Here is a 70,218-nt window from a genome sequence, read left to right as displayed (position 1 = left end):
GTTTCAGAATAGTTCAAAATAAAATCTGGAACTCCCTCAGCAGCTCCTCTGGCACCAGAGTATGGCCAGAGGGACAAACAGACCCTTCAGCATTAACCATGGTGTGGTTCTGCACTCCTGGAGTGGCTCTGCACTCCTGGAGTCTGCTCAGGTGCTGCAGCCATGGCAGACACCTGAATCATCTATTTTTCTCTCCGATGTGCTAGTGTCACAGAAAAGGGAGCAGTGAAGTGGACACACACTCTGTAAAGGAGATCTCACAGAATCATTTAGGTTGGAAAAGCCCTCTGAGATCATTGAATACTGCCATTAACCCAGCACTGTCTCCAAGTGCCACATCTACACGGCTTTTTAATCCCTCCAGCAATGGGGACTCACCAGTGCCCTGGGAAGCCAGGTCCAGTATTTTGTGAACAATGCAGGGTGAGGGAGGTGGAAATGGGCTCCAGGATGCTGCGGGAGGGGTTTTGTGACAGAATGCAGAAGCAGAGGGTGAAGAACAGCAGGAGAAGATACTGAAAGCAAGGGAGGCAGGTGATGTTCTCTCATGAACAGCTCTCAAGGTCCAGCCTTGCACTTGTGCATGTTAAACCTTCTGCCCTGGTTTCTGGCTCCTGAAGGCCAGCAGGAAGGGGTTTCCAAGTTATCATTCTGGGCAGCTGGGCGGTCAGACAGTTCTCCAGCCAAACTAGGGGGGTGCTGCTGTGTTTTCCCAGAAATCATGAGAACAGTCTGCTAAGACACTTGTCTCTTGACCTTCAAACAGCAGACTCCATCCCCAGTGCCCTACCACTGCCACCCCCACCCTCCATCCCATTTGGCCTGGAGGTGCTTGGAAGAGGGTGAGGAGCTCTCTGGTTCATTGATGCCACCTCTCCAAGGCCCAGGAGGCGTCTCAGCACCGTCAGTGTGGCCGGTTGCAATTGTCACTGCTGATTTCTGTGCTCTCCTGCCTCTTTCTCCCTGACTGGTTTGGTGGCCCTGTCATTACCAGGTTTCTCCAGCTGCCTGTCAGGGTCCTACTGGCCTCAGCGTTGCCTCAGGCTCCTGGATAACAAACAAGGCACAGAAGAGTCCTTGGGCTTCCACGGCCTTAATTAGCTGGTGTCATTTTAGGGATGTGTGTCCTGCTGGAGACACAGACAGCTCAGGAGGCATCTTTAAATGCATCCAATTAGAGGGGGCTTCAGAGACGAGCCAGCAGCTCCTGAGTGCAGGGGCTGCTGTGAGACCTCATGTCCTCACTGGAGGCTGGAGGTGAGTTTTCTCCCCCTGGCAAACACCAGTCTCTCCTCGGTGGGACCTGTCACTGCTGTGGCCCTGGTGGCGTTCACAGTATCCTGCCTAGTTTTTCTCCAAGAAATCTGCCAGTGAATCCTGTTGTACTCAAAGCTTGGGTAGATGCTAGGATAAAATCAGTCAGTTTTTGTTCCGGTTTTCAGCAGCCCTGGATCTCCAAGGGAGCTGCTGCCCAGTGTCTTTGGACACAGCACAACTCCCCTGTTCCTTCCCCATGTCAGGTTCTGCTGTGTAGGACAGGCTGATGTGCCAATTCTCACCGTAACCACAGTCAAGGAGTTGGACTTAATGATCCTTGTACTGAGTTGATCCCTCCCAGATAAGGATATTCTGTGGTTCTTTGATAATCTGTTGCTGAGATCCAGCCCAAGGAGATCCCTGATTCCTAAGGACGTGCTTGGGAAGTCTAAGGAGGCTCCTTAGGGAGTCTAAGGAGTCACATTCATGCCCTTCATGGACACATGAATTCCTCTGCAGGCTGTGACTGAGGGGTGCCACCACAAGCACCTCCTCACCACTCCAACGAGCTTGTGCCCAACAGGATCCACAAGGAGAAGCCACCTTGAGGTGCCACCGAGAGGCAGTGGCTTGGGGACTTCACACAGAACCTCCACTGGCACGGCAGTGACCTGAGTTACCTTGAAACCAAAGGCAGACCAATGGGGTGAGGCTATGGATCACAGAACCACACAAAGGTTTGGGTTGGAAAGGATTTTTAAAGCCCATCCAGTTCCACCCCTCCCTGCAAAGGGTAAGGATAACTTCTACTAGACCAGGCTCCTTCAATCCCCCTCCAACCTGGCCTTGAACACTTCAGGGATCCAGGGGCAGCCACAGCTTCTCTGGGCACCCTGTGCCAGGGCCTGCCCACCCTCACTGTAAAAAAATTATTTATATCCTATCTGAATCTCCCCTCTTTCAGTTTAAAACCATCACCTATCACAAACATCATCCTATCACAACGGGCCCTGCTGAAAGGCCCATCTCTGTGCCATGAGTATTATAGGATGTTTTCTGAGATGTGTTTGTTCTTTAACATCTGCACACAGCTGTTTGTAAAGCCCTCATGGGGAGCTCTGCATTCCAGTCGGCCATGAACATCTCCAGCCAAACACGAACACACTCAGACTGCCAGAGTCTTCCTGTGCAAGGTGAGTTCATCCCTGCCCACATCCTGGCTCTGACAGGTCACCTCTGGCACCTGCCTTTCCCCCGGGGAGGTTCGTTGGTGTCCCCATCCTCCCCTCCTGCCCCAAGCCTCCCTGCTGCTGCAGGTAACAGCACCCAGCACCATCCCTTCAGCCTCCAGCTCGGCTCCCTCAGCCTCTTCAGCAGGAGGCAGCTGGGTTAATCCCCTCCTCGGGACTCAAAAATTATTACATCAATTAAACCCTCATGGAAATGGGGCTCCCATCCCCAGTCCCGGATGTGGTGCTGAGGAGTCTGGGCTCTGCTGTGGCCGGGCTCAGGGGCAGTGGATGCCCAGCTCTGCCCTCTCAAAGAGTTAACGCCGAGCAGCACCATTAATATTCTCACTGATAACCCCAAATACCAGCCCTGCACGGCTGTCGCTTTCATTAGCGCCGGGAAAATGAGCCCTTCAAAATAGGACAGGCGGCTGGGGGGGCGTGGGGAGGAGGGCTCTGGGGCCAAACATGCGATTTTCCGTGCGATTGACGGATATTAAACCTCCTTCCAGTGACGTCAGGGGTCGCTCGGGTGATGGCGAAGGATTCCCCAGCCCCCCTCGGCCCCGAGCCCCCCAGCCCGGCGGGTGGTGCCCCCGCCCCGGCACCGGGTGCCGCGCTCGGGAGGTGTGCGGGCGGCTGTCACATCGCATCAGCTCCCAGCCCCGGCGCGGTCACTCGGGTAAGGTCCTTTGCCGCAGAACCGCTTAAAGAGTCAGCGATTCACTCAACCGGCTGGGCAGTGCCAGGGGTGGCCGGGCACGGGCACCTCCCAGGGATGGGGCAGGGCGGGGAGATGGGGCGTGAGGATTTTTCCTTCTCAGATGAGGAAGGGGAGCAAGAACCCTGCTCGGTGCGTGGGAGAGTTCATCTTCCGTGTTACCTGTCCAGGAGGTGCAGAGCCCGCGGCACCTCAGATCTCCTAAATTTTGCTTTCCGCGTGTATTCCCGGCAAAGCTGAGCCCTCGGGACATCGGGAAAGGACGGCTCAGCCAGGAGCCAGATCCATTCTGCTCTCCACCGCAGCCTCCTACAGGATCCCGGGGAAGTTGCCAGAGCATGGATTGTTTTTTTCAGTTGTTGCATCTCCCAGTATTTCGGATGCAGTTGTCCAGCTCCTTTGGGATGCTGCTGCGGTGAGAGAGAGGGATCGGATGAGATGGGGAAACTGAGGCAGGGGTCAGGAGCTTGAATACACGTGCTGTCCAAAGACACGATGGAATGGGGCTCAGGACTGGGGCTGTGGTGCACCAGAGGAGCCACAGAAGGAGCTGCTGCAGCGACGGGAAGCACAGGCTGTGGGTGGCCAAGGCTGCTGTAGCAGTCTGGAAGGACCACGCTCATTTGTGGCACCATGTCCCCATCCAGGTCCCGGTGTCCATAGTGAGAAACAAGTCTTGCAAGATGCTGAGTGTGTGCCAAGGCCCCTCAAAGAATCTTAGAACAGTGTGAAAAGGACCCCAAAACTCATCTCGTTCCACCCCCTGCCATGGGCAGGGACATCTTCCACTTGATCAGGCTGCTCCAAGCCCTGTCCAAGCTTGCTTTGAACAGTTACAGGGATCCAGGGGCAGCCACAGCTTCATCCTTCTCTTCCCAAATGCGGACATTGAAGCAGTTTATGTTCAAGCCAGGCATTAAGTGGGAAATGAAGATCCACTTTGACGCATGCCCAGGGAGGGTGATGACCAAGACAAATCTGTCCCTGACTCAGAGACATTTCTGAGGGAGCCAGTAGCCAGCCATAATTCAAGGTTTCTGCTCTACATGGTCCTGGAGGACACAGCCATGGCTACTTGTCCAGGGGCTGTAGCAGAGCTCCATCCCATTTCCATGGACCTCGTGGTCCAGGCACAGAGCTGGACCCTGCCAGCCCCAGCCTGCTCCTGCTGGGCAGAAGGGTGCCCTGGAGGAGGGTCCCTGTTCGGTGCCCTGCCCATGCCAGGGTGACAGCACATCCCTCGGCCCATGATGTTCCCCTTGCACGGCCCCAGCTGCATCCCCACGGAGCCCCAGCATTCGTGGGACTTGGAAGAGCCTCTGGCGATGTTCTGGTCCAACCCCAACTCACAGCCTGCCCCCTCCTTGACCTTTGGGGTGCCCCGCAGAGTTTGTCTTCTAATCTGCCCAAGCAGTGGCTGTCCCCGGAGGTCTCCTGGCATCCAGGCATGGGATCTAGCACAGGACAACCCCAGCAGCATCCTGTGAAGAGGGACAGAGGTGTCCTCACCTGGCTACAGCACAGCTGGGGTTCACTGGTGGAGAAGAGGTGCTAACACCAAAGTCAACATCAAGGTGACACAGCTGAGAGGAGAGGGGCTGCATCTCTCTCCCCACCTCTGCCGCTTTCAAGCTGATGTCCTTGGTGCCGGGAAGAACCAAACCTGCGGCCGAGGAAGCCAAATCCCAGCTTGTCACACACGTGGGGCCGCCGGGGAGGCGGTGCCGGGCTCAGCCCTCGCCGCGGAGCAGGCGGCAGCCTGTGTGACAAGCCAGACCAGCATGGTGGATGGCAGTAATTATCCTGCCGCCCACAGCTGAAGGGGAGCATATGGTAAGGAAAAGGAAACTAACTTGTATTTTTCCGCACCCCCGGGCTCAGCCTTTCTGGGGCTGTCACAGTCGATTTGTGCTGCCTGAGCTGTTTCGCCCCGGCCGCCTCTGCATGAGGCAGCTCCCTCGCAGGCAGCGGCAGGGCTGGGGCTCGGCGCTCGCCGCTCCAGCAGCCCCTCGTACCGGGCTGGACAGACACGGTCCCGCTCCCTGACCCTGCTGGGACACGGCCAGAGCGGTGCTGGGGCGGCGGTGGGAGCTGGATATGCCAGCGCTGCTGCCATGGATGCGTTTGGAGAACTGAGGGATGCAGAAGCCCTGAGGAACCCTGGACAGAGCCGGACACCCACCCTGGCGGGGCTGGGTTTGGGGACATCTCTGCACAGCCCTGGGTTATCCATCAGCTCTGAGCTGTCTCTGCTTTCCAACCACACCAGGCTTTCCTGAAGATGGGTTATTCCCCACAGGAGCCCCTAAAAGCCACCACAAGTGCTATACAGAGCCCTCCCTGAGCTACTGCATGTGCCGTGGGTCCTGGAATGCTTTAGGTCAGAAAGGACCTCAAAGATCATCTTGTTCCACCTCCTACCATGAGCAGGGACACCTTCCACTATCTCAGGTTGCTCCAAGTCCTGTCCAACCTGACCTGGGACACTCCCAGGCATCCAGGGGCAGCCACAGCTTCTCTGGGCACCCTGTGCCAGGGCTTCCCCATAGGAATGAATTTTTCTCTACTATCCAATCCAGCCCTGCTCTTAGAGAGTCTCCATTGCATTGACTCCCTGGAATGAAGTGGCCTCTCAGGTGGCCCCAAGGTGGCCAGGATCTGGCTGAGAGTGAAAGCTGCTGCCTCACTCCAAAGCTCTCTCCCAGTCATTCCTCTGTCCAAATCCTCTTGCCAAAAGTGAGCCAGGAAGTGGTAGAGGCAGCAGGCAGCTGTCCCTGTTGGAAGCATGGTGGTTTCCGTGCCAGTTCATGGCCAGTGGGGGTTTCTTGGCTATGGGAAGAAGAGGGATATCTTCACGGAGCTGCCAACAGCATGGGTGGGTGAATCCTGCTGAGAATCCTGCTGATATTAGCCTTGTTGTAACAAGGAGGGTCCAATGCTGGAGCTGAGCTCCTTCAAGGGCCGTGATCTCCTCCATGCTGTGTAGGTCTGTGTAGGAACCACCTGGGCATCCTTGCCAGCATCACCACAGACTGGTTCATCTGCCAGCTGGGCATGGATTCACCACTGGAAAGCAAACTTCCATTTTTCATTGAGAAAGGGGAAGCAGGAGTTTCCAGTTCCTTTCCAGATCTGCTGCTGCTGCTGCCTAGGGGCTCCTGGAAGAGGCTGGACCGAGGCACTGTTTCTATGCAGTGGGATATAAAACTGCTTTTCTCACTATTGCTCGTGTGTCATTGGTACAGGGCAACATCTTGGGAGTCTGATTTGTGTACAGAATCTCTGAAAACAGAGCTGTGCCTTGTGGGAGGCGGGGACCATGGTCGGGCTGGTTTGAGACCTCAGCTCAGAACACTTCAGGATAACATACCAAATCAGGTCACCCAGGCACCCTGCTTGACCCAAAGAGGGAGGATTCTGCAGAGGTCTGCTTGATACAGGTGGCTGCTGGTCACAGGATGAGGGAGTTTATTTGTTTAGAAGTAAACTCAATGAGCAGGAGACTCAACCCTCACAAAGCCCTCAGCAAACACCAGTAGAAAGAGGGGACATGAGGAGGAGAGACCTGCACCCATGTGCCCTGAAGCTGCCCTCCCCACAGCCAAGGTCACCTTCCTGGGCTCCTTCCCAGCCCCTGGCAGCAGCACAGCTGGGACAGCAGGGCTGGGGACAGCAGAGCTGGGCACAGGGCTGGGACATCAGGGCTGGGACAGCAAGGCTGGGACTGCAGGGCTGGGGACACAGCAGTGCTGGGGACACAGCAGGGCTGGGACAGCAGCCACCGATGGAGCTCCTTTCCCTGCTCCAGGAGGTGCCCAGCTCCATCCTGGGCCAACTGCTGCAGTGCCTGGATGCCAGAGGAGGGTGGCACAGGCAGAGGCTGCTGGTTTTCAGCACAGGGCCCGGGGAGCCGCTGACCCCGGGGCACGGCGCGGGGCCCATCTGTCGCACCAGCCTCTGGCCCAGGGACAGCTTGCACGCCATGGTCCAGAGCATTGCTCAGCGCCGGGGCTGCGTCCCCCGGGCACAGCCAGCTCTGGATGCTCCCTCCGCAGCCGCTGCCCCCCAGCCCCTCCAGCAGCGCTGCCCCCCCCCCCCCCCCTTCTGACCAATATCCCAGGGATACAGATGGAGAACTAACGGGGCTGTGCAGCCCCTTGGCTCATCGGTAACCCGGGGTGGAGAGATTATGGTGTGCACACAGAATAAGAACATCAATTAGTTTCTCTCTAATGGCAGGAGGAGGATGGGGACTCTTGAGGGGGTGAGGGGTGTCCTGAAACGCAGAACTGAATTCCCAGGCTGGAGGAAGTGAAGGATGCGGCCGTGGTGCACAGAACCCTTTCCATGTCTGTGTTGTCCCCTCATGCTGGATACCTTGGGTTTGCCTGTAGGACACCAAAAGCATAACCCCGCACCCCTGGACTCCCCACCTACCCCAAGAGCCTTTCCCCCCCCTTTTTTGGGTAAAATTTTGTTTGAGGGGAAAAATACACCAAACCCGAGCTTAACTGTTCCAGCCAGTGCTGAGTGAATGGGAGCGGTGGGGTGGGCGAGGAAGGAGAAGACCCCCGGGAAGCTGCGGCTCGGTGCCTCCTCCCCCTGCGGGTCCCTGACCTCCCGTTTGCCTGTCAAGAGCGAGCTCCGCCACCGAAACACCCCCTGTCAAATTAGTGAGTCAGAAGACGTAAGAGAGACCACCGCTGCTAATTTGTACATTAACTGGTTCTGACAGAAATATTTCACAAGTGAAAAAACAGAAAATGTGCCTCAAGACAATGTGCAACTTCCGTACCAGCAAACTTCTGCTTAACTGTGCGGTGCCCGAGGAGGGGGGACCCCCTGCCCGCCGCGCCCCGCCGGGAGCACCGGCATGGCTTTAGCCCCGGGAGATGTTCCTGGAGGGCTGGATCAGGCCCTGAGCCGTGGGAGAGGGGCAGGCGGCCGCAGATTCCCCAAAATGGTGATCTGGGGAGGGGGTGGGAGAGGAGGGGGAGGAGGGCAGGGGATCCTGGCTCCACTCCCCGTTGGGAAAAGGAAAAGGGAATGACAGGATGGAAGGGGCTTGGTGAGAGCCCCCTCCTCACTCCACGAAAGAGAGGTGCTGCCCCTCCACAGCACCCTTCTGTCACCCACCCTGCTTCCAGCAGCTGCCGAGACTAGGGCTTGCTGCTTTTTGCCCCCAGCCCAGGATACGACCCGCTGGGACTGTCCCCATCGTTACCGTGTGGGACAAGCCGTGGGTGACGAGCTATGGGCACTCTGCCCATAGCAGAAAATCCACACTCCGGGAAAACCCACGGGTGCAGGCAGGTTCCAGCTGTGCCACCCCAGCCCACGGTGCCCACGGGAGAGCAGCAGGGTGCAAACCCTCCCCGGGACCCGCGGAGCTGCCGGAGCCACCGCAGCACCGCCGGCTCCTCCTCGCCACAAGCGGCCGCGGCCAGAGCTGGTGGCCAAGCCCCTCTGCCGAGCCCCCGGGCAGCAGAACCCATGGAGGGGAAGCAGGAGCGAGGTGGCTGCCTGGGCTACCTCACAGCCCCTCACGGTGGCCTCACGCCCCGCCCGGGCCAGCGCTCCCCCGCGCGGGGCTGGCACCGGTGCGTGTCGGGGCTCGGGTGGGAGCAGGTCCTCGGGCCAGCAGCACGGAGCACATGATCTGTTGTGGCAGGTTCCCTGCAGCCTGGAGCCAGCCCCGAGCGAGCGCTGGTGATGGCTTTAATTGCTTTCAGATTCGATAGCCCAGCCCGTGACAGCCCGGCCGGGCGGCCCCAGCTGTGCCGGTCCGGACCCTGCGCGGCCCCGCGCCCGCTGCCCTCGGATGGAGCCCGGCAGAAGAAGGAGGAGGAGGAGAGGAGCCGTTCTGGCTCCTCTTCAACCCGGCAAAGTCTTCTCCTTCCTCATGTCTGTCTGGGTGACCGCCTGAGCCTCGTCCCTGGGGAAACTCAGCCGAGGGACAGCGTGGATGCCATGGCTGTGAAACCACCCGGCCATGTGTCTCCGTGACCGCCAGGTGAGCACCCCAGAGCAGCTCCACCCCCGCCCTCTGCAGCGCTGCCGTACCCCCATTCAGAAGTGGGGGGATGTTGGAGGGCTCTGCTCACCCATCAGAGCTGGGCACGTGGGAGGTGGAGGGTCCGTGATGCCACTGAGGCACAGGCTGGCTCTCTCTGGTGGCTGCTTGTGCCCTCCCAACTTGCACGGCCTTGTCAGGGGACTGGGAACTGCTTTCCAGGTAGCCTGGGCGTGACCCAGATTTCAGGGGCTTTCTCCCTCATCTGAAGGGGGAAGAAACCGACCCCAAGCACCCTCATCCCACTGGGTGGTGGCTAGGGGGCTGCTGGGGGTCTCCAGGGTGGGAGGATAAAGGACCGCTCACCACCTAGAGCGGCACCCGTGGGCTGGCCCTGACCCACTGGTGCCTGTATCCTCCTCCTCCTCTTTCCCTCTGCTGTCGTGGTCCGAGATCCCTTCCCCCACTCCAGCCCAGGTGGGTGCAGGCATCTGCAAGATCGGCGATGTTTCCCTGTCTGGCACTGGAACGTGCTCGAGGGGAGCAGGATGAGCACCCAGGCGCTCAGAGCTCGCCCGTGCACTCACGGCCCTTCCAGCAGGGCTGGGGGTCCCTCCCTGGCACACGGTGGCAGTGATGGCCGTGCCCTGTGTCCCTCCTGAGTGCGGCCAGCCGGGAACTCTGGCCCAGCGGCGCCCGCTCCGCCCGGGGGTGCTGGGGTGGGGATCGGGCTGCCTGCAAGGAACCCCCATCCCTGTGCCTGCCGCCTGGGCAGCGGCAGCGGCGGGCGCCGGTCAAGGTGAAGGCTCCTCCTGGCAAAGCGCGGGAGCCAGCGGAGGATGAGGAGGGGGCCGCTCCCATCCCGATCCATTATTGCGGGCAGCGCCGGCGGGCGCCCGGGGCAGAGGCTGCATTATTGACGAAGGGAGAGGCAGGCCGGGGAGCAGGCAGGGACCCTCCTGCAGGGCTCAGCCCCGGGCAAAGCACTTCGCCTGCGCCGCAGAGCCGCAGAGCTGCCAGGCCTGGCCCGGGGCAGCGGCCGCAGCCGCCGCAGCCAACCCACCGCAGCCTGGGCTTGCGGCCGCAGAGCATCCCCTGTGGCCGGGCCGGCGCTGGGCTCAGGGCACCGAGCGGCACCCCCAGGGAGGGTGGTAGAGGTGGGCCACAACACCCTTTCGATGCTCACCCTGGCACCGGCGCTGCAGCTCTGCCCCCCTCAACCCATCGCAGCGCTGGTGCTGCTCTTTTTAAAGCTTCCCTCTGTCTCCAGGCGGAGATTTGTGGCGTAAAATGCACAATATGTTCTATCTGCCCTGTGGGAGCCATAAAATATTCACCAGCAGCTCCCATTATAGTCAGAGTGAATCACAGAGAGCGCTCGAGCCCTCGCTCCCTGACGTGCCCCCTCCCCGAGCAGCCGCTGGGTCCCGGCGGTGCCAGGACCTGACGAGCGGCCAGAGCCCGGCCGGATCCCGCAGCGAGGACCCACATTCCCACCTCTGCCGCGGGAGACATTTCCCCGGGCTCAGGTCAAAGCAGGTGAAAGGGTGGTGACCGTGCTGGTGAGACTGCCTCAGAGAATCCCGAACTGGTTTGGGTTGGAAGGGACATTAAAGCCCAACCCGTTCCACCCCCTGACAGGGGCAGGAACACCTTCCACCATCCCAGGCTGCTCCAAGCCCTGTCCAACATGGCTTTGGACACTTCCAGGGATTCAGGGGCAGCCACAGCTTCTCTGAGCACCCTGTTCCAGCTCCTCACCACTCTTCACCTTCATCTGCCCGAGCATCGTCGTGTGTGCCTGGGAGGAGCAGCACCAGCCCTGCGGGTGGAGGGGACCAGCAGGACGGCAGCAGCAGCGGGGTGGGCTCACACGGCCCTGGCAGCCTGCCCTGCTCACGCTGTCCCACCAGATGAGCTGGCGTGTGGACACCGCTGGGGTGACTCGTGCTGTCGTTTTTGCAGCCACGGCCCCTCGGGTGAGGTGTCCCTGCCGTGCCAGGGCAGTGGGACAGCCGCTGGCTGCTCCCTGCCTCAGCTGTCACACCCGTGCCGCTGCTCTTCACACGGCTCGGTACCACAGCGCTCCTCCTTCGTCTCCTCTCCACAGTGTCCTGCTGTCCATCCATCCTTCTCTTGACCCGCTGCTCCCTCTGCCCTCCCTGTCTCCCCCTTCAGACCTCAGGCTTAAGACTGACAGCCAAGGGATGACAAATTTCCTGATGAAGCAACACCCTCCTCCAGAGCTGATGTGTCAAGTATAATTTTATCTTTTGCCACACAATTATTTGTAATTATAAAGCAGTTAATGCTGCCTCACAGCCCTTGGGAATCGGGCACAATTAGGGTTTGATTTCACTTCCACCCCTTCCACGGTTACACCGCAGCTCTCAGCCCGGTCCGTGATGTCGGGGGTGCTCTGAGGGCTCCCAAAGTTTCAGACAGAATCATTGCTCTCCGCGCGCGTGCCTTCTCCTGGGAGATGGTGTCCCCTCCACCACCAGCCCACCCGAGCGTCCCCGGCTGCCTCCTGGCATGGCAGGATTTGCTCCCAGTGCGTTGGCAGGCGCGGGGCTCAGCAGGATGTGGAGCCGTGGCCGTGGGAAGGCAGGACACGATCACCCACCGGGCTGGTCCTCACGGCAAGAGCCACCACCAGGTCACTGCACTGAGATGTCCCGGCGTGTCCTTGGCACAGAACGGGGGCGGGAGGACCCGTGGTGGCCCCACAAACCCTCGGGATGGCCAGGAGGCAGCAGCGAGGGGCGGCACGGCCGCGAGGGTTAAACCCGGCTCCTCTCCCTGAACAGACTGAGGGAGAGGAGGGAGCGTGGCAGTGCCCTCCCCGCCAAAATTAACTCTCCATCTGTTTCTCCCTGGCTGAGGCTGATGGCTTGTGACAGGGCCTCCTGAATGCAAAGATGTTTCGCCCGGAAAAATCTATTACAAGTTGCTGAAAGAAAGACCGAAATCCTCTCCTTCTGTCTCTCCCTACTGGTCTCAAGGTGCCCACCTCGGGCGAGAGCGAGCTGGCAGCCGGCCGCCTCCACTCAGCCGGAAAGTTCTCCCAGCGCCAGGCGGCCCCGCCGCCGGACAAAGGCACGGCAGGGAGCAGGGGTGCTGCCCTGGCTGCTGCGGGGAGAGAGCTGCTCCTGCATCCATCCCAGCCTGGGCACGGTGCCGGGGATGCGGCGGGCACGGCCACCGCGCTGCCCGGCACGGAATGGGTGCGGAAACCTGAGGCAGGAGCGGGAGAGCATCCGGGCGGATGGTGGGTGCCCTCTCTCGGCCACGGCACAGCCCTGCTCGGCCCTGCGAGAGAACAACGCTCATTTAATGGGAATTTCTGGATTTTGTTTTTGTTTTGCTTTATTCCCGCCCCTTTCTGCACTCCCGCACCCCGAAGTGCAGCTAAACAACTTCGAATTCCCCTTTTTTTGGTGCTCAGCTCTCCCCCCAGCACCGACTGTCATTGCTCCACGGAAACGCCTTCAAGACCCAGCCCACTCATCCCTTTTGTCTCTTCCACACCAAAACCAGGCAGCTTCAGTAAAAAACAAAACTTTATTTGGTCCATCAGAACCTGAGTTTGAAAACCACCCATGGATAATTCGTATCATACAGGGATTACTGATCTGATTTACAATTGATAAAATATCCTATGATTCTGAAGAGCTGGACAGTATTTACAGGGTTAAAAATATTCACAGCTCAGAAAGACAGAGAGGAGAAAAAAAAGTGAAGGACAAATCATCCCAAGGAGGAAGGGGCTGGAAAGAGAGAAAACAGATCAACAAACAGAAATACGGACAGAGCTTGGCTCAGCAGCCCTGGCTGGGGGGTTGGGAGGGTGCCAGGGCAGCCCACACCCCCACCACCCCCCAATCCCCGGGGGACACAGAGGGACAGGTCAGGCAGAGCCCCCCACACCCCCTGCCCAGCCCAGCTGATGGTGCAGGGTTTGGGGTGCAGGATCTGGGGTGCAAGACCCCCCAGCATGGTCCCTGCCAGAACAGGGTCCAGCATTGCCTCTCCTCAGCTGTAAGTCCACACAGCTCAGGAAGGAGACAGTACACAGGAGGACCCCCAAAACACACACACACACACACACACTCACACACATCAAGTCAGAGAGCCACAGTGCCCTGAAAACGTGGGGTGCAGCTCCCTCCAGGATCAGTCCCCACCTCGGAGCACCCACAGGGCCAGCAGCACCCACCTTGTGCTCACTGCCTCCCACAGCCCTCGGGCTCTGGAGGGGGCTCTCAGCTTCCCCCCCAAAACCACCCCCTCCCCATACATGGATTCGTGCTAAGTCCAGGGATCTGCTTTCTGACCTGGGGTCTGTACCTGCTGCCCACCCTTCCTCCATGGGGCACGGGGGGGCTCACAGGGCAGTGCCGGGGGCTGAGCCCAGCTAGGGCCATGGCTTCTCTGCAGGCACTGCTCCCGCCTTTGCATAGTAACACTTGTGTGACAGGGAGAGGGGCCCCGGCACCACAGCCCCCGCCAGCAACACCCCGAGGCCTCGCTCCCCACCCTGAGCCGAGGAGGAGGTGATGAAACCTCTGAGTTTCACCCCAATTACAGCCAAACCCCCTCAGCAGCAGCTTTCTGCAACAACCCCGTGCCCTCTTCCCTCCAGCCCCAGCACCCAGGATGGGTGGGGGGGTCCCTGGCATAGGTGGCACCATGGCAGTGTGACCCTGGCATCCCCCAGCCCAACCTCACCACCACGCTGGTCCTGGCAGCAGACAAAGGGGGCAACAAGACAGTGGGAAGGGCCCGGGGACAGACGGAGGGTCACACAGACGGACAGACATCAGAGGTATATTCTTCTTTTTGCAGCGCCAGTGCCCTGGCGCCACGGGAAGGGCCAGAGTCCTGAGCGTGGTGCCTGGGAAGGGTCTTGACAGCAACCTCCAGCCCCTCCCTCTCCCACAGTCCCCGGGGCGGGCAGAGGGCACCGGGCCCAGCACAGGTACGGGGCAGGTGGGATCCTGAGATGGCCCCGTGCCCCCAGCTGCTCCTTGTAAAGTGCGTGGAGGGCAGCGGTGCCAGGGCGGGGGGCAGCGAGCAGGGCTGGTGCTCGCCCTGAGAACTCGCCCCGGCCCCGCAGAGTGGGGCAAAGTGCTGGGGGTGCCCCACAGCTCAGCGCTGGTGGCTTAGGGGGGCACCCCGGGCCAGCGGCTCGGTGACAGGAACGGGGCAGGGGGGTGGGGAGGGGGAGCTCTTCGTCATAGGGGCCGGGGGCCGTGCAGCCCGGCCACCTCGGGCGTGAGCAGCGGGTTGTGGGTGCCCTTCGTCAGCATCCAGTCATTGAGGAAGGCCTGGGTGGCTTTGCGGTGCGCCAGGCGGTGTGTGATGGAGAAACCAGCGTTACCCTCCAGCTGGGACAGGATCACCAGCACCTGCCTGTGGAGAGAGTCAGGGGTTCAGGGCAGCAGCCTCTGACCCAGCAATCCCACCTCTGTCCTGGCAATCCCACCTCTGTCTCAACAATCCCATCCTGTCCATGCCTCCCTGCCAGCCCTGGCTCTGCCTTTCTCCCAGCCTCCTGCCAGCCCCATGGCAGCATCCATGACCCACCCCTGCCTACCCCGGACCTGTGCAGGGGGGGGACGCTGTCCTGTGTCTTGAGGCTGCCGCGCGTGGACACCACGTTGAAGCTGTCGGTGCAGTCGCACTGCACGTGCAGGTAGGACTTGGGGTGCCGGTTCTCCACCACCACGATGAGCCCTGCCCAGCCGTGGGTCAGGTAGTAGCAGGTCATCCCCTCACGGCCCTGGGCCAGACAGCAGGGAAGGGGATGAAGCCTCTGGGCACCCTGGATCAAAACCTCTGCACTGGCATCTTCCCCTCTAGCCAAGGGCTGCCCATCGGCTGAGGTGCTACACGCTGCTCCAGGGAGCAAAGGGGGTGGGCATCCAGGATGGCATCCAGAGCTGGCACAGCCCTGCCCAAGGACCACACAGGTCCAGGCTCCCCCTGGCAGCATCACCCCCCTCCCCATTGCAGCCCCCTCTCCCTGTGCCCCCTACCGACCTCGTGGCGCTCGCCCTTGTTCTCAGTCAGCAGGATGATGGCATCTGCCAGCGTGGTGGGCTGTGCCTCCACCTGCTCCACCATCACCAGGCGGGAGCTGTAGATGGCCAGGATGTAGCTGGAATAATCAGTGGCTGGTCGGCTGCTGGTGGGACTGGAAGCTGCAGAGACAACCGAGGAAGGGGGATCAGGGAACTGTCATCAAGCCCACAACCCCCAGGAGCATGGTGCTCTTCGGTTGATGTATGTGCAACATGCAACAGGCAACCTTCACCCTCAAGAAGGTCTCCATGATGAGGACCAAGGGCTTTAGCACCTCTCCCTCCCCCAAGGCCCCTCATCCCCTCACCCTGGGCAGCAGGGCTGGCCAGGGCAGTGCTCCAGTGGTTGAAGGCACAGCACACCACGGCGTACTCGCCCGGCTCCAGCATCACGTCACAGTTAACAAACTTCTTGACGGCTCGTTTGCTGTGGGCCATCAGCCGGCCCAGGCTCAGCTTGTTGCCACTGGTGAAGGTGGCCCGGAAAACCATGATGCACAGGTCCAGCAAATGGCTGTCCACCGTGTCCGACCTCCTGTGCCAGGAAGAAAGGGTCACACGTCACCCAAGACACAGGCAGCAGAGCCAGGGAGGAGCTATCCCACTGCCCCAGTTATCCAGCCCCAGGAACCAGCCCTGCATTCAGGAATTGGGTTCCAGCTAAACATAAGCAGTTCCCAAGATTTGGAGAGGTGGTGATGGGGCCCCATCGTGAGTTCTGTGACCCTGGGGGATGCCATGTGGTGAGATGTCAGTGTGCTTGGATATCTTCTGGGCCCACAGAATCACACAATTGCGACATCATTAATGTTGGAAAAGTCCTCTAAGATCATCAAGTCCAACCATAAACCCAGCACTGCCAAGGTCATCACTAACCCATGTCCACAAATACCACATCCATAAGGTTTTAAAATCCTTTCACGGATGGGGACTCCATCATGGCCTGCGTAGCTGTGCCAGGGTCTAACCACCTTTTCAGTGAACAAATTTTCTCCAATATCCCATCTAAACCTCCCCTGGTGCAACTTGAGGCCGTTTACTCTTGTCCTGTCTGGAAGCAGAGCCTCACCCCCACCTGGCTGCCCTCTCCTGTCAGGGAGTTGTGCAGAGCCAGAAGGTTCCTCCTGAGCCTCCTTTTCTGCAGGCTGAGCCCCCCCCAGTTTCGCTGCTCTGCCCAGCTCACCTGCTGCCCTCCTGGAAGAGGGCAAATTCCAGAGCTGCACGCTCCAACACCGTCAGCGACGTCACCGTCACGGGCCCGTTGGCTTTGTTGGGGAACATGCCCTGCACACGCACCTCGTGCCAGTCTGAATGGAGCTTGCAGATATCCACGGAGTCAAAATACCTGTGGGGAAGGTGGGCTCAGTCCCAATGGGCACCCTGCATGCTGCAGGACACCCACATTCCCTAGGGATGACTGCTCCCGCCTGCCCCATCCTGACCCTGTGTCCCGTTTTCCATCCCTGCCCTGTTCCCCATCCCACAGCTCTGCCTCTGGCGGTGCCATACTTGATGAAGTCACTGTACTCCATCCAGAAGACGCCCTCGCTGCTGCCATGGGGCATCAGGTCGTGGCGCAGGGGGAGTGGCCAATGCGGCCACTCGTCAGACCAGCTGCCGTTCCAGGAGAAGCGGCCCCAGGGATTCCGGAGCCGCAGTAACCTGGGGGAAGGGGAAAAGTGTCACAGACCCAGGAGGGAGGAAAGACCCAGCCTGCCCCCCCAACAAAGGACACCCCATCACTCCTGCCTTCCAAAGCCCTCCCAGCATCCCAGAACTAACTGTCACCCACATCGTGGCCCCAGATGCCCCTGTCCTGCGGCTCTGGATCTGCTGCTGCTGCTCCCTCTGCCCTTCCCTGCCCAAAGGGGCTCAGCCAGGTGCTGTGGGGTGCAGGGGCTCAGCAGGGGATAGGCTGCTGAGAGTGACATAGCTGAAAAGACAGCTTCCTACAGCAGCCCAGCTGTCAGGGTGGCACCCATTTCTATCCCCCCCTCCATTGAAAGGTGAGCAATAGGCTCTAAGCACCTCACTGAAGTGGACAGCTCAACTCAGTCCTCTGTATCTTGTGAGTCCAGGTGAAACACTCTACCCCTGGACATGGAGCCAGCACCAGGCAAGGACAGCTTATATGACAATAGCATTTATGTGATACTCTAGGATGGACACATCCTTGCTGGCCATGAGGATGGGACACAAAAGAGTCCCCAGGGTCCTGTTCACCAGGCCCTTAGCTACCTGTCCCCAGGTGTTCTGCTGGCAGGAACAGGGCAGTGCCATGGCAGGCTCCAGCCTGAGCTCACCTGAAGCCCTGGACATCCCTCACGTCCAGGATGGAGTAGGCGTGCCGGGGTCGGAGCCCCATGCTCTCGTAGGCCACATCATCCACCTTCATGTTGCCTCCTCCACAGGATGCACCCATGAGGAACCTGCACGGGGACAGCAAACCCTCGGGGTCTTGCCAGGCCTGGCCTGGGGGGAAGCTCATCCCTATCACACCAGGTATGGGACAGCTTCCTTCCAGGAGACTCCTGGATGCTCCCTCTCTGCAACAACAGTATTGGGATCAACAGCACTCCCCAGGCAGTGCCCAGCCCCGCTGGCCAGAGCTCACTTCCCTTACCCATGTGCATGCTGAGCCCAGGCTCCAAGGAGAGCTGCTTTGCACTGAGGAGCTTTGCCCCAAACCTCCCCCGATTTCTGCCAGGCTCCACGATCCTGCCTGCTTCTGCTGGCTGGCAGAAAGCCACTGAGAAAGGCAGGTGGTCCATCAGCTAGACAAGCTGGCAGGGGTGAGGATGCTATTTGGGGCAGGAGGTCTGCACCAGTCAGGTTTAGGGGGACACCATGTGCTGGGAGTTATCCATCCATGTGGCCCCATGTGACAGCAGTGACGTGCAGGGGAAGTTCACCAGGCTCTTAATTTCATATGAGAATTACTCACAGGAGAAATAATTTCTTAGAGCTTCGAATGGGAGGTCCACCAATGCTCCAGAGTGGCAAGGGTGGTGGACTCTGCATCCGGTTAATGCAGTAACCCCTCTCCTGTGCCTCTAAATACAAGAATGCTCCCCCTCACCCCCCTCTCCAGTGTCCCTGCTCTTGCTTGGTCTTACCCAGCCTCCTTGGAACTCAGCATTTTGGCCCAGATGAGGTCAGTGTCAATGGGCTCCTCGCGAGGGTTAGTGGAGCTGACCTGCAGCATCAGGCTCTCGCAGGGGGCCCCTGTGAGCGTGGCCAGGCCTTCGATGGCACGCCCGGCCTGGAGGGCGAAGTACGAACCGTGCAGCTTGGCCAGCGCCTTCTCAATGAGGGCCACCCACAGCTGCTTCCTCTGGGCCTGCAGAGACAGGGAAGGACAGGAACAAGTCACCACCCCGGGCAGGAGGTGGGAAAGCGCCTCACACCCATCCCCGCCAGCCCCCCTGGGGCTCCAGAGGCAGGAGCAGCAAAGCCATGCCAGGAGCTTGTCCCCTTGGCCATGGGTGACCTATTGGCTCCTTGCTCAGTGTTTTGTTTGCAGAGTTCAATTCCCCTTGGGAAGAAGTCCTGGAATGAACCCCCAAGAGGCCTGGATGCTGACAGAGTTTCACCCTGGGGTGCCCAGCAATCAGACTGGCAGGGTGGGTGCCCACCCTGAGCCCCTTCCATCCACTTCAACCTGAAGCATTTAATAATGGAAGGGGATATCAAGGCTCCCAGAGCTCAAGGAGCATTTGGACAAGGCTCTCAGGCACAAGGTGGGATTATTGGGGTATCCTGTGCAGGACCAGGAGTTGGACTCATAATCCTTGTGGGTCCCTTCCCACTCAGGGCATTCTAGGATTCTGTGATGTGGAGCATATCTGGAACAGCTGCCCTTAACTCACACACCTCTGCAAATACAAACCAGGAGCCCTTTGGCAGAGGAGGTTGCCCAGAGCACACACGGCCACGAGACTGATTGGATTCCACCCAGGAAACACAGACACTGTTTCAAGGACAAGCTCCAAAAACTTGGACTGGCAAAGTCCTCTACTCCAGCACAGGGAGTAACTGCAAGGCCTAATTACAAGATGCAAGTTTTTTTCCCAGCAAATGGGGTTTGGTATCTGGTGCTTGGAGAACAGCAGGGAAAATCACTGGTACATTGTGCCTGTGTGACTCACAGGTGGCAGCCAAGAGCTGGCAGAGGAAAGGAGGGCAGTGAAGATTTCTTTCTGATGGATAAAGAGAGCTTAAAAGTGCTTTTTGCTGGTTTTTGGGTCCCTCACTCAACAAAATCTATGTTGTTTATTTCTGCCTGAACCACAGCCAGGGAGCTCAGATAAGAGCCTGATTTTCTTTTATTTTTAAAACTCTGATTTTCCTTTTTTATCCCCCACATCCAGCTCCCACAGCTGAACACTCAGCAGAAAAACCTAATCACGATTCAGATGCCCCAGGAAACAGGCAAGTCCAGCCCATGCGAAAACCTCCAATCTTAAAAAAAAAATCCAAAAGCAGACTTGAAATTCATGAAAGATGGAAGGAAAAGGTAAAAACCAAGACAGATGAATCTTATACTGAAATAAAGAAATGGATCTGTATCCTCTGCCTACTGAGAGGCAGAATGTAGACACAAACTCCTTCTTGTTCCCTTCTCCAAAGTTTGAGTCCTGTCCTGACATGGCTGTGTATCAAAACCCAGAGGACTGGATTTGCAGAATGAAATCCAAGCCAGCAGTCCCAGTCCTGACAGTGGCACTGTTTCCTCTGGCTGATTTTGCCTCCTGAGTTTCAATAGAGATGTTCTCAGTCTCCTTCATGGACATGATCCCAGCAAGAGCCCTTGGGCCTGGCAGGCAGGGCAGGGCAGGGCAGAGTGATGTCCTGGAGGGGCTGAGGGAGCTCAATTGATCCGAGCAGATGCCACCCCAGTGTGCTCAGAGCAACTGGACACTGGCTCAGAACAGGCTGCTCCATGTGCCATCCCTTCCTTCTCCACAGTCCCTCCCTGGCACAGCCAAGCTGCCAGACCTCCCCTCAGAGGGAAGAAACAGCTTTCCCTCAGTCCCTCACAGTGCAAAACACGGGTTAAAATGTTTTCCTTTTATATGAAGAGTAAGGGTGGTTTTCCCTGCAAGTGAAGTGACTGTGGTGCAAGGAGGAGTGAGGGAAAAGCAACTGTAAATGAAACTTCTTCACTGCAGCCTGGGAAATGTCAAAAGAGTTCTAAATAGATGGATATTAAGGCCTCAAAGAGCTTAGCTGTCTTGAGGACACAGCAAAGAGCAGTGTCCTGAGCTGCACACAGGGTGCAACCAGTGCTGGATCTCCCATTTGTGTCACAGCATCCCGTGGCAGCTCCAGGCTTGGTACAGCTGGGAAGTACCTGCTGGGAAAGGACTTGGGAGTGCTGCTTGGCAGCAGCTGAACACGAGTCAGGTGTGCCCAGGTGGGCAAGAAGATCAACGGCACCTTGCATGACAGAAAGGACATTGAGGGGCTGGAGTGTGTCCAGGGAAGGGAACAGAGCTGGGGAAGGGGCTGGAAACGTCAATTAATGTAAATGTAAATAAAGTACTGGAATGGTCTGCCCAGGGACGTGGTGGACTCACCATCCCTGGATGTGTTTAAAAAAAGACTGGATATGGCACTCGGTGCCATGGTCTAGTTGAGGTGTTAGGACATGGGTTGGACTCAATGATCTTGAAGGTCTCTTCCAACCTAGTCATTCTGTGAATTCTGTGAAGTCCTAGGAGAGACTGAGGGAGCTGGGAAAGGGGTTCAGCCTGGAGAAAAGGAGGCTCAGGGGGAACCTTCTGGCTCTGCACAACTCCCTGACAGGAGGGGGCATTGGGCAGGTGGGCACTGGGCTCTGCTCCCAGGGAACAAAAGACAGGATGAGAGGAGACAGCCTCAAGTTGCACGGGGGAGGTTTAGATTGGATATCGGGAAAATTCCTTAATGAAAGGTGGTCAGGCATTGGAATGGGCTGTCCAGGGCACTGGTGGAATCACCATCCCTGGAAGTGTTCAAAAAACAAGTCAATGTGGTGCTTTGTGGCAGGGTTTAGTGGGCAGGGGGTATTTGATCAGTGGTTTGACTTGATGATCTTTGGGGCCTTTTCCAGCCTTGGTGACTCTATGACTCTAAAGGCAGCACCAAGCGGGGGCCTCACACCCAGCAGTGCCTCTTTCCACTCTCTCCTGGGAGAGCCTGGGATGAGTGTCCCTGACCCCTGGAGCACTGCCCACCCGTCCCTCCGTGGCACTGACCTGGGAGAAGAGCAGGTATCCACACTCGTCGCAGGGCAGCATGTCATCCACCAGCACCGTGGTCCACGTGCCGTCCTTGCACAGCCGCACCTGGTAGGCGCCCTCGGGGCACAGAGTCCTGGTGATCATCACCCTCTCCACCAGCTCGGGCCGCTCAGCCAGCACGGCCAGGGCGCTCAGGAACCTGCCGGGCAGGCGGGGCAGCCTCAGCGGGGCACGGCCGGCAGCACGGGCTGCCCGGCCACGCAGCGCTGGGAGGGGGTGAGGCAGAGCATGGGCTACAGCCTGGGGGCATAAATGGCTTTGAGTAGGGCTGGGAAACGAAAGTTTGACAAGAAGGCCTCACAGATGTGTATGTATAGCAGAGAGATCTTTGAATGTAAAATCTGAAGAAGGAATAGAAACGATTGCAAGTTTTGATCTAGAAGACAAGAACTGCTGAGCCAGTCTTACTGGATAACTAGAAGGCAAAGGGTAAAATGAGTCGAAAGGAGTTTTTACAGCTCAGCAAAGGATAAATCCACCTCAAACAAAAGATGTTTTTACTAAGCAAAACGATTTTCACAAGCAAACAAAAATGCCATGTTGCAAGTAGGAAAAAAAGGTCTCAAAAATTTCCACTGCAAGAAAACTGAAAAATAACTTCCAGCTTAAACTGTAACATACTAACTTTTTGTAGTTAGAAAATAGTAACATGAACATGGTAATGTTAGTAGTTATGACAGGCTATAGATAATAGTAAAAGTATTGATCTGTTGCCATGTTTTAAGATGCTCTGCAATGAAAAGTATATAATGCGTTGTAACCAGAACTAGAGTTGGCTTCAGATGAGCCTACAGCTGATGCTGACCGCTGTGGGCTGGGCTCTCGTCACCCACGACCCGTGAATTGCTGGATCATTTAGAAACAATAACCAGCATTTTAAAGAGCCACCTGGAGCCCGGAGGCTCTTACAGAGTAGGACTGAGGGGGCCGAGCTGGAGCTGCAGGAAGAGGTGAGGAAGAAGGACGGGGTGGGGAGGTGTGAGCCCGGCTCACTCGCCCTTACCAGCAGTTGCCCAGCAGCCCCTGCAGGATGTCCGAGGGCCGGGGGGTGCGGAACACCGACCACTTCACTGAGCGCTCCTTGAAGATGCTGCAGTTGATCTCGTGGGGCCGCAGCCACTGCTTCACCCGCTGCTGCACGCTGTCACCTTCCGGGAACCCCACGGACCTGGGCCCGGGGGGGAAGCTGTCGTCTACGAAATTGACTTTGTTCTGTGAGAGAAAAAGGCAACGAGAGCATCAGTTGGAGCCACTTGGGACCGGGGGGCCTGGAGAGCCTCCCACTGCCCCCCTGAGTGACGGCAGAGCCCCCCAGCCCTGCCCAGGCAGTCCCTTCCAGCCCTGCAGGAGGGCAGAACCAAGCTGGTGGCTGCTGGTAGCAGCAGAAATACTTCTTGTGCTTCAAGTCCAGCATTCAGTCTTGCCTCAGGCTCACTTCTCCGGCCCCAAGCTCCAGGCTGTGACTCCAATCTGCCTTTTTCTGTTTCACAGCAGCCTCCCCGGGCAGGGACCGTCTCACACTTTGTGCTGGTGCTAAAAGCTGGGCTGTGGGGGGCCTTGGCTGCCTCCAGAAGCAGCAAAGCCTGCGAACAGCAAGGCTGCGAGGAGCCACCTGGCACACAAACACACCTCAACCCGAGCCTTGCCCCTGCCCCGGAGGGGACACGCTGGGCTTGGCAGCCCTGTGCCATCCCCCAGGCACATCCATAGGGTTGGGAGGGGCAGCTTTTGCAATTGCATTCAGCCAGACCACAACCAAGCAAGCAATTCCACAGTGAGGGTATCCCACGTCCCAGCCCTCCTGCAATACCTGCTGCATAATAAATAAATAGGATGAGTGGAAGGGCAGGTAATTCCATAGGCATTAACCACGTGGATGGAAGCACAGAACTTCACCAAGTGGAGACGGGTGGCTTTTTCAGTCTAACACAGGGTGAAATGAGAACAGGTGTTTCTTTGTTATTGTTAATTAAATTAAATTAAATTCTTTCCGCAAAAGCTGGCTCTGATTTAAATTAGCTTTATGCACACTGAACCAGCAGTTGACCTCCTCTTCTGTGGCAATCCTACATGAATGCTTCCTTTGTGGTGCCTCAATTAGCACCTCCAGCTCCTCTTTTGCAGGAGGGTGTCTTTCAGCTAATAGCTGTCCTGCTCTCTCAGGGGAGCATCTGCCCGTGCAGCTGAGGAGCCGTCACCATTCCAGCATTCCTCACATCCTGGCTGGGGTCCTGGATGTGACCCATCCCTGCACATGGATCTCTGGGCTCTGCAGGAACTTGCTATGAGGACAGGAGGGAGGGGATTCTCCCCCTCTGCTCTGCCTTGTGAGACCCCAGTTTTGTCCATCTCTGGAGGACTCAGCGCAAGAAAGATGGGGATCTGTTCAAACAGGTCCAGAGGAGGCTGTGGAGGCACTCCGTGGGCAGGATCCCCTCTGCTCTGGAGCCAGGCTGGGAGAGCTGAGGGTGTTCACCTGGAGAAGGCTCCATGGACACCTTAGAACCCTTTCCAATGCCTAAAGGGGGCTTATTAATGAGAAGGAAAGCAAATTTTCACATAAACGAGCAGTGATGGGACAAGGGGAAAGCTTTAAACTAAAAGGGGAGAAATTTAGTTTGGATACTGGGGAAAATTTCTTCCCTGTGAGGGTGAGGAGGTCCTGACACAGGCTGCCCAAGGAAGCTGTGGCTGCCCCATCTGTGGAAGTGTCCAGGGTCAGGCTTGGCCAGGCCAGGACTTGGAGTAACCTGGTCTGGTGGAAGGTGAGGTGAGTTGGCAGGGCTGGAACAAGACGAGCTTTAAGGTTCCCTCCAAACCAAATTATGATTCCATGATTCCAGTGGAAGAGGTCAGCTCTGCACTGCTCCCCAACAAAAGAGAAAGGGTAAAACTAAAATAGGGACCAAACACTGAGAAAAGTTGGAAAAGGCATCCCTGGAATAGCAGAGGAAGGAAAATCCACAGAGGAGCTCGAGCAGAAATCCTGGTAGGGAGCTGCTCCACATGACATGGGGCAGGAAGACAACAGACAGAGCAGAACTTGGCCAGCCTGACTCCCCCAGGGGAAAGCTGAACAGCCTGGGAAAGGCTGGGGCAGCAGGGAGCTTGGAGGCTGCCTCACACACCCAGCCTGAGCAGAGCACTGGGAGGGACACAGAGCAGAGGAGCACAAGGAGGGGAGCAGCATCGTCCCTCCACTGCTGCCAGGCCTAACCTCGGACCTAAACAGTGCCAGAGCACAGATGAGGTTTGGGTGCAGGGGGATTTTTGGGTGGTGGCCCACACAGATCTAACAGCTCATTACTGGTGGGTTAAGGAGCACAATAGGCTCATCCAAGGCTGGGACAGGGCAAGGCAGGCTCCCCTTCCTGGCAGTGCCACGCTACTAATTCAGCCTGGCCATCATTGTGATTCATCCTCCAGGCCTGATTCCTGATGTAACAGATGTTCCGTGCCTACAAAAGAGGCTATTCACTTGCTTAAAGGACGGGGATAAGCAGAATCTGGGTCTCTGCTATAAAGACACCCACGCCTGTTAGGAAGGACATGCAGCAATTTAAAAAAACCACAAGCCCAAATAAGATCATTCTCAGAGCTTCCCCTCCAAGCCAAACATCTCTGTTCCCTGGACTGTACAGTGGAGGCATAGGAATGGGCACAATCCTCAGACCAGGCAGGAAAAGTCTTGTCTGTACGTCAAAATGGGACTGCAACTCCCTTCCCATCTGGTCCAGAAGAGCTGGAGGCTTCCCCCAGAAGGAGGCCAGAGAAGGCAGCATTCACAGAAGCTTTTAATGCCATACAGGGGAAAAAATGAGGCCATCGGAGTGGTGTTTGAGGCTGAAGCCAAACTGACTGGAGCAGATACCTCACAGTGGGAAGGTGGGTGCTAGCACGCACTCCTAAGACCTTTAACTAGAGCCAGGCTCAGCTCCAGCTCAGCTGGCCTGCCCAGAACAGGGGCAGTCATTCATGCTGCATCTCTGCATTTGAAACACCCAAACCGAGAACACCACGGCCCAGCCCGTGGTTCTGAAAACACCTGCAGTCGCTGGCAATGGCAGCAGTTCTGCCTGCACTCTCATCCTGAGCCTCTGCTTGTTGCATCCCAGATTTCCTGCATCCACAGGAAGCAGTGCCACCAGCCAACCTGGACACATCCCCCAGCTTTCCCACCACTAGACACTGGAAGGAGATGGACTGACCACCTAAGGATGTCCCATTTATCTCATAAATTCTCACTGATTTAAATACCACTGGGTTTCAGAGTTAACAGGTTTAGCACTAGGTTTTAGACTTCCTAACTCTTGCACCAGGCTGTATTGGCTGTCTCAGATCATTCTGCACCAAAATATGACATTTCAGTGCTAACAACCAGCACCTAGCTGTTGCAAGGGAAGATCCCTATACCCCAAGGCACAGAAGGTGCTGCCCCAGACCTATGGGGGAGGCAGGAACAAGCAAGCACTCACCTCCCGGCAGAAGGTCACAATGTTTTCCCACAGGGCTTTGGCCTCGCCCTCATCTGTTTGCCTCCTCTTCTCCACATGCATGCTCTCCCTCCTCTTGAGGGGCTTGAGGCCCTTGTGCTGGGCCACATACTGCTGGGGGGTGTGGCAGGCGCCGCAGTGCTTGGCCTTCACCTCGTTGAGCAGGGTACAGGCGGGGCAGGCCCACTGGCCGGGCCTGTCCTGCCCGCCGGGCAGCGGGGCCGGGAAGAGCCGAGCGACCTTGCGCGCCGACGGGGCCTTGGCGCCGCAGGAGCAGCCGGCCCTGTCGCAGTCGGGGCAGCGCGGGGCCGCCTCGCCCGGAGCCCCGTGCTCCTGGAAGCCGTGCAGCTTGGAGGAGCCGCACACCTTGCACTTCTGGGCCTGCGTGGGATTCTTGAGGGTGCACTTGGAACACGACCAGGTGGTGAAGTCGGGGCTGGAGGGGCTGCACGGGGTGAACCTCACGGAGTCCCCCACCAGGTTGATGGTGTCGCTGCCTTTTTGGGTGCTGCAAACCTCACACTTGCCGGCCCCGGCGGAGTTGAGCAGGGAGCAGGAGCTGCACTTCCAGTGGGATGGACTGACCTCCATCTCCTCCTCCAGCACGCTCAGCCGTTTGTTGGACAGCAGGTCTGGGAAGCGTGCGGCAGGGGCAGCCCTGGCCTGGCCTTGGGGAGAGCCCTTCTGCCCCACGGCACCCGTAGCCGCGGGCTGGGAGCCTTCGGAGCCCGGTATCTGCAGCTGTGGGGGCACCTCCCGCCGGCTTCGGGGCACGGGGTTGTTCTGGAGCCCGGGGGAGAAGGGGCTGAAGGCTGGTATCTTCTGGGCCTCTTGTTCCATTGCCACTGGACCCTGAGTGGCCACGGCATCGCCGTCAGAGATCTCTGCGGAGACTAAAGGCTGCGGGGTGGAGGGGGCCATGTGGAATCCGGCTGGGGTGATGACTTCAGGGACGACCAGCGCCTCTGGTGGGATTTTGGGCAGGGAGAGCTTGCGTGGGCCACCACAGGCGGAGCAGGAGTTGGCCACGGGCGTGTTGTGCAGGGTGCAGCGCTGGCAAGCCCAGCCGCTCTCCAGCTCTGCCTCATCGGGGCTCTTCCCCTCTGAGTCCTCGCTGCTGCTTTCTGCCTTGGCAGCCTCCTCCTTGGACGTGCCCTTGGGCTCCACCAGCACGGCAGGCTTGGGCAAGATGCCGTTGATGACGGGCAAGGGGGAGCCACTGGGTCCCGGCTCGGGGGTGAAGCCACACACCTCACAGGTTTCCTTGCCCAGAAAGTTCCTGAAGGTGCAGCGGGCACAGGCCCATTTCTGTTCCTCCACGCTGAGCCTCAGGATGTGGTTGAGGTCGGGTTTCTGGCGAGGGGCCTCGCAGATGGAGCACTGCCGCTGGCCCACGGGGTTCAGGAAGGTGCAGCGCGTGCAGGACCACTCGCGGACAGCAGCCATGGAGCCAGGAGAGTGGGAGTGGCTGCAAGAAAGAAGACACAGTGTGAGGCTGAGGCCAAGGCCTCCCAATATGCAGTGGTACCATGTGTTTCCTGGGTTGGCATGGTCAGGACCTTGCTTCCAGGAAGGGAACAACCATCAATGCAGTCACTGCTCTACAGGCACTTGCTCCTCTGGCACTGACAAATTCTCCAAGTGCATGGCAATACATAGGCTTCCATCCAAAATGCTCCAGGAAATGCAAAATAGTAGCCCAGAACCCACTGATCCCATTCTCACAGTGGGGTTGTGCCCTGGTGAGCAAACACACCATCTCTGTGCCCACCAACTCTGGCAACTTAGTGTGTCTGTACATCGTCTGAAACTCTTTGGAGGAGGTGACACCCTGCTCTGCCTTCTTGCTGCTCCAGAATCAGCTCTTTCCTCCTTCTCTACTCCCCCCCCACCTCTGTCTCACTTCCTGTTCCTGTCTCCCTCCTCCCTTTTCAGCTCCACACCACTTATCCACACTGGGATAACTGTGTTAACCCACACCAGCCACCACTAAGCCAAGGAAGGCAGGCTTTGATGTGCACAGGTGTTTCTACCCGGCTGTAGGTTTTGGGGCCAGAAGCCTGGCTCAGCCAGCCTGGGAGCAGCAGCTCCATGGTGCACCTGGTGCTGACCAGGACAGCTCACCAGCACCTTCCCAGCTCAGCAAAGAGAGGCACCATGTCCCAGCTCCAGCTGCCTCCCCACTTATCTGTGAAATAGAGAGGCCATAATGCCCTTCTGGCTGCACCAACCCTTGGCACCAACCTCCAGCGTTGCCTGGGAATGCCTGAAACCCTGACAGAGGACTGGGTCCAACACACGACAGAACAAGCTCGTCCCGGGGCAGGAGTCACAATGACGTTTTCTAGGCAGCTTCAGTTTTCAGAAAGCACAGCAGCAGCAGCTCCACAGACCATGGCAATCCCTGGGTTGCAGGGACCAGCCTTCTCCCCCCCCCCCGTGCAGCCCTCCCGGTGCTTTCAGGATGCCATGCACTCACACTGAGAACAAACCCAGCCCTGCATGGTGCCCTTTGTCCCCTGCTCAGGGTCATTTCCTGCAGCTTGGAGCAAAGGTGGGGCTAAAGCAGCGTTTTCTCCTCCTTCACACAAGGACAAACCAGTTCTCCCTCAGTTAAACCTGCACCAGGAGCCTGGAGCCCTCCTTTCATGCACTCCTGCCCCCAGATAAGATGGCCAAGCTTTAAACCCAGCCTTGAACCCCAGCTCCAGGTCAGCTATGCCTCTTACCAGCAGAGCAGGCCCCTTCCAATCCCTTCCACCCTGCTCTGCTTGCCTGACACCACAGACAGGGTAAGCTGTGCAGAAGAAGCCTCCAAGTCCATCCCGTGCCCTCAACTCTTCCCAGGAACAGCAAAGCCAGACCTCCAGAGACCAAGAGCAGACTAAGTCATGGGAGCTGCACCTCAGTGGGCTCACCACTGGCTCCCTCTCCAGCGTGCCTTTGACAGCCGAGTTCAACCACCACATTGGCTGGAACAAAGGGAGGCAGGGTGTTTAATCCCATAAAGGGCAGGCACAGACAGCTCTGAGACGCCGGTGCAGCCCGTGGAAGGAACCGGGTCCTGGCCGGCCTCCAGAATCCCAAGCAGCAGCACCTGCACACACAGCTTCCCTAGGCTCTGAGCACACTGCAATGCAGCAGCAAGGTCTGGAGGGGCAGAGGATGCAGGCAGAACCCCCCTGGGAAGGAGGGAAGTGACCCTCCCTTTGGCTGGTACATGAGAAACTCTCCTGGGAACACTCCAGCAGCAGCAGCAATCCAACCACATTTCCACACCATGCTCCATAGCCATTGGAAGAGCAGCTCCACCTCACAGAGATCAGATATAACCTTCAACTCCCTTCTTAAATCAAACGTTTCTCTAAATAAAGCCTGAAATCAAGAAATCCATTTTATTGCAAGAGAGAGCTTGAAAATTCATTCTGGTTCATGTACGGTGCCTGCATCGTTTGAACTCTGCAAGGTGTTTATTTACTGGAGTTATTCCCAGCTAAGAGAAATATAAACATTGATTTTTCTGCCTCAAGTCCTACAGCTGGGAGCCACTGTACATCCCTCTCCCCTGTGGCAGCACCGTGTCCACAACATCTGAAAGGGAGATCATTCCTCAAGCGGAGGAGGGGAAGGAGCTGCTGCCCGGCTCTGGCAGCAAATGGGGCCATGAAGGGCACCGTGATGCTGTCACTTCCATTTGTCTTACTGGGTGAGGTTCATCAAACCACAGGCATCAGCAAAAGGCAAGGGAAGGCTGTCAGCAACCTGTGCCATCCACCTCCTTCCTCCTGCAGTGTTCCATGCTGTTATCCAGTGTACACAGTGCAGGAGAGCATTGGCTCCAAAAAATCCACCCCAAAGCGCGGATGCCGCAGTGCCTTCTGTGGATTGGGACATACAGCCACCAATCTTCTTCCTGCACATCCCTTACACATCCATGGTCCCACTCAGCAGGCAAAGACTTCTAGCAATGCCACCACAGGACCGTGGAAGGAACCACCCTGGCCCTTCCCACAGAGAGGAGAAAACCCAGGATAACCTACAAGACAGAGGTTCCACATGAGGGGACATTGGGGTGAGCTGCATCACCAGAACTGCTTGATGTGGCATCAGCAACAAGCTGCAGGCTCAGGGAAGGCTGCACCATTTCACTTGGCTGGGCAGGAGATCCAGGCTCCAGGCAGCTGGAAGGGAGATGGAAGCCAGGACACTGAAGTGTCCTGGAATGGCCCTGGGGAGCTCTGACATTCTCTGGTCACGCTGTCCCCCTCCTGGTCCCATCTCTTCACTCCATGCAACAGGAGTCAGCCCCTAACACTGTCCAACTGCTGCTGGGATTTCCACCTACTTGACTTTCTTGGGAAAACCAAAAAGCCTTCCAAAAGGGCCATCAGCACTTCCCTCAAAGGTTCTACAGTGGCTGGGCCACCAGTGTGACAACCTTTGGCAGGAGACTTCCCTGCCTTCTGTTGCACATTGTGATGCCCAGCAGCCACACGGTTTTCCCTGGAAGCGAGTGGGAGACACATAGCACAGCACAGCACATGGGACACGAACCTTCAGCTGTGCCCCACAGTTCTGGGCTCCCAACCACCAATCCCCTAGCTCTGGCAACTGGCAGGACACCAGCCTGCAGCCTGCTTTCCTCACACCCCTGCCTAGGACTGACAGACAGTTACAGTCCCTGTCTGGAATGGAATTAAATTTAGGGTCCGAAGATCCCAGTGGGCACCAGGCTGGAACCTGCCTCTGCATGGTCCAACCCGTACCAGAATGTGGTGGGTTGTGGCAGCAGCCTCTGCACCACAGCAACAACCTCCTCCCAAAACTGAACCAGCTGAAGGAGAAATCCATCCTCAGCCTGTCCAAGCTCCACACTTCTCCTTAAACAGCCTGGCTGGCTCCTTTCCCAGCAGGCAGCAATGCTGCGTGAGGAAACAGGGTTATCTCCAGCACCTATTCACCAGGCCCATCTGCTGCGTGCTAACACAGTCACTCTGCAGCCCCAGCAAACACAACTGAGATAAACATTGCCTGCCACCTTCCTGCAGGAGAAGAGCTCCTCCAAAACCAGGAACCTGGCAGCACCCACCCACAGGAGGGCTTTCTTGGGGGACACTTCACAGGGAGCAGTGATGCAGGGCTTTGCTCTGCAGCCTGCCACCAGAGAGCTGCTGGAGCCTCTTTTGGGGTGCACACAACAAGGGCAGCTTGGGATGCAAGGAAGGGGTAACAGGCTACAACCCCACACCTCCAGCAGCATGGATGGGGCTGGATCCACATGGCTGTGCTTCCCACCACAGCAGCTCTCCCCAACCAAGGCAGGAGATATCAGCTGGCAGGAGGCACCACCACGTTGGCAGGAGTGCCTCTACCTTGGCAATCACAGCAATGTAATTATTATGCTTAAAAAATAATATAGAAAGTACTCAACCAAGCAGGCAGCTTTCAGCACACTGATCAGATCCCAGGGAATCTCACTGCTCCAGGGATTAAGAAGGTTCCAGCTGGTCACCTTCCAAAACCACTTCAGGACAGAGATATCCCTGCCCCGGGCTCTGCTGAATGAGGAGTTTGCTGAGCCCTGTGTGTCCAGCTGCTGCAGAGCCCTGGCTCCTACACAGCCACCAAACTGTCCAGGGATGGCCACCACCTTTGGGCACCACCTGGGACCCAAGACTTCTCTGAAGCAGGGCAAAACAAGAAGGAACAAGGCAAGGTAGGAAATCGGGAAGTGCCCAAAAACCTGCAGTTTGTGTCTTTCCTGCTGGCAGGTAGCTGGTGCTGTGCCAGGGTTGTGTGATGTGCAGCTGAGCTCCAGGGCAAGCCACGGCACCCAGCCCTGGGCAGAAGCACCCTGGACTGCCAGAGAACGGCTCGAGGTGACCTGGGCACCGGAGTGAGAGATCCCAGGGCTCTGCTGCAGAGCTCACAGTGACAACAGGATTAGAGGAGCTTGTGTCAATCACACACAGCAACACAATCAGGCTGTTTCTCTAAATAAAACTCCTCCAGAGTAGCTAAAGTCTTAAAACTTACAGCTTTGTTTCTCTCCCGCAGTAAATAAACAAATAAATAAAAATCAATTTTTCTAGTCAGCAACACAAACCCCGAGCTCTCTGACACACAATGCATCCCAGCAAAATCCTCACTGACAAATACAAGAAAAAGCACTAGAATTTTGTGGAAGCAAAGAAAAGAAAAATAACCAAAAAACCCTAAACAAATCCTGCCTCAAGGTCTGTGAGCTGTGAATCCCTTCCCCTCAACCCCATGCTTTCTATTTAATATTTCCTATTTAATTTCCTTCAGTAGCACTGCAGATCCTGACCTAAGAGAGGACTGCTGAGCCTTCTCCCACACGGACCTACCACATCTCCAGAGCCAGCAGGAGCAGAAGGCACCTGTGCCCACCAGGAAGGGGTGCAGGAGGTCAGGAAGCCCTCAGAATCCCTGTGGCAGTGCACTGTTAGGAGCACACGTGGGTTGGGATCATGAAGCCCGGCGAGGAGATGCTGTTGGCTGAGCTGACTCACTCTTGCAGAGCCAGGCAGGGGCTGGGAGGCTGGACCTGGAAGGTTGCAGCAGATATACTGGCAAAGCAACACAGAAACACGGGGAGCTGGGACTTTCCACTTGGTACAAGTTTCTATAGGAGAATCAGTAGAGACAAACAGTCTCTGATTCAGACTTCTGAACCCCCAAGGCTATAAAGGAAAGTGTCGCCAGCTCCTTGCTGGCATCATCCAAACAGGGCAGGTTGCATAAGTACTTCCAAATCCTGCCTCCAAATGAAACAAGAAAGTAAAACAGGCTTTAACACCACTGACCTTCACCCCATCCTTCCAGGACTCTTCCAACTCAGGATATTCTGTCTTGGAGAGACATGGACAGAAATAAAGCACCAGAACGGAATTGTCTCTTTGCCCTTTTCTCCCAGATCTGCTGAGCAAGGGCAAGAGACAGCAAAGAGACCCTCCCCTAACTCAGCCCTGCTTTCCTGGAGCACTGCATCAAAATATCCATGTCAGGCAGTGCCAAGTGGTCCCACTGCAATGGCACAAACATTCCCAAAAAACAGAGGCTGCACCTCTCCAGGTGTGTGCAAAAGCAGCACCCCACTTCCACAAGAGCAAGCATGGAGGATCCCAGAGTAACTCAGGTCAGAGACCTCAGAGTGGTCTCCAGCCCAAACTCCTGCTTCAAGTTGAATCTCTTAAAGGGATTGCAGCAGGTTTGACAGTCTGGTATTGAAAACCTCCAAGGATGGAGACTTCACAACCTCTCTGGGCAGCGACCTCAGCTAACTGACTGTCCTTAGGCAGAAATGCTTCTCCTTATATCCAGTCTGATATTCTCCTGTTTCATCCTGTGTTTGTTGTTCCCTGCCCTCCCACCATGTGCTGCTATAAAGAGCCTGGCTCTGACCTCTGGATGAAGTGTCTGTAGGTATTGGTAGAGCTCCTTCAATGCTTTCTCTCCAGCTGGGACTAACCATGGAAGCATGGAATATTTTAGTTTGAAGGGACCTTAAAGATCATCCAATTCTACCCCTCGCCATGGGCAGGAACACCTCTTACTGTCCCAGGCTGCTCCAAGCCCTGTCCAACCTGGCCTTGGACACTGCCAGGGGTCCAGGGGCAGCCACAGCTTCTCTGGGCACCCTGTGCCAGGGCCTGCCCACCCTCCCAGGGAACAATTCCTTCCCAATATCCCATCCAGCCCTGCCCTCTGGCAGTGGGAAGCCATTCCGTGTGTCCTGTCCCTCCATCCCTTGTCCCCAGTCCCTCTCCAGCTCTCCTGGAGCCCCTTTAGGCCCTGCAAGGGGCTCTGAGGTGTCCCTGGAGCCTTCTCTTCTCCAGGTGAGCACCCCCAGCTCTCCCAGCCTGGCTCCAGAGCAGAGGGGCTCCAGCTCTAAGTGATCAACTCAGTGGGCTCCTCTGAACTCAATCCAGCAGGACAACATCTTTCTTGTGTTGAATTCCTGACTGAGCTCAGTTCCCTCACACCCTCTTTGCATGACTCACACACTCCAGCACCTTGACAACCTTAGAGCCCCAACACCAAAAACAGCTCCAAAAAGGCCACCATTTTCTTCATGCAACCTCTGACACCAGGCATCCCCTTAAGCCAGGACCAGAGCTGGGGCCTTGCTCTGAGCTCCCTTTGTTCCTTCAGTTGGTGGAAAGGAAGCACAACAACTACAACTACACAAATTCCTCCTTTTGTTGAAGTACTTGAGGAAATAAAGATTTCTTAATCCTGAAATATTAATTTTTGAGCACTCCAGAGCTTTATCATATATTTATATCTGCTCTCTCTTTTTAGTGTCAATCCAGGACAAACTACCAACGAGTTCCCAGAAACACAGCTTAGGTCGGGGATGGAAAATCAGCCAAGGGACCAGCGTGGTCCCCTTCCAGGACAAACTCTTCTGTGGCCAGGACATCCCTTCTTTCTGGAGGTTCCCTCCTCCCCACCCAGTATCAGCGCTCCTGACCACTCCCTGGAGCAGGACAATCACATTTATGCAGAAAATGGCATTTTCTACTGGTGATAACCTGCAATGAATTGAAACAGGACAACTGGATTTGTCCAGTTTAATAAAGGAATGGTGGCAGGTGAAAATCCCTCATCAGAGCAGGAGGGAAAAAAAAAGGTCTAATTCTGCAGCAGGAAACCATGAAAGGGTGAGCACTTAATGGTGAATGGGGCCATTAAAGACCCAGCAACACCACACAACCCTCCCTAGAGGTGCCAAGAGGCTCAGACAGACACGAAGAGTTTCCCAAGCTGATGACGCACTCCAGTTCCTGGGAATTTCTTGGTCCCATTGCACCAAACCTTCAGACAGTTCTTGCACAGTTTCTATTTAGTTTCTTCTTTTCCCACACTGGACACAGCTCCAGCACCTCAGATGTGCTCCAACAGCCAGGGAGAGAAGAGGCTGGGAGTTTTAATGAGAAGTTCCCAGGGGAAAGCTGAACTCTGCTAATGAGAGGTCTGAGAGAAAAAAACACTGGCCCATCTGTACAGAGTGCACAGGAATTTTCTGGCAGCCAATAAAGCCACAGAAGACACTCTCAAACTACAGCTGTCCCTGCACTTCACTCTCTTGTCACCTCCCCAAAACCAGGGATTGCCTGTCAGATGTGAGGGTGAGAGGGGACATCTTGCTGTGGGACAGGCAAGAAAGGACTTCATAGAATCACAGAATGTCCTGAACTGGAAGGGACCCACAAGGATCGTGAGCCCAACTCCTGGCCCTGCACAGGACACTCCAACAATCCCACCCTGGGCATCCCTGAGAGCATTGGGCAATTCAAAAGCAATGCTCTATAAATACAAATGTTTGCAAGGGGTGCAAGTGAGACTGACAACACACTCCTCTATCCTCTACCAGCCAGAAAGAGACACCAAGGAATGTGTTCAGAGTGTGGTGGGAAACAGGAGGAGGGCAGAAGCCCAGCTGGGACAGGGGCACCCTGAAAGCTCCTGTGACACACACCGAAGTCTGTCTTTGATGGAGAAGGGAAGCTGAGGAGACTGTCATGGCTTGCAGAGTCCTCTTCATGGCTGAAATCCCTGGGTTTTGTTTAGGAAAGGGGAGGGATCTGCCCATCTGAAGTTACTGGAGTTACACACACCTGGAAGGAGCTGCCTCCTCTCTGAGCCTAGGGACACGCAGGGGAGCGTTACCCTAAAGTGATGGACAGGACACAAGAGACTTGCATCATTCTTCATCAAAGCAAAATTAGAATCTGGAAGGCTTGTCTTGTGAGAAAAACAGGCTGGGCATGAGTAACCTTAATTGCTGCAGTGTTGTAAGAAATGAGCTCTCAGAAGAAAACCTGTTTGGCTGGCAGAGCACAGGCACGCTGGGACAAGACCTTTCCCAAAGGCTCCTTGGCTAATGAGCAGGTTTCCCATATGTCTGCCAGGGCAACAATTAAAATCCCTGGGGATACAAAAGGAGGAGGCAGACTGAGTATTCCAAGGAAGTCAGCAAAGTCCAAGTTCTAGCTTTCCTCAAAAGTTTTGCAGGCTCTGGATTCATGAGCTTTTGATGAGGTCTCTCACCCTAATGCAGCACCTCCTGCACCGGTCCAAGGTTGTGGAGGTGCAGGGCCTAGATGAGATGGCCAACAGCAATGTGACTTCTTCAAAACCAGCATGGAGCCACTCAGTAGCACAGGATCATCATGGGACAGGCTCTGGAGCAGCAAGGCTGGCAGGAGAACTGCCCAGGAAGGTCTTTCTGGAGCCCCAGGCCTGGAGACAGCCACCAGCACAGCCTCAGCTCCTCCCAAGCTGCACTATTTCTCATTAAGATCAATTCCAGCCTGTTCTTATAATTAATAACCTCATCTTGCCTCCCTGCATGCAAGCAGGGGAAATTTCTGCAGTTGCAATCACACTTTACTTCAAAGAAACCAATTTAGCACAGCGCTACTGCTGCCATCATTCCTCTTACTCAATGACTTTATTTACCTTTTCTGTACCTAATTTCCCCAGTCCTTTGTGTGTCTGGGGAAATTAAAAGTAAAAAATACCAAGGCCCATTTGCACCCAAATATTATAGCAGGGGGAGGAAATTTATGTCCTTAACTCAGGCCAGCACCATACTATGGCCATTAACATATTGATTTGGCTAGGGAGGTGATGAACTGAACAGCCTTGCTTTGACTACACAACACTGACTTTGACCAAAATCTACATATAATGGATATTTGAACCCTCTCAAGAGCAAATACAGAAAGTAGGTACAGCAGTTTATAAGGGTTTGTCACAGTGGCATGAAATTGGTGTAACTTGGGTGTAGAAAGCACTTCTGGTTCTGCCAAAACATCAGTGAGTCCTTCAGCATGCCTGCAACTCCCCAAAAAAGCTGTTTTTTCAGGGGGAAAAAAGCCCATAGTCCTCCAGCAAATGCAACACAAGAATGCAAGAATTTTACCCATTTTTGTTGATAAAAGGCCCGAATCATAGAAGACTGATAGCCCCAGGTTCTGCTGGATACTTGTAGCTTCAGCTTCTTGCACACTTGGAGCAAGAAAACACTTTGAGAAATATAGTTTTGTTTTTTAGAAAGCCTGTTAAAAATTGGATCAGCTACCCTGTATGGTTTTATAACAATACTCCATCTGTGGTGTGAGCAGAAAGTTTCCCACGTAAAATAAACTTGTCCAGCAAAACTTGTGACCACCTAAAACAGAGGAAGCACTGAACATGTGAGCAGGTCACATCACACAGGGATGGGAACACAAATCTCCAAGCCTCCTCTGGTGTTAGGACAAGGTAAGATGTATAGAAATCAGGGAATATCCAGAGCAGCAGGGAGAGGATTTATGACCAATGCACCAGCTCTGGGACTAGCAAGATGCTGGGGAGGAACAGCTGGGAAGATGATGTTCTTTAATACTACTGCTACACTAATTCATTTCAAATCATGGCAGGTTTTAATTTAAAAACCAACAGAATCTTGAGTAGGAAAAGTGGGAGGGATGAGAAGAGTTCAAAATAGAAGGATTTCAGGGGAAAGGCAGGAGGGGATGGAGTAGAGGACATCTCTTTGGGTGTCTCATGTCTGGAGAGTGAGGCATGGCACAGGTTTGAGGAGCTGCAGGTGATGCTTTGTGAGCAGCTCCATGGCCCCACCTCACTCTCACAGCCAGCACCACCAGCTCAGCCCCAAAACACCACCCTGTACCTTCAGAGAATAAATGAAATCCCTTCTTCCCAGCGTGAGGAGGAAATGCAAAGCCATTTTCTGCCTTTGAGGCCTGTGCTGCTGGGGACTGCTTGCCTCTCCTGCAGCCCTGGGGGGGGTTGTGGGGTGCTGGAGCTATCCTGGCACAGACACAGGCACAGCAAGGAGCTGGGAGGGCACTGCCAAGCCCCTGTCTCCTTTCGTGCCACCAGTTCCCAGCCCCTACATCAGGCAGGCTGCTATTTGCTTCAGAAACAACCATCTTTATCCCTAAATTCTCCCTGATAAAATAAATCAAAGCATAGCTCCAAGGTGCAATTAAGTAAAAAACCAACAGTAATAAGAGCTTGGTACCATTTGGGGCGGAGGGAGAAAGATTCATGTTTCCATGAGGTCTGAGACTAAGGAGAGTGGGGCTGCAGCCTGGCAGGTGGAAGCAGAGCCCCCAGCCTCCTCTCCCAGAGCTTTACCTTGGCCACCACGCCAGCTCCTGGCAGAGCTGCTGCTGGGAGCTCTTCCTGCAAACGAGGAAAGCTCTCAAGCCAAGCTCTGCAGTTGCACTGTCCCATGCCAGAGCAGGCAGTGCCCTTCCCGTGGCTGCCAGCGACACTGGGGCAGCCCAGGCAGGACCATGCCGGAGAGCTGGAAGGCAGCAGGGACTGTGCTCCATGGCCAGCAGCTGTCAGGCTCCCCAGCATGATTAACAGCCCTTAATGAAGAGCTAAGCCAGTCCTGGACCTCAGGAAAGCAGCTCACACTTAATATCTCAGCCAACAAGCTTTGCACTGATCTGCAGAGAGAAAGAAAGACTGCCAGGGGCCAGAGGAAGAGAGAGGAACTCTGGCAGCTCTCAGCATGCCTGGAGTTCAGCGTGTGCCTGCTCAGGGCACAGCAAGGAAGGCACTGCAGCTACAAACATCACCTGGCAGCGAGGGACAGGCAAGAATGGAGGCTCCCCACAGCCACTGCCACCACCAGCACACCCTGCCAGCTCTCCACTTGCCTGGGCATGGCGCCAGCTCCTTTGGTGACAGAAGGTCAGAAGGCAAACCTGAATGTCCCCTCTCCTACATCAGGAACCCTGTCCAAAGCTGCACAAAGCAGAGTCCCAGTTGAACTGGGTGCTGCAGTTTGTACACACACACTCCACAGAGTCCTTGGCTCCACACACAACTTCCAAGTGCACTCACACTCCCTGCCAGGTGCTGCAAAAGACACACCAATGCCTGTGCTGGAGCCAGGTCCTCCTGTACTGACCTGGGCTGGAGAGAGACCACCACACACAGCAGCAAACCCCACCAGCCTCACAGATGGCTCCTGCCTTTCCTGCTTCTGGAGCAGCAGCACCTTCCCCAGCTCTGCTCCCCTTCCCAGGTCATGTCAGGTCAAGCAGCTGAATGCAAGAGCACACAAAATTCATTGCTGTATCAAGCCAGCTTTGGGGAGCCTGTTGCCAGCTGCAGCAGGCTCTGCTCTCCTCGCAGGCTGGGGGGAGGAAGAGCAAGGAGCGGGGGAAGCTGCCTCAGGTGCTGCTCAGGCTCAGGGCAAACAAACCAGCATCTCCCCCATGCAGCAGGAGGAAGAAGCAATTTATTGTGACAAATGGTGAAAGCCTGCAGCGGGGTTGGCCCTTCCTGTCAAAGCTGGTGAACCACACCAGGAGAGGGAAGGGCCTGGCAGTCAAGAGGGATATGCATCACTCCCGGGGGAAAACCATCAGCAGCTCAGGAAAACCAGGCTGCAAGAGATCTCTGCCTGCCCACCTGGGATGCTAGCGAGCACTGTGTGAGTCAGCCAGCCACCACTGCTCGTCCCCCACTCTCAGGGCTGCTAACTGCCACCTCTCAGTGTCCCCTGCTCCAGAGGGGTCATGCCTTGGCCCTTCAGCCTCAAAAAGGGGTTGAAGGTTTGGGCAGAAGTGTCTGGGATGGGACATGGGGTGAGGGAGCATCCAGCAATGTAGCACAAGTGGGATGTTCATATCTGCATCTCGAGCTCATAAGCGACTTTCTTGTTGACAGAGGAGAGTTCACAGTCCAGAAGGACAGGAAATAACATCCTTAACTTTTAAGGAACCTGAAACAAGGAGAATCTGGGATGCCAGTTGTCTGAATTAGCCAGGAGAGAATAGGGAGAAGCCCCTCCTGAAGGAAAGGAATTCCAGGGTCCATTTGGTCTCTCGTGAATACAGAGAGATGGCTGTGTCCTCCTCAGCTTGCCTGACTGCCACATTCCCTTTTTCCTCAAAGTATCTGATGGGGTTCCAGACAGAACTGGGACTGATTTTCCCACTGCACCCACCATCAGCACCCAAAAAGAATATAGCTTCACACCTGTACAGACTTCTCTATGTGTACCTGTGCAGCTCTGTGCCAGCAGCAAACAGTGGTGTTTTGGAGAGCCCTGGATTTGCCTTCCATGGGGACTAGACAGCAGCCAAAGCACTGACAGACCGATAAGTCCATGACAAATTCAGAAATGAAATGTGAATCTCTCAAGTCCTGGCAATGCACCTTCACCATCCTTACTGTTCAGCAGAATGATTTCCCAAGCTTTGGGTCAATCCAGAGCTGCTCCTTCTGAGCTGCAAGAGCCACGTGTGGGAGCACACACTTCCCTGCATCCCAGAATAGAAAGCAGCTGGAGTCACATCTGAACACTGCAATGAGAAGATGAAAGATTCCCAGACACTCCTCTTTTTCCACTGAGCACTTTATGGGCTCTTCTCCCCGCTCTCACTTCACATAGAGCTCCTTCAGCTGCTGATTTTCCACAGGTGCTGAACTTCCAGATGCTCCTGGGGGCTCTTCCATCTTTAAATTCATTCTATTTAAATAACAGGGGCATATGGTTCATTACAGCTATTAAAGGGTGTGTGTATGTGTGGGGGGAATCTGATCCTGAGATCCAGAAGGCTCCCAGGACCTCTGAGCACCCAGGCATTGGTTCCTGGCCCCAAAGGAACAGAGCCAGCTCTGCCTGCAAACCTCACCCGAGGGCTGTGATCGAGTTTCCAGCTCACCTACATCACACCAGGTCCTCCAGTGCTAGTGAGGAGGTTTATACCAGCTCAGGAGATACTCAGGACTGCTGTGTCCTTTCTAGGACAGCTGCCACCCCCTGAACAGGATGAAGGCCAAATCTTCCGGACAAGATCAATGCCAGGATCTAACCAGCAGCTTATAGAGGGCTTCCATCACCCCAGTACCACTAACAAAAAAGGTCTGTGCAGGAGCTGGGTTAGCACAGCTGAATGAAGATCCCACAACACAGGAGCCCAGCTTCTCTTGGGACAGAGAAGGATCCCAAGGGAAACCTGCTGATGTGCCCCCTCACCCCAGCTGCCAGGGTACCACGGGAGGAGCTCACAGATCTGGGCATGGAGATCTTGGAATAAGTTTTGATCAACTCTCTCCAGGTTCCAGCTGAAATGGGCTCAAGAGTAGCACAGGCTGCTCTTGCAAGGAAGCACAGGGATGTAGGATGTAGGCAGGGAGGCCTTTCAGCTGAGAACATGGGAAGGAAGGGGAATATTGATGGGGCTGATATCCACAGTTATGTTTCACAATACAGCCTTACCTGCTCTCAGCAGGGAGGGGAGGAGGAGGTAAGGAAAGGAGCAGGAAGCTCAATTCATTAAGCTTCTCTCTCACCTGAGGAACTGGGACATCTTCAGCAAGGAGGGAGGACTCATGGGACCAAAGGACACTGCTTTCCATCCATTTAGCTCCCCACACCTGAGGTATGCTTGAACAGCCACTTCAAAAGCAACCCCTGAGGAAAGCAGGCTGGATGAAGTGGAACCTCTACTTGTTTTCATTTCTCTGTCTTTAAGCCAATTAAGGGAATTCTTTTTAAGTGAGGGTCTGTGGTCTGCCTCAAAGAGCCTGTGCTCCCCAGAGAACAGAGAGAGGTGAGGTGGCCATCAGGAGCCAGCACTGCAGGGATTTGTGCTTCTCTACAAAAAAAGAAACCCTGCTCCAAAGCCCCAGAATCTTTCTGTTTTCTAACACACTTCTGCAGCAGGTGCCTCTCCCCTTTGCACCTCGGTTTTCTCACTGGTACATCACACAAAAAGCAAGTGGTGTTGACATTAGGCAGAGCTCTCCTTGTGTCTTTCAACACTTGCCCAGTGTTTGAAGAATCCAGCGTGGGAAATGCCTTTGAAGCTTCACATCCAGCCAAGAAGAGGCCAAGACAAAGGCATGGTCTGTACTTAATCCTGGTGTCATATTCACAGAACCACAGAATGGGCTGGAAGGGACCTCAAAGTCCATCTCATTCCATGGAACACCTTCACTATCCCAGATTGCTCCAAGCCTCATCCAATCTGATCTTGGACACTTCCAGGGATGGGGCAATCACAGCTTCTCAGGGTAACCTGTGCCAGGGGCTCATCCCAGGGAAGAATTCCTTCCTGACATCAGGGTGGTCAAGCTCAAACATGATGGAAGGGGGCTACAAACACAGGCAGAACGCAGCCAAGGACACAGAACCCACAGCTGGGAAAATGTTTGCTGGGACAAACAGCTCCTGGTGTGGGACTGTGCAGACAGATCCCTTGCATGGACTAAATGGCCACATTTTTCCTTTCACACACCACTCAGAGCTATTTTCCATCACACCTCCCATGGAGGATACACACATCCTGCATCAGGTAACAAAAGCACCTGTGTGTGCAGAGTATTTTGGAGGGACAGGTCCATTTGCTCAGATGAAGACACCCTTGTATTGTCTTCAAGAACAGGGAACAACTTCAGGGTCACACACCTGAACAAACCTCCTATTCCATGTCTCAGGCTGTTTCACACACCACTTCCCAACACACCTGATGTTTGAACTGAAGGCTGGGGTGGGAGAAGAATTTTCCTGCTTCCCAGGACTAGAGAGATGTGGGACTAAGGCTATGGGCCCATAGCTGAAAAGAGCCAGGAAAACCTGATGGGACTGTAAACTCAGGACTCACCCACATTCCCTTACTCCCACTGCAACTTCCCTCACATGGGGAGGCTGCAAGAGGAGATTTACTGGTGGCTGCCAAGCCAAATTGCTGCTCAGCTGAAGATTTATGCTGCAATTTGTAGTGCTGTTAAAATAGAATTGGAAGAGTGGTGGTGGAAGAGAAAGAGCAAATGAAAGAGAGGGGAGGGGAAATAGATCAGGAGCAACACCATGGCTCCAAAGCTATTTGCTCCATCTCTCACATCTCCATTGAACCAATCACTCTGCATTTCCAGCTGCTCTGCTCCAGCCTTCAGACCCTGCAATGCCAGTGCCCGGGCTCACTTTGCAGTGGGACACACGCAGGGTACAGGTAATAGAAACCTGTCCATCTCCACAGCACCTGAACTGTCAGGCTCAATAAATACAGCTGGCAGAGAATGACACAAAAGGGACAGGGCATCTGGAGGCTGGTGGCTGCTCACATGACTTCCACACTGCAGCCACCAAGGACAGGAGAAGGGACCCCCATCCCAAAGGCCACCCACTGCCTTCCCATTCTGGCACTGGTTAAACACCAGAGTTTAACTCAGCAGTTTAACTCAGTCCTGCCTGCTGAGGTCAGAGGTGAGCTAAATTATCCCCTGCACCTCCAGGAACTGGAGGAAAAAGGCTGTCAAGTCATGGATCAATATCCCTGCATGTGCAGAGAGCCATGGGCTTCCCCTGCCGAGGCCCCCATAGCCCCTCCTCTGAGAAGCCAAGGAAAGGTCAGAGCACCCTGCAGCTGCCAGGGAATCCTGGCTCTGCTCTGCACAACTGGGTGACGCACAATCTCCAAAAAATCTACAGCAAAAACCTCTTTAGTGAACTTCAACAGAACAGCTTTCCTTTGACATCAGGGAAACTCCCCATACCCTGAGCCAACCCTCTGTCCTGTACTGCCAAAACCATGGGGGAATTTCAGAATTACAGCAAAGAGACTTTGGCCCTTCAGCCCCTGGGCATCCCTGCAGAAAAAGCCAGGCTAGGTTCGTTCCTCATTCCAGAAACCACCCTAGGGCTGGGGGTTTCAGTTTACTGAGAGGTCAAACTATGGATCCAAACTGACCCCCCAGGCACTGGGGAGCTCTCAAGCCCTACCACTGAAGCACCTCCTTGAGGTGCCCCAGCCAGCAACAGAGTGCAGTTCCTTCTTGCAAGGGAGATGGGAGAGGATGGGATCCTGTGCACAGGCTGAGTCCCACCAACAGCAATGGATCTGTTTGTGTGTGTGTGCTCCCGACCTATAAAGGTCATTCCTCTCTCACATGCCTGAACTTCAGAGGGGACAATTAGTAACAGTTCCCTAAAAGCTCAATGGGACAAAACACACTGACCTTCCTGTGGTTTGGATAGGAATGCTTCATCATGCACAGCCTATTTGGCATTTCATTTCCTGGCACTGGCAGCTTCTAGGACAGTCCTGGTCCAACATCCAGCGTGCAGATGAAATAGCTCTGGGTGTACAGAGTGGACCCTGGCCTGTATCCTCTGGGATAGTACCCTGTGTAGGCAGTGACAGAGGTTGCCCCAGCACAAAACCCTTCCATGCACCTCCTGCCCAATCAGCACCAAGTCCATGGTGCCTCGAGGCTATCCCAGGCAGTTGCCAGTCCCAGATCACCCTCCAGGATCCCATCAGCAAACACCAGGCTCCAGGAGGACACAGGAGCACTGCAGCACACCAGAAGCCCACCACAGTCCCAATGCCCCATCAAACACAGGTTCCACACAGGAATCCACACCTGGCCTCAGATTCACTTTGGTCTTTCAAAATGGGGGCTGTTTGGTTTCTCCAGCCTCTTGGAGACAGAGGAAGACTTGGTGGGTTATATGGAAGGGCCAGGAATAGAGCAGAACAATGCTGTGCTGGGGCAGACTGAGCCACAGCACCACGCAGCACCCCAACCTGCTCCTTCTGTTCATACCCCAGGCTGAGAGCTATTGCCACCTTAACTGAGCCAGCAACACATCTGGCTGACTCCTGGAGCAGGCAGACAGGCTGGAATTACCAGGGAAGCCCCTACAAGTTATACTGCACCCTGGAGGCCTCCAGGCTGGGTGATTCAGACCATAGCACTGTTTACTGTCTTGTAAAGATGACACACACTTAACTTAGTGTTTTGACAGCTGGAATCTAGAGGATGCGCCTGGCTGGAGCACGTGCCATTAACCCTCCCGAGTCCATGTGCCAGAGGGAAGCATCCTGCCAAAACAGCAACCCCAGAAAGGCCAGGCTGGGGCTGCTCCAACAGCTCAGTGTCCCTTCCCTGCAGCACAACACTCAATTTTCTACCAAGGAGAGCAGCTCCTGCTGTTGTTTAAAGCTTCTGAACCTCATCAAGTCAGACACACACTCACAGACAGCCCTGGGTAAGCTCAGACCACGTATTCCTCAAGGACACCTTGAGGGACATCACTGCTGACCTGCACAGGACAGAGCAGGAAGGAGCACAAGTGCCCTGGAGACTGAAATGCTGCACCAGACATAGGGCCCTGTCAGCTGCTGTGCCCTCCCCACCACACTGCCACCAACAGCAGTCCCTGAGCCAGCAGGGCTGCAGTGCCCACACCAGTGTGCCTACATGATACATTAACTGTAGGAAAACACAACCCAAGGAAAACTGGCCACTGGGTGAAGCTTTGCTGGAGATTCTCTAGGGCATGTGTGAAGTGCTCAATGCCAGTCACTGCACATGCCACAGGGACTGCTGGGCAAGACAGCAGCAATGTCACTGATCAGTTCATTCTGTGCCATGAGCTGCAGCCTGCAGAACTAAAGTCTTTCCACATTCCAGAAGCACCAAATGTTTCCATGTTTATCCGTCCCCATAGACAGACACAGCAGCTGTGGGTAAGGCAGCAGGAGAAGCCTCAGCTCCTGGGCAGGAAAGGTACAGCTGGTGGCATGGGTCTGATGGAATGTCCCAGTGCTGCATGGGGCAAGTGCCAGCCAACACCAGGGCTCTGAATGAAAGGTGTCCTCTCCTTGGTGTCCCAAGGAAGCAGAGGAAAAAATACAGATATATATACACACACATCTATCCATCTACCTACCTATATCTTCACTTTTCCAAGGCAAGGAGATTAAAATCAGATTTTAAGAAAGGCAAAAGATCTTGCTTGTGTCTGCCTTCTCCCCACTCCATAGCTGGGGAATGCTGCTGAAGGCCAAGGATTGCAGACACTGTCCTCTCCCACCAAAAGCTGGCATAATCCAGCCTCCCAAAATCTCCTTTTGCTGTAGCCAACCTTCCACACTCCAAACACCAGAGCCCAGCTCTGTGTAACCACAAGCCCCAGTGTGTGATACACAGGGAGCACTTGGGGCAACAGGGCTGGAACCTGAGAGTCTGCAGAGCCAGCAGAGCTCAGCACAGCTCTGGGCAAGGCAGGCGAGGCTCCTCCAGCTCCCTGCAAGCTGCTGACTTGGAACAGCCCCCAAGCACCCGCAGCCCAAACTCTCCTCACCCCCCACACGGCCCCAGCTCTCCTGCTGCTGGTCCTGCCGCCATCCAGAAGGGCTCCAGGCTGCCTTCACACTCCACTTCCGGCTTCCTTCTGCTTTGGATGTCCTGCTGCAGCCCCAGAAACGCCATCTGTAAAGCAGGAGCAGCTTCCTTCTCTTCGGATCAGCTCCTCACGGTGACCTGCAGCACCTGCCCTTGCAGGGACTCAGGGGTGCCTGGGGCTGCTGAGAGCTGCACTGCCTGGCAAGGGGTTCTGGCTGAGATCCTGGGAGTGCTGGCAGGGTGAGAAGCACGGGAAGGTGCCCAAGTCAAAGAAGAGCCCAGGGAAGTTTGTTTGAAGAGAAAAAGCCGAAAAGGCACAGACACCTGGCTGGGTTGTGGGTGCCCAGGCACGAATAGAGAGATGCAGCACAGCTTGGCAAATGCAAACAGCACCCAAGGGCTCCCCTTTGCTCTCTGTGCCCTTCTGTTGGCAGCAGCCCCGTGCTGAGGGTGGTTTCATCCCAGAGAACAAAGGCCTGCAGAGGATTCACTCAGCACAGCCTCCCCTCCACGCACAACACCAGGCTCTGGCCGTGCTGGGATCAAGGCAGCCTTTCAGGGACACGGGGGGAAGAGGCTGCAGGGAGGGGGGTGCAGCTCTGAGCATTCCCCTCGCTGCTTCTGATTCATGTTAGTCAGACTCCAGCCCAGAGCCACCAGTGTCAAACTGGATTAAGATACTGGTTGGAGAAATCCAGCACGTGCCTTTCACAGCAACCAGTACCTGGTAATGTGAGAGGGAAGCAACGGGCTCTGGAGTGATCCCAGGGAATGCTAGGCAAAGAGAGGGAAGTGAGCTCCTTTCTCCCTCCCTCCCTCCTCAGGATATTCCTGCCTTCAGTCCTCCTCTCACAAGCCCACAACACATGAGGTCACTGCAGGCCCATCTCCCTCCAGGACAGAGGCTGCACACTGTTAGGGGGATGTGTTTGCAGTTTCCATCCTGATCCCAAGAGAAGAAATAACCCTCCAAACACACACTTTCCTACATTTCCTCCTTCCTTGAAGCAGCTCAACCAGGTGACTGAGCTTCCCACTCTCATCACATCCATCCACCAGCTCCTGCCAGAGGACTGAGACCATTTCACAAGTCCAGGCTACATGTATGACACTTCTCAGAGGGACAAGTGATTTGCCATGAGACACGAGACCACGTTTCTCCCTATGCAGCCAAAGAAGCAATGCAGAAGGGTGACTCTGGAAAAAAAGAACAAACAAACAAAAAAAAACCCTGCTCTGGTTCCTCTTACTGTTTCCTGCTCTTAAGAAATTTTAAAAAGCCCCAAAAAGTCACAAGCTATCAGTTCCTCCCCTTCCCCACCCCCAACACACCTGGAAAAACACCAAGTACCAAAGGGCTTTCCCAGGCCCTAAGCCACATATTCCCACAGCATCACTTACAAGAGACCAGCTTCTTTCACAGCAAAACTGCATCTGCAGGACCTCTTCCCAAAAGAGATGCAGACTGGATCTATGCACAGCCAAAGCTGGATGCTAAAATCCTTCATGCAATGCAGCATCCAAAGCAAAACTCCCCAACACCTGCACTTGGAGAAGGACCCGAATCCATGGTCCTGGAGCAAAATGCTCAGCTCCTGCAGACAGGAGCACCCCAAACCAGGTAAGGTACTGGTTTTTCCCTTCTCCAGGCTGACACTGTCAAAGGGACAGCTCTGCTGTGCTCTCCATGCTGTGACAGCAACATCCAGGCAAGAAGGTCAGGCACTTCTGCTCAGATTTGGCCAAGCCTGCTGCGTAAGATGAGGACGTGCTCCAGCTGCCTCTGCCCTGGATTTGACCTCCTTTGAGGCAGGATGGCTCTTATGGGATGTGGAAATGAGGAAGGTTGGAGGGCACACAGGGAGCAAAGGGAGGGTTTGTTTGGGGATCCATTGAGAACTCTGGTCTCCACTGCTCTGCACCACCCTCCAAGTTATCCATGGCTCCAGAGCTATAAATAGCCCTAATTTAAACAACTAATAGGCTTTGTGACCGCTGGAACAGGCAGTGTGGAAAGGGATGGGCAGAGCTGGGAGCCTCAGGCAGATGAAACATTCCAATCTGCCAGCTCCTTGGCACTGCAACACCTCCTTGAGCAAGACACTGCTCCAGATACCACGGGCTCTGGTGAGAACTGGTGAGCAAACAGTTACAAACCAAACATTCCCATCAAACAAGTATCCACAACAACCTGCAGCATCTTTACTCCACCAAATCCCAGCTGAACTCCACAGCAACTTCCAGAGGGGGCACAATCCACACAGGGATGCATCCACCTCACTGCAGCAGCTGGGGAGCACAGGCTTCACTCCTGTGTGACGAGCAGGCATGTCCTGAATATGAGAGCTGATAGTACTGCCCCTCCTCTGTGGATACACAGAGCACGTCTTGGTCATCCCCCTCTGGTTCCACAGCCACATCTGTCCTTTGCATGGAGGCTTAGGAAGGGAGATGGACCAGCTGGACCCCAGAGATCCTTCCAACCCCAACCAGTCAGTGATTCTTGAAAGGGGAAAAACAAACTCTCTGAGCACACCCAAATCCATGCAGGGTGCTGATAAAACCCAGGGATGTGTGCCTGCCCCACCCCAGGTTTGTTGGGGTACCTGTACTGCTGAGGCTGCCAGACCTCCAAAGGCTGATGCCCAGTCTGATATGTGATGACAGAAAACAGAAGCTGGCAATTACCAGTGATTCTCTGCAGTCACCTGATGCTTCACCAGGAGCTTTTTTTCTGAGAACCTCATTTCTCTGGGCCCTGGTTTCCCCAACAAGAAACACACAAAATCATTTAGTTGGGAAAAGCCCTCTAAGTACATCGAGTCCAACCGCTCCCCCAGCACTGCCAAGACCACCAGTGATCCATGTCCCCAGGTGCCACATCCACATGCTTTCTGAACACTTCCAGTGATGGTGACTCTACCACTGCCCTGGGCAGCCAGCTCCAACGCCTGACCACCTTTCCTGTGAAGAATTTTTTCCCCAGCATCCAACCTGAACCTCCCCTGGCACAACTTGAGGCTGTTTCCTCTTATCCTTGTCCCTTGTTCCCTGGGAGCAGAGCCTGACCTTCACCCAGCTGCACTCTCCTGTCAGGGAGTTGTGGAGACCCAGAAGATGCCACCTGAGCCTTCTTTTCTCCAGACTAAACACTGTCCTGATGTCCTTCAGACACTTCTGCTTGTGCTGCTCTCAGAGCTGAAGTGCCACAGGAGGGGGGGGGTGGGAAGGAACAGCACAGAGCCACATTCCTGCTCCACATAGCTCCCTCCATACTTCCATATGCCAAAGTTCAGTTATTAAAATCTCCACCAGCCTCAAAACAAGTCAGAGCCCACAGAAGAGGCCTCTCTGATGCTGTCCAGCAGTTCTGACTTGCTGCTGTTCATGGATTTGAGCCAAGGGCTCACAAACACTCAGGACACTCAGGCTTGCCTAGAGATTTTCCCCAGTAATAAGTTGTACTTCTGGGGAGCAGAGGACGGCACAGCAAGTGCCCTCCTACCACCTGCCAACAATAAAAGCAGGTCCCCTCACTTCCCTCTAAAAGCAGGGAGATTTACATATTTTTATGTAAATTTTTACTTTTAGCACATCATAATAATAAAATAAAAGAATAATAAAAGAATGTGTTCCTCCCTCCACAGGCATTGAGACCTGGAGGTATTTCATTCTGCAAAGGCTTTTATAGAAAAATAAAAACCCTTTGCACAGCACTGTGGGAGAGCCTGCAGAGGAAATGAATATCCTCTGGAAGAGGAAGGCATTCAGAGAGCTTCAGCCAAATCAAGTAGTGGGCAGAGACACTTAGGTCAGCTGCACAGACCTTGCAACCCTTTCCCCAAAGGCCTCTCCCAGAAGTGAAATCCGGAAGTTATTGGTACTCAACAGGACTCTTTTCATGAATTCTGGGAGTGAGGGATAGGTGAACAGGAACATTCCCTTATATCTCATCAGGAAACAGTTCAGAGCCCGAATTCCTTCCCAACCCCTTAGAGTTGAAGGATGCACCCTGGAGAGGTGCCACCACCCTTCCAGCAGCAGCAGGAGAAACCACTGCAATCCCACTGCTCCCAAACCATTCCATGGTGGCAGCCACAGCCATGGAGCCATGTCCTGCTGCCAGCACCAAGCCTGTGGCCCTGTCCCTTCCTGCTCCCAGCTCCAGGAAGGGTTTGGCACATCAGGAAGCTTGGCCACGATGGATGCCCAGGCTCAGCTGAACGCTCCCACCCAACAACAGACCAGGCCAAGCACCTTCAAGCACATGAGCAAGACAGGGCCCAAGGGGACTTGTAGCTGAGCCAGAATTTGTCTGGCTGCACATAACTACCAGGAGTGAATTTAAACCCAACATCTTTGCCCTAAGCAGAGGTTTCTGCAATCAGATCCCTCCAACATGAATACCAAGTATTAGGTACCTCCAGTCTTTCAGGAGCTGTGCCCTCCTGGCACACTGGGAAAAGGACAGGCTCCTGTTTCAATGCTGAGACTCAGAAAGAGATTGTGCGGCCCCACTCAGAAAAGATCAGGTACTCAAATCTGGCTGTCACAAGTCTGCTACTTCTACCACTAAGGCCCTTTCTCTACTCCCTCTTGTCTCCCTGTCTTCCGCAGACAGGGACTTCCACACCATCAGCCTCATCCAGCCAACAGAAGACAGTGAAGCCTCCTCCCAGGTTCTAAAATCTTGAAAGCCAATCTGATTTCTCAGACCCTTATTTCCATCCCACCATGAGGGATGACTCCCCCAGCTCCCCCATCAAGTACAGACCAAAGTCACTCACTAAGTATGTGTGTCCCTGTTTTTCTGCCAAGGAAGCTTTGTGCTCATCCCTGAGACTGCCCAGAGCAGCTTGGCTCTGTGCTGCTCCAGCCAAAGAATTATCAGCTTTGAAGGTGGCTGCAGGCAGAGACAGAAAATCAGCAGGAAAAGCAAAGTCTATCCTAGAACTCCTGCCCAGCCTCAAATTGACTCCCCAGTACTCCACTTCCTTCCTACACTACATGACTCCAGGGACGAGGACATGCACAGGCAGGATACCTACCCTGACTTGTTCTATTGACTTACTTAATTTTTTAAAAGAATATATTTATCTGTTCCTCTCTGGAAACCAATCATCCGCTGCTCCTTGGCCCTGCTGTTCCCTGGGAGCAGCCCTTTGATGCCTGGCAGCCTGGCTGATCTCAGCAGGTCTTTTGAACCCACTTCCATAATCAGTGCCTGGAGCAAGCTCTTCCCACGCAACTCACTGCTCAGTGAATCACGGCCAGTGATTTTCCTGTCTCCAGGAACCACGCAGCACTGAGCTGGGATGAGTTCTGCTCTCCCTTGAGCAGGGGAAAGAAGGAATTATCACAAAAGCCAACCCTGTCCCCACAGGACACCGGCGTTATCTGCGCCACGACCGGCAGTTCCTGTTCTTGCCCCAACATCCGCTCCACCACCAAGGCTGGTTCTTCAGGAAATTTATTTCCACATGTCAAGATATCACTTAGTTCCTCAAACTACAGACTTGGAGTCATGAGCAGCCTCAGCTGCCACACACAAGACTGCGGAAACATGGCCTTTTCTAGTGGCCAGGGCCAGGGGTACACTGGAAGTTCCTAAATTTCAGTTCTGGCAGTATACAGCCATACTAGGGAGTATATCTGTGAGCTGAGACACCTTCCCAACTCCTCAAGGCAACAGAGGAAAAAACAGCAGTCCAGAAGGGATAATCCTACAGTAAGAACCCAGCTCTGTTTGCAGGATCCCTCTAAATCAGAAGGAACAAATCCACACAGCACAGATCACCCACCAGAGCTGTGGACCAGCCACACAGGTTACCACACACAAAGGAACTGAATTTGGGAACTGCACAAAATATCTTTTTTGAAGGTACTCAAGTCTTTGCTAGAGAGTAAAGACAACAACTTATTGGTTTCACACTGTTCCCAGCTCAACAAGAAGACCCAAGCCAGGGCCAGAAAGGAGCAAAGCCTGACAGTGCTGGGAGGCTCTAGAGTCATGCACCAGAGCCCAGGAAGCACATCCCAGGCCTCGCAGCAGCAGGGAGGCAGGAAAACAAGGACTGCACCAACATCACAGCAAACACCTCCAGGGGAACGCCAGGACAGCTCAGGGACACTCAGAGCAAGCAGCTATTCCTAAATGATCAGCAGCTCCAAACAGACTCAAGCAGGTATGGACACCCATCCAGGCTGGAGTCCACACAAAGCAGGCATTAGGCAAAGGCTCAAACGTTATCAGCACAAAACACAGCAGCCTCTGTAGCCAAGCCCCCAGGCAGAGGGGTTTGGGATGTTTTTGGATAAACCTCTCTACCTGTCAGAGACTGAATACAGGACACCAGCCCCCCAAAAACAAGAGAAACTCCTCACTGCAAGTGGCTGATGCGGAAGGGGCAGAGGCAACAGCTCAGAGACACATCTGAGGTGCTGATTTCATCGAGGTGGGATAGGAATGGAGGGCTGGAAACACTAATCTGTTTTTAAGAGTAATTCTGTTTTGGTACGTTTCATTCCTGTGGATCTGTTATTCAAAAGCATTTCACTGCTTTTGCATAAAAACAGCTTCTCTGGCTCTTCTGAGTCCAGAAACTCTTGCAACTTATTGCCACCCAACCTGGAGACACAGTCCTCCACTTGTGATGCTACAGTGTGGTTGGGAGGCCATAAAGAAAAGGAGCCACGAGAACATGGCAAGCGAGGAACTGAGATCCCATTTCCAGGCAGCCACCTTGACAATTTAGGTGAGTGTGAGTCCCGCAGTCCATTCTGCAGGAGACATCAGCCCCCCTGTGTAACGCCAGGGTTTGGCACCACTTAGATCAGTGGGAATTTGGCTCTGGCTTCCCGAGGAACTGAACTGAGCCTCTGAATGAAGGGACCCAACGCTCAGCAGGATGCAAAGCGAGTCGTGTCCGAAAGGCAGCGCTGTGCTGAAGCTGGGAGGTGAGCAGCTGAGCGGGTGAGCAGGTTCCACCCCTCCTCCTTACCTTCGCAGCCGGTGCTGTAAGTGCTGGTGCTGCCGTGTTATAAGGGCACTTTCCCACACGGGGCCACCGGGACTGCTCCTATACCAGCCCACGGCCGGGTGCCCCGGGTAGGGCGAGCTACTGAAGCCATGGTCCGACTCCGTCTCTGCGGCCAGCGATGAGGCAGAGCTCCCCATGGTTCCCCCCTGCCCAGGCCTGCTGAGACTGAGCCTAGGTTAGGTCCAAGCCAGTGGCATGGGCAGCTCGGGTGGAACGGGCGAGGCGCTGCGGCATGGGCTGCTGCAGAGATCCCAGCACGCTGGACAAAGGAAGGTCGGTTCTGATCAGAGTTGGAAAACAAAACAACAAACAAACACAGAGAAAGGGGAAAAAAAGGAAAGAAAAAGAGAGAAAGATAAGGTACGATTTCAGCATCAACCTCCAGTTTTAAAGCCTACCAATGCATGCTCTGATCAGGGTCCCCATCCCAGAGCTCACTGGGATGGGAAGGGCTGTGTCACTGAAGAGATGGGGAGTGTGGGGGCTCTAGAAGAGGCTCCCCTCAAGTTAAGCATCAGGAGTTCCTTGGCACAGGGAAGCACAGCAAAGCCCAGCACAAAGCCCTTCACACATGGGAAAGAAGCAGAAAATGGGACAAGGCAGGCCCACCTGGAGCCCAAGCAGCCCCTGGGGACTGCACACATCAGGTTAGTCTGTGCTCTGACTGGCACACCAGTTTTAGTTACTCAGCTACAAGGACTGGATGGCTTGTGTGCTTACATGTAAAATAAAATATACTTCTTTTCCTGTCTCCCACTAACACCCCGGTAGGACTGAAACTGGACGAACTGGGGATCTGCACAAATATTTTCTGTCACTGTTTACTTTCAGCTCAAGGCAAGTTTTAGCTGATCGTGAGCATGCCCCTACCCACAGAAGCAGGTCTGGGGCTTTGCTCCTCCTTTTCTTCCTCTCTCTTTCCAACTTTTCAGAATTTATTCTTCAAGCATCCTCACAATTAGACTTCAGAAACACTTCATGTTCTCTGTATTAAAAGAAGTTTAAACACACACAAGTCTCTCCTTCAAGTGAAAAGGCAGGACAATCTGGATGCGTGTCAGGAGCAATGGATCAAGGTAACATTTAACAGAGCAAGAAAGAAGTAACAAGGAAGATGGAAAAATTAGCACAGCTGAGCTTATTCAATTACCCACCAGGATTTAAGGAGATGAATGAACTACAGAAAGACCTTTGCGAAGAAACTACTTTTGCCATAAAAAGGCTGAGATGAGGAGTCCTAAAATACAGCTTTTCAATCCCAGGATTGATCTAAGGGATCAAGAAAGGCCTTGATAGATAATAGACTCTCAAAAGCAGCAGCTCAAGGAGCAGGTGCAATTTTGCTACAAGCTCAATACTAGAATGTGCCTGCATTAGGTCATTAACTGGAGAATGTTAACTGCTCTGTCACAGTCTCTGTAGCCTGCAAAGCCTGGATGAACCAAAGAAATCTGAAAAAGGCCCAAGAACACAGTTTTCTCTGCCTCCTCCTTGCTTTAATTGGGCTGCCTCGCTGCTGTACGTCAGCCAGACATCCCCACTACCCAAGAGCAAGGTTTCACTTTTTTCAAGCAGTTACTTTGTAACAAATCTGATTTTCTGGCTAAATGAAAGGCAGACGATGTAAGGGGAAAAGCATTTCCAAGTATCATCAACTCAATCTATGTGGAGACATCAGTCATCCCACACTTGCGGTGTCTCTGGCTTTTCCACCCCATCCCAAGGGCCCTACGTGCTCCAGCAGCAAAGGCACAGGGGATGCAGGTCTTACACCTACTAGAAGAACAAACTCTCTCTTACCTCAAAACTCGGGTTCTATCATAATAAAGTACATAAGTAAAGGCAAGCTGTGTAGAGCAGCCTCTCATTGCAGGCTGAGCCAAACAGAGGAAGGATGCCCAGGCATCAGTAGCTTTTTTCCCCCTTGAGCTGGGTTAAACTGCCACATAAAGCAATTCCACAGCCTGGTTCAAGACCAATTCCTCAAGCTGGTAAAGCAGAACCCTTTGCTTCCTCCTGCTGCCCATGGAAAGGCCAGTTTTAGCTCATCCCAAGAGAAGCCAGACATGCCTGCTGCCTGCATCGCTGCTGCTCCCCCAGCCCGTCTCCTCCGCCAGCTCCACACCAGGGAGCCACAACAGGCAGCTCCACTCCGCAGGGAGGGGAAAGGCTGGGAGCCCTGCTTTAACACCTGCAGTAAAACCCCACGGTGGGTGGAGCTGGGAGAGGAAAGGAGCTATAAATAGGTGGAGGATAACGTAGTTAAGTCGGAGTGATCTCCGAGACTGTCTGGTCTAACTGGGCTGCTTGGCTGTGAGCGCTGCGTGAAATCGGATTTCTCCAGGCAAAGCAGTAAATCCTTCTCCTCAGGGTCACCCTCATGCCAGGTGAGAGCAGCCAATGAATGACATTGAAGGGGGAACGTTGACCAAAGGTGGGGAGAGGGAGAACCAGTTTGAGAACAGGAGTGGGCAGCAGTGCTACAGCCCAATGCAAAGCATGGACGTGCTCACCATGCTGAGCCCCAAAACGCCTTTGGCCAACACTAAACAAATGAGGAGCCTCCAAGAAGTCAAGGTGAGAATGGAAACTGCACCCCAGCAAGGGAAGGAGTCAATTAAAGAAGAAGAAAGCCTCTCTGGAAGCACTCAGCCTTATTTTTGAGGAATTTCTGCCACTGGGCAGGGAGATGCCCCAGGAGATGAACTGCAGGCACCTGGCTGAACAGGGGAGTTCACTTCAGTCACTAAAAGGAAGCAAACTGCCAAGAGCTCCTCTGTCTTGGCAGGAGGGAGCAGGAATTTTCCTTTAATTAATAAAGCACTACTTCCACCTACCTAATCTGGAGAGAAAACAACAATGTGAACAGATTGAAGTGTCTTGAGAAGGGTGGATCTCGCTCATGGAAATTAACAGTTAAGCACCTTAGCAAGATGCTGAGGTTGGATTTTGGTTTTCTGCCCCTCACAGCTGCAATAATTACCAGGTTTGAACTGACGCTGTGTAACTGCTCCTAAAATATAATTTCCAAAATAAAAGCAGGTTTGATCTCACCACCCCTAAGCCACTCACAGCTGCTTACCCTGATCTGTGGTACGTGATGCAGACCCTTTCTCAAATTCTCCACCAGGCCCTGGGCAGCAGGAATGTACAGGGTGTGCAGGACAGCAAAACTGTCCCATGGAGCTCCTCCTGCTGCCAGGACAGCAAAGCAGCTGCTGGATGCTTCCACATAACCTTATTCCTCCACACCAGTGAGCAGTGCTGACCCTTCGGCCCCAGCTCTCGTGTCACAGGAAGGGTGGGGATCTACCCAACCCCCTTTCCTTCCCTCCAGTTTCAAAGTAGGCTTTGGCTCTGAAGAGAGCAAAAAAAAAAAAACAAAAAACAAAAAAAACGGAACTAGCCCATGTGTTTCAGTGCATCTAGGAAGTTGCAGGATCAACTTTTCCTAGCATCAGCCCCAAGCTCTTCCCTTTGGCATGCAGCAGGAAGAACAGACAGAGGTCCCTGGAGCTGCTGCAGCCACTGAGGAAATCACTGAGGCAGACTCACCCCAGCTGGTCCCACGTGCAGCAGCCCCTCTTTGTGATGAATACCCCCACACTCCTTTTCCTAGTAATTTACTGATCCACATGGCACGAGCCAGCTTTGTTCGTGCTTGAATATTCCAGCCTCTCTTGGTTCTCAGCCTTGGAAACTCATGGACAAGACTTTGCCACTTCATTAATTCCTCTACTCCCCCAGCCTATAAATCAAGTCAATTCTGAACTACTCCTTTGCTCCAGGGAAGATCCAGGAATGAAAATACCATCAGACATACTGAACTCCAGACAGCTCTGGTCTGAGGTGAGGGCCAGCAGCTGGCCCAGGAGAAGGTTCACCATGTACCTGGGGGAAATACATCCCCCAAAGCTGTGCCCAGAGGAAGCTGCTGGAGACTTTCTTCTAAGATTGAAGCTGAAGTACCAGCCCTTCTCCTCCCTCTGCTGTGTGAGCTCCTCTGCCTGGGGGCTGACTAAGATCCACAGAATGTCCTGAGTTAGAAGGGAACCATAAGGATCATGAGTACAACTCCTGGACTCCTCAACAATCCCACCCCATGCCTGAGAGCAGTCTCCAAACACTCCTGGAGCTCTGGCAGCCTCGGGGCCATGACCATTCTCTGGGGAGCCAGAAGTGCTGGGATCTGGGACCACTGCCACCAGCAAAGGAGGAGCTCTCTGCCTTCAGTCCCACGTAGGCTGCTGCTGGCAGGGGGAAACCAGGGCTCCTGAAGAGCTCCCATTGTCCAGTGCCCACACACAGCCCTGGAGGAGCAGCCTCCTCTCTGGGGACTGCAGGATGTGACTCACACCCTTAAACACCAAGGAGCTCAGGGGCAGCTGCAGGAGCTGGGGCTGTGTGGGGGCATCGAGCTGGAGGAGAGCACTTCAGACATCCTGAAGGAATGGGCAACCCTTGGCCCCCCACCAATCCTGCCTCTATGCACAGCAGCTCTCCCCTGAAGGAGGCACATGCTCAGGGAGGCCAGGGCAAGCAGGGAATGGTGTGCAGGGCTGGGAGGGTGCATAGCAGCTTAAGGTTATAAAGTCCCAGAGCAGGTTGGGATAGCTAAGAATGCAGAGGGGAGTGTCTGATGGTGCTATGCTAGCCAAGGAAGGGAAAGGAGCTCAAGCATTTGTGTGATCTAGCCAGCCCCCAGCTCCAGGCAGGGTGGCAGGACCTGAGGCCATGCAAAACCAAGTACCAAGAGCATGGCTGGAATTCACTAGGCTGAGATGACCCTGAGAAAAGAAATAACCCCAGGAAAGGAAGGGAAAAATCCTCTATTTTTCCACAAGGCAGCAGGGGAAGAGCAGACAAGCAACAAGACACCCACCTCAGGCAGACAGAGCACTGAAATCCAAGCTGCAAAAGCCAACTCAACGAGAGCTCCAGGGCTCAAGTGCAGCAGGAGCAATTGAGCTGGAACACTCTGTGCTGAGCACACACAGTGTCCTGTGCAGGTGTCCTGCACACAGCTGGGGACAAGACAAAGTTTTGCTGCTCCTTCTCCTTGCCCTCACCTGCCAAGCCAGCCCAAGTGCCGCAGTCTTGGCAGGAAGTGAAGGTGTCAGCAAGTTCCAATTCCTTGCAAAGCTTCTAGCAGGGAGGGCTGGGAAGGCACCTCCAAGGACAGACTGAGGCAGGGCTATAACTGGAGGGATGGGACAGGGGTTGGTGAATTCAGCTGGGAGGGGAGAAGCTTTTCCAGCCCTCGTGCTCCACCACAGAGTTCCTGGGGTCCTGTGACTCAGAAAGCTCTGCCTTACCTGCCAGGTAAGTCCTCAGGTGTGCAAGGCACGAGGATGACAAGCAGTGTGAAAGCACTGCACGTGGGAGGACAGAAAAGGGAGCAAAGGGTGAAACTCACCCACCCAAATGTTTGTTCTGGGGCAGAGGGAAGAGAGTCAGATATTCTGGTCTTGCAGGAAACTGAGGGGACAGGAAGCTTTAAGTGAGCTGTTTTCCAGGTCTTGGTGAGAAATAGAGCAGTACACCACTTGCAGAGATATCACTAGCTGAAATACACTGTCTGGAAGCAGATTTCCAGATGGGCTATTAACGAGGTAACAAGATAATTGAACCTGGAGCCCTAGACAAGCACAGAACAGGATCTCACACTCCATGCTACAAAGCCCAGAACAGCAGCACATGTCTCTGGCCACAGACACCAACATGCAATGGCAAGCTTGAGGGTCTTTACCTTTTTCAGCTGCCTTGAAACTGGTTCTGGCCCAACTTTAGCCCAGAAGAAACTCATATACAGCAGCTGAATTGAGCTAAGCTGCATTTAATGCCCAGCACTGACTTCATATATAGGCAGGCAGAGGAAGAGGTGTCTGAAGCCTGAAGTGAAAGATTGATAGGAGAAACAGATGTACTGCAGAGCCAGCTTAGCCACAGAACAACTACCATCAAAGCCTGAACAAAGTTTCCTCTTCTCCCTTGCACTGGACACTGGAAACCAGTGACAGATAATCCAGGGAGCTACTGGAAATCTATCCCAGTCACTTTGAAAGAGGGGATTACACAGATCTGAAAGGGCAATCAGCATCTTAATCACAAGCTGGAGGGAGAAAAAGAGGAGAAGCAGGAAGGTTTTTTCAAAATAAGAGTAAACTTCAAACCTCATCTCCACCAACAACTGCAAAGCAGTAGCTGAACGAGCATGAAAATGGCAACAAGGGCACTGCTGCAGAAGGCTCTGAGTAAACACACATTTAAGAAAACCCACACAACGAAATCCCCACAACCCCAGTGCTCTACTAAGTTAATTAGCACTGCTCCAGTGAAGTGCAATGTGCTGGTGTATCCCGCAGTTCCTGGCCAATTGTGGGTGACTCTGGAGCACACCATGGCGTGGGTGGGCTGGCAGGGCCCTCTGAGCCCCAGCAGCAAGGAAATGCCACAGAGACACTCACAGGGGAAGAAACCAAACAACACAAACCACAGCATCCAATCCCGAGCAGCTTTACCAGCAGATCTCATTTCCAGATCTTTTCCTCCCCGTGTTTATAATCCTTGCAGCAGAGTTCTGTCATCCTACTCAGCTCACAGGCTGCCCCAGCTACAGAAGATGTCAGGCTGAAAAATCACCCCGACAGACTGCCTGCTGAGACCAGTTGCATTATAAAAACAGGAAGCTCTTGCCTGCCTGCTCCCAATATGCTATGGATTTAATGGGAAGGAGCATAAGCAGGGATGCTTTGCAAGAAGAGCACACACATGGGACTCCTGCCAGGAAAAATGCATCTTGAGTAACACATGTGCTCTTAGTTTCCTCTTTTTTCACAAGGGTTTAACTACACTCTGAGCTACCCAGCAGCAATAAACCACTTTTTTCCCCTCTTTCTCACTTATAGCAGAGTGTTGCTTGGTAAACAGCAGATCTTCCTGTCTGAGGCTGTGCCAGCCTGTGCTGAACAGAACTGTTGTTATTGCACATTCACAGCTAGAGATAAACATGAATAAGAGCCACGAGTAACAGCCAGGCACTGGCTCTTCAATACACTGCTTTATCAGCTTCACCTTGATTCAAATGTTTCTGACATCTCTCCCTCCTGAAGGGGCAAGATGGCACAAGTAGCAAGGACAAACATTAAAAAAGAAGACAGAAATGACAGCAGCACAAAAAGCACTCTTCTGTACTTGTACATTCACAAACTGGGCAGCTCACAGCTCCACCTGCACTTGAAACACTCAAAAGCACAATAAGGAAACAAATGGGCCCAGCCAACCCAAGCTGCCCAAATGGGTAAACAAAACAGCCTTCAGCACATTTCTCAGGACAAATCTCCATCCAGAGCCACAACTGCTACAGGACATAAAGGTTACAGAGAACCAGGGAAGGTAAAAAATGTGCAAGTCATCATCTCATCTGCAAACTGACACTCTGCAACGACACAGGCACAACAAACCAACCCAGGAAAAGTGGACACTGGAAGTGTGAGGAGGGTTTCTAACCTTTCCAAGAGCAGATCTCTGGACCAGCTACTCCAGAAGCACTGGGGAAAAAAGCACAGCATGAGTTCCAACAATTCGTTCCAGGAGAAGTTCATGACCTGCATGAGATGACTGCTCATCTTCAGCAGCACGGAACTGGACTTGATGACCCATGAAGTTCCTTCCTCCCAATCACTCAGCAACCCAAATTCACAGAGGCCCAGACACAGCACAAACACGAGGTCATTCCCAAAAGGACAGCAGGGATTGTATCTTCAGATCATGCTAAGCTGACAGATAAGCAGATGAAGGGCTGGCCACTGCAGAATAGAGGGGAAGAGAACTGCAGCAAGAAACAGTCTCACAGCCAGTGAAAACTCAGGGCACAGACTTGGAAAGCAAAGTCTGAGAGACAGGAGGTAGAGATGTTCCCTGAGCACACTGTCCTCAGACACTCCAGTCACAGCTTTCATTCTAACACAGATTAGACAGACAGTAAATATATCATTTGCCCAAGACACATCCAGTTGCATCCCTTCCTAGAGACAGCTCCAGTCCTCACTGCAGCGCCCTGCCCAAGCCACACAGGCAGCAGCACCTGGCTGTCTCCTGCCATTTTAATGCAATTTGGCTTTCCCTGGCTTTCATCAGGCACCACGTCCCAATTTCCAACCAACTGGCCTAGATTTAAGCCAACACATCTCTGGCTGTGCCTCAGGCAAGCAGAGAGGTGGGAGAAGCCTGACAGACAATGGTGCCATTTGGCATTTCCATCACAAACAATCAAGAGATAAAACACAAGAACTGCTGAGAGCTGCACAAGAGGCTCCTGCCTTCCCCAGGAGCACAGGAAACCAGAAGAGAATAGGGAGGTGGGACAGACTCAGGGGGCAGAGAGGAAGTCCCTTGTCTAGAATTATAGAATCACACAATGGTTTGGATTGGAGGGAACCTTAAAGCCCATCTCCTACCACCCCCTGCCACCTTCCACTAAACCAAGCTGCTCCAAGTTTCATCCAAGCTGCCCTTGAACACTTCCAGGGATGGGGCAACCACAGCTTCTCCAAGCAACAGGAAGCACAGCTCACCACAATCATTTAATGCAAAAGCACTGCATTACTGCTTACCCCCTCTACCTCCAGATGACACCTGAAAAACACATCAATCCTTCTGCACATTCATGTGGCAGCCATGCCATTGCTTCTGTTAGGAGATTATATTGTATTGAAATTATAGGTGTGGAGTAACACCTGGTACAAGGAAGTGATACAAACAAAACAGTGCCTGACACCACCACAACCCTCCCCTCTCCCCACCAGAGTAGTTTTACTGGCTCACTGTCTCCATCACAAGTGCCTCCTCTTCAGCTACACCAGTACAGCTGGAATTGTAGGATGTGTTCAATTCCACACACCTTAGGCAATATCTTGTGGCAACAGTCATTTGAACAAACACAATGGTCATATGAGGAAAAGGCTGTACTCTGAGAGGGCTGAAACACAGCACAGATGGTTTGAGTAATGGTGGAGCAAAGCCAGCCACGAGAGGTACCTCCAGCACGGGGAGGGAGCTGAGCTTTAACCAAGGGCTGCTGGCTGCATCCTGAACCAAAAGTGCAGATGGAGAGGAGATCATGTTACTGGAGTCACTCCCTCGTGCCTTGCAAGACACATCCAGCTGCCTGAGCCTCGTGTGGTGCTGCACACCCCCAGGCTCCCCTCCAGCAGGCTCTGCTTGCTAAGACATGGCAAGGTCAGGCAACAGGAACAAGGGCAATAGCTTTTGGAAGACATTCCAAGGCTGCATCAAAACAGATCCAAGAGCAGGAATGCCACCTCATCCCTCTCACCCATGAGAACACGCTGTGGTGGAGATCTGACCAATACCTGCCTGGTGACTGTCACCACCTGAACACCAGAGTGCTCATGGCCTCCAAAGCTATGAGAGGTTCCTGCAGATCTTCTGCTGTGGCTGGACACCAGCAACACATAAACATCCAGCCAGACCAGATGGGCCAACATACAGCAAGCACTGGTGTCCATTTGATTAATCCAAAGCCCCAGTCTGGATGAGGCCACATCAACCTGGATCATTTGAATCCAAGGACAACACCAGCACACACTGCAAACGTATCCTGACGGTCCAAGCTCAGGCTGCCTTCCCACCACCTCGTCCTGCCTCCATAGCACAGGCTCTGAGTGCCCAGGCTGAGAGCAGCCCAGCCACATAAGGCACAACACAGTCACCTCTCTGTCCCAGGGGGCTGGGAACTGCCACAGTTCTGTGGTTACTGCAGGCAAAGCTCTGCAAAGTTTCTTCATTTATTGCCCTGCCTCAAACACACTCTGCAACAGTCATGCAGTTTCCACTGCTTAAGATTGCAAGGTGCTGGAAGACCCCACAGTTTCTCTTCCACTCTCACAGTTTCTTCTCCACCATGAGAGAACCAGAGGACATTGGCATCCCCACCCATTTAAGCGTGCAGCCTGCACACAGACAGCATGGAGACACTCAGAGAAGGAATTCAAACAAGGAAAAAAGACAAGAAAGAGAGGCATGAGAGACACGAAGCAGGGTAACTGTGCTCACAAACCAGACGAGAGAAATCTCCTTCCTTCCAGCCCCTCCCAGCCCAGCTGAGTCAGAAAAGCCTCTCACCCAACACAATTCCTGCTTGGCAGGTCCAGGGGCAGTCGCTGGAGGGTCAGCTTGGTGTCCCTGGTCCCGAGCAGCCACTGCTGGCACCCGCTGAGTGGAGCATGCTAGAAGGTCCCTGCACCAAGCACTGGGAGCACACCAAGCCAGGAAGGAGCAGCTGGACAGAGAGAAAAAAGGCATATAAGAAAAAATGACTGCTGAGACTCCAGGCCCATCAGCATGGCACCAGCAGAGACAACCAACCTTACATTTTTGGTCCCTCAATGAGTATCCTCTTGAACTCCAGCACACAGAGGGCTCTGTGCTTCCCAGGACATCCCAGCTGGAGCTCGGTCCCTCCTGGAGACAGCTTTTGGGTCAGCTCAGACTCTTCACTTGTGCTCTCAGAACCTCTGGCTGTGACTTTATAGTTCCGTGCCCACCACTGGCCCCACTCCCTGCCAGCAGCTGCTGCTCAGCATCCTGGTGTGAGTTGTTATCAGAGCAGGGAGTGCCACGCCTCGGGAGCACAGCAGGATGGAGTGGAGGAGGACTCTGGACAGCTCTCAACAATTAGCAACAGGGCAGGAGCTCCCGAGGGGCTGGACGGGAACGCAGCGATGTCTGGTGGGGCACGCTGCCTGAATGTTCAAATACAGAAACAGATGTTAATTACTCTGCATAGCCAGGACATCATTAGCAGCTACATCTCCTGGAGATTCTGAAGTACAAATTCCTCTGATTATGCCAAACATGCCCATCCCACCCCCAGAAGCCATGACGTTTGAGTAGTTGCCTCGGCAAACCTCCCTCCTCCGAGATATTTTCCCCTTTCTCCTTCATACTCTCTGCTCTCAAAACAACCTGTTTTAATGAAATTCCAGCTTTGGGAAAGTGCTGTCTCCTTTGGGACAGGCTTTTAGCAGATGGAGGCAACAAGAACCCTTGTACATAAGTGTCTGGCTCTCCACCACACTCTTACTTCCTCTATTTCAGGTTGGGGTGGGAGGACAAAAATAAGGATTCAGCTGGCACTATGTGAACAGCCTCTTTAGCAGCATGGCAGAGCAAGAGAACCCATTCTGCCCCCTCACCTTGCTCACCATCCCCACAGCCACAGCATCAGATGCAGCTTGATACACCTGGGGTAGGTGATGGTGAACTCACAAAGAGCTTTTCTCTTCCAGCACTCCCCACCACTGGGGAGAGAGCAGAGGGAGGAACGGGCAAGTGACACTCAGGGACCAGTGATGAGTAAATAAGCGATTGATTTAGGAATCCTTCAGGTTCAAAAGGACCACCCTAATCCTTTTAGCTCAAGGGTCTGGGCAGCTACCCAGGGAATTCCAGGCACACAGCACCTCTAAGGTACTCACTGAGCTGCTCCCACACTGGAAGGAGATTCAGGAGAGTAAACGAGGGAGTGAGACCAACACCAGCAGACAGAGCATCCCCCAAGTGCCACATCCCATCATTATCCTTGCATACATACACCATGGGATAGGAAGGGAAAGCAGTCAGCACTCAGCAGCTCAGCACAGACCTGCTGGGCTGGGCTGGAATTCCAAGGACTTCCAGAGCTCTGCCTGCTGGCCAGAGTCTGCAGGAAGCAGACTGACTAGGGCCAAGCTGGAGAGCAAGACCTTGATCACATCGGTGCTGCAGCCTCTGTGGATGGCCAAAGGAGAGGACAGAGCTCAGCATACAAGGACCCTGGTGCTGTGCTCCCACTTCCATGGAGCAGCACAAACATAGGGAATTTGCTGCCAGTTAAATTGTCCATGAGTAACTTTCTCTGTTCTTTCTCTGTTTTTGTTACAGGAGCAGAAGGACACAAGTTGGGAAGCTGCCTGTGATATCCTCAGTAAACTGAAATCACCTGGGCTGGGACTGGGAACAAGATGCTAAAGGGGAAACTCTGGTGCTGATGCCTGGAAAGGCTGACATGGAACAGAGACTAGGCAGAGCAAAAGGAATATAATAGGAATTTATTGAAATGATACACCTTGGGCACTGCAAGAGCCTGGCCAGGGACACCCAAGTCAAATCCATGATGGATTCAAGTCACGAGTTTTACACTTATAAAAGTTTTGGCTCATCTACATATTGGGGTCAATTGTTCAACCACAGCCCCAGGCTATGACGTCTCAGCCCCCTGGCTTGCCCTCTTCCCTTTGATGTTGTTTCTGCTTTTTGGTACTGGGTGTCCTTGAGTCTCTAGCTGGGAAGGGATTGTTTTGTCTAACTACTCTGTGAAGAGAACTTACTAACACCTAATATGAAGTTTCAGAGTTATATATTAAGCAGTAGAGGATCTGAAAAATATAAAAGCTAAAACCCAAGGCATCATTGCAACTGGAAGCATCACATCAGAAATGCAGCTGGGCAGCATCATTGGAGAGGACAACAATTTTTTGTAAGGTCTTGGTATCTATTTCACCAAATTGAGAATGCACTGATAACCCTGAGGTTTGGCAAGGGCTGCTCACACCAGGGCTGGGGCAGGACACAAGCTCAGTGTCCTGACACAGTGTCACTGTCACCATCCCTGATGCTGAGCCTGCTCAAGCCCACAGCATTTCCTACAAAAGGGGTTGCACTGCAGGAACAGAAAAGCTCTTTCTTTTTTTATGAACACTCATTAGAGTTTACACCGTTGGCAAAGTGTGGAGGCACGCTTTTGTGGAGGAACAGAGATATGGTTCCAACACTGGTTTTAATGTGCAAGCCTAAAGACTCGGCTTCAGTTTTTAGAAATCAAACTTGATCATCTCAAGCTGGCAAAAATAGCCCCATGTTCCCTTGAGTTATTTTCTTTTCAAATAGGCAGGGTACAGCACAATAGGAAATATCAGCAGTTATGTATTCAACCTCCAGAAACCCAACGGGCCAATTCCAGCAACCCACGGCAGCTTTCCAATCCTCCCTGATCTATTTGCTGGAGTTAGTCTGAAAAGCAGGCTGCCCCCAAGCCATTCAGCAAACTCCACATCCCGCTAATTACATCAATATAAATGTATTATCTTGGCTGTCAAACACGGGCTGCCTGAACAGGACAAGGCTCTGCCATGGAAATGCAGGAAAACAATTGCTCTTTCTGCTGGTGACACATTTCTCTGGATCTTATTTCCTTGCCAGGGCTCCCCCTTCTCCCTTCTGCCCAGGCACCAGGGCACCAGCGTTGTTTTCTTCCAGAGCAAGAGGAAATGGCACACAAAAACCCTGCTCATCTTTTAAGTAACTGAACACGAATGAATTTTGGGAGCACCACGAGCATTTCCTATCAGCCAACCTGAGACCTGCCAGCACACAGGGAAGGGAACGGTGAGGGCAAGAGTTAAATGCTTCTTGTGAGCAGGCAGCAGCTCTTCTGCCTCTCTTGGCTTCCTCAGCTGCCATTGCTAAATGCAAGGCAAGTGTCAACGCTCCAAACAGCAAATGTGACAGAAATTTGGAGCAGCCTGCTCCTCCCTGCCCAGCTTGGTGACTGTGGCCTGGAGAGGAGGGAGCCTCTCAGGAGCAACCAGCAAGGTTGAGGCAAGCACAGGCAGATGCAGAGGCTTCCAGGGAGCAGGGAGGCAGCTCCAGAGAGTGGGATTATGACGGAAAATGAGGAGGAAGCCACTGACTCACCTGTCCTACCCGCGTAAGCAGCTTTCCCACCAAAGGCTGCGTGAGTGTGACCTTGCTCAGAGCCCCAGGTTCCAGCAAATCAGGGGCTCACAGGGCTCCCCCCAGTTCTGGGCACTGGGAGAGAGCCATGGTAGCAGGACACTGAGCTGGCACATGCTTTTCAAATCTGCCTCCACTGACTGCAGGCAGCCACAGTCCCTCACCCCAGCCTCCCTCTGCTTCCTAAAAACCCTCACTTGGAGAAATGCCACAGGGTCTGGTCCTTCCCAGACCCCCCCCGCTCACAGGGAGGGTCAGAACGAAGCCAGAAAAAACCAAGCCTGGATTCAGATGAAGCAGGAAGATGGGAGGAAAACAGCATTTCTCCACCTAGGAGCAGATGATGTTTCCATATTGAGGATGAACACAACCATGGACACACAGCACAAGCTGAGCCTCCCTCTATATCTCACATGCAAGCAGTGCAAACTTGGAAAGCTCCCACAAAACCTCCAGGACAGAGGAGAGCAGCGTGTTTTCCACGAATTAAAGCCAACTGCACTCAGCTGGCTGAGGGAACACGAGGGCCGTGACCACTTCCCTCTGCAAAGCCAGCGGAATTCCGAGCAAAGATAAAGGGTGCCTAGAGCAAATATAAGAGGGGAGCAAGCCAGGAGAGTGAGGGGTCATCAGTGCATCTGCTGAGGGCATCCAGGCTCCTCTGTGGGGTCACCCAGCCCTTCCGCCACCATGAGACAGCTCCGAGCCTGGGCTCAATGCCCGACTGTTTTACGTGCAACTTTAGCCCTTTAGGGTTGTTTTCCAAGATTTATTCCCATTCAGGAGACACCGTGCCTGGCCCATGCCTCCAGTTCCCTTATGCACCAAGTCATCAGGCTGGAGGAGGCTGCTCTCCCTCCTGCCAAAGCAATCAGGCTTAGCAAACCCAGCCAGTCACATCAAACCTTCAAAGGGCTCACCAGCCATTCAACCTGTCCTGGGGAAGGAAGCAATGTTGGGCTTTGCCTTCTGTCTTCAACTGTTAAAGCCTTGGACACAAACAGAAGCTGATGCAACTTGAAACGAGTTAATATCCCATATACATAAAATCAGGGTAATTTGAATCATGCCTTGGACAGGTTATGCTCAGGCAGAGCTCAGCCCTGCTCTGGTGCACTCAGGACCATGAGCCAGACTGTTTAACAGGATCTCAAAAAATGGCCAGACAAAAGCCACCAGCAGACTCTCAGAGTCACAGGCAGCCAGTCTGTCACTGCAGCTCTGCTCCAGTTTAGGGAAGAGCATAGCCCTGAAGCACAAGTCTCTCCAAGTCCCAGGTGACAACGTGCAAAGCATGGCAAGATCTCTACATTCAGAGCCACAGTCTGGGATATGCACCCCTCACCTCCACCTTGGCTCCCTCCGAACACATCTCCCAGCCTCCATCAGCTCTTGACCAACCCACAGCAGTGCAGCAGTGTCCTGCACCAGTGCCACCCCAGGCCACGTGCAGTGAGCAGTTCCCAGATAACCTTCTGTGCGACCATGAGAAGCCAGCCAGCCGCATCCCAGGCCTGCAGGCCAAGCTTCAGCGAGATTCCCAGCTGGAAAAACGCTTGGAGGAAACAGTATGACATTTCAAACACGACGTTCACATTATCCCATCTCTGCTAACAGGCCCACGGATGATCACCCTGAACAGTTGTTTCCTGGTGCCTGGGGGGATGTACCCCAGGAGCAGGGAGAGGAGAGAGCTCACTAAATGGAGAGGCTGGCAAGTACAGAGCTTCTTCCATCCTCTAAGATTCCTACATCCAGGACCTGGAGGCTGAGATGCTTCAACTGCAGCTGAGCTGACATGCAGCAAAATCCAAGGGTCTTGATGAGACAGTGGGACCCAACAGCCTTAGGATGTTCAAGACCCAAGGATTAAGAGCCAGCCAACTGATTCTAAAGGGCAAACTCGCAGAGGCTTGAGAAACTCTGCATAAAACCCTGTTCAGCCCCAGCACGGGGACTAAGCTGGAGGCGAGACTGAAGACCTGAAGGGCAGGCAGCCCGGGGTGCTGGGGGCTCTGCCGTGCTCCAGCCCGGAGCAGGAATTCGGAGATGCCCCGAGCGGGGTTCCCCTGCCCGCGGGAGCACCCGGGAGCTGTGATCTCTCCGCAGCGGGCGCGGGGCGAAGGCAGGTCAGGCACTGCAGCCTAACGCGGGCAACCGCGGAGCTTCCCCGTTCCCCTGGCTGCTGCACGACCCTCAAGCCCGTTACAAACCCGCCGGCTGTGCGGCCGGGCCGGCTGGCGAGCGGGGCCCCCGCAGCCCCGAGGACACTCCAAAGCCCCGGGCAAGGCGCCCCGGCCGCCGCACAGCCGTGAGCCGGGACCCCGGCACCGCCCGCCCTCCCCCGGCCGCCCCGGCCTCCAGCTCCCGCTCGGGCCCACCGGCAACAGGTGGTGCGGGGCGGCCCGGGGGTGGCCGGGCCCAACCGGCGCCTCCGGCCGGGAGAGCCCCAGGCGACCCCCGGCGCGGGCGGGAGCCGCGGCCCGCGGGGCTGCGGCGGGAGGCCCCGGGCGGGCGGCCCGTCCGTCCCCGCTCCCTCCCCCGCGCCCCCGTCGCCGCTCACCTGGGGGTGGAGGCGCCGCACTGCCGTTCTGTGCCGCCGGCCCCGCGCGTTCCCCCGGGCGGAGCAGCTCGCGCCCGCACCGGCCGCCCCGCCGGCCCTTCCTCCCGCCCGCCCGAGCCCCGCGCCCGCCCTACGCCGCCGCCGTGGCGCAGCGCCCCGTCCCGGCCGCGGGCGTGCGGCGCGCAGACAGCGCAGGGACCGTCGTGAATAGCGCGGCGGGACTACGAACCCCGAGGGGCGCCGCGCGCAGGAAGCGGAAAGCGAAGGCCGAGCAGGGCACCGGGAGCGGCGGTTGGGGGCTGGGACAGGCCCGGCGAAGCCCCGGGCAGCGGCAGTGGTTCGGGTCCGAGGGAATGGCGAGCTCTGGGCGCGCGGAGGGCGGGAGCCGGAGCCGCCGGTGAGGAGCGGAGGGCGCTGTACGGCGGGAGTGGACTACGACTCCCAGCGTGCCTTGCGGCTCGTGGGAGAGCGCCGCCTCCCGGCCGGGGGTCGCGGCGCAGGCGGCGCTGCGCTCGGGGGCGGCGGGATCAGCC

General features: G+C 54.5%; 1 protein-coding gene across 7 annotated transcripts; it reads right to left on the bottom strand.

The window, feature by feature from the left end:
• Positions 1-12,765: 12,765 nt before the first annotated feature.
• On the bottom strand, positions 12,766-69,830 carry CAPN15 (calpain 15). 7 transcript variants are annotated; one of them, XM_088174675.1, is made up of 17 exons: positions 69,686-69,830; positions 63,715-64,091; positions 63,472-63,628; positions 60,835-60,875; positions 59,075-59,217; positions 53,287-53,605; positions 26,066-27,551; positions 22,594-22,802; positions 21,546-21,729; positions 18,423-18,646; positions 17,610-17,735; positions 16,816-16,968; positions 16,490-16,651; positions 15,615-15,841; positions 15,266-15,426; positions 14,827-15,005; positions 12,766-14,635 (listed from the first exon to the last, which is right to left on the bottom strand). In XM_088174675.1, the coding sequence occupies exons 6-17, from the start codon at positions 53,460-53,462 to the stop codon at positions 14,458-14,460; spliced, it is 3,465 nt and encodes a 1,154-aa protein (XP_088030801.1). In that variant the 5' UTR covers positions 53,463-53,605; positions 59,075-59,217; positions 60,835-60,875; positions 63,472-63,628; positions 63,715-64,091; positions 69,686-69,830; the 3' UTR covers positions 12,766-14,457. The 7 variants fall into 7 exon arrangements, with proteins under 7 accessions (XP_088030801.1, XP_088030802.1, XP_088030806.1 ...); XM_088174676.1 differs by having other exon boundaries at positions 63,720-64,091; XM_088174679.1 differs by having other exon boundaries at positions 14,465-14,635; positions 14,820-15,005.
• Positions 69,831-70,218: the final 388 nt, after the last annotated feature.

Source organism: Sturnus vulgaris, chromosome 16 (assembly GCF_052056855.1).
Source record: "Sturnus vulgaris isolate bStuVul1 chromosome 16, bStuVul1.hap1, whole genome shotgun sequence".
NCBI classification, from domain to species: Eukaryota; Metazoa; Chordata; class Aves; order Passeriformes; family Sturnidae; genus Sturnus; species Sturnus vulgaris.
Note: the sequence above shows the minus strand (reverse complement) of the source record. Positions and strands in the feature narration are given on the sequence as shown.

Excerpts from the sequence above, each read along its gene's own strand:
- CAPN15 (XM_088174675.1), bottom strand. The coding sequence starts at position 53,462 with ATGGGGAGCTCTGCCTCATCGCTGGCCGCAGAGACGGAGTCGGACCAT. Across the intron at positions 21,730-22,593 it reads GGGCTGCTGGGCAACTGCTG|GTTCCTGAGCGCCCTGGCCG; the intron begins GTAAGGGCGAGT and ends CCTGCCCGGCAG. Across the intron at positions 17,736-18,422 it reads CTGAGTTCCAAGGAGGCTGG|GTTCCTCATGGGTGCATCCT; the intron begins GTAAGACCAAGC and ends GTCCCCGTGCAG.